This window comes from Haematobia irritans, chromosome 2 (assembly GCF_050003625.1).
Source record: "Haematobia irritans isolate KBUSLIRL chromosome 2, ASM5000362v1, whole genome shotgun sequence".
NCBI lineage: Eukaryota > Metazoa > Arthropoda > Insecta > Diptera > Muscidae > Haematobia > Haematobia irritans.
In genome coordinates, this window is record NC_134398.1 from 20,718,014 (window position 1) to 20,778,961 (window position 60,948).

A 60,948-nucleotide genomic window follows, 5' to 3' on the forward strand; every position below is an offset into this window, starting at 1 on the left:
ATATACTTGTGCCAAATTTGAAGTCGATTGGACTAAAACTGCGACCTAGACTTTGATTACAAAAATGTGTTCACGGACAGACGGACAGACGGACATGGCTATATCGACTCAGGAGCCCACCCTGAGCATTTTTGCCGAAGACACCATGTGTCTATCTCGTCTCCTTCTGGGTGTTGCAAACATATGCACTAACTTATAATACCCTGTTCCACAGTGTGGCGCAGGGCATAAAAAAACATATGCACTAACTTACAATACCCTGTTCCACAGTGTGGCGCAGGTTATAAAAATTCTATAATAAATAAAATAAATAAATTAAATAAATAAAATAAATAAAATTTTGACAAAATTTTCTCTAGGAATAAAATTTTGACAAAATTTTCTCTAGAAATAAATTTTTGACAACATTTTCTACAGAAATAAAATGTTCACAAAATTTTTGTCTAGGAATACAATTTTGACAAAATTTTCTATAGAAATTAAATTCTGACAAAAATTTGTATAGAAATAATATTTAGACTAAATTTTCTACAGAAATAAAAGTTTCACAAAATTCTCTATAGAAATAAAATTTTGACAAAATTTTTTACAGAAATAAAACATTTACTATAGAAATAAACTTTTGACAAAAGTTTCTATAAAAATAAAATTTTGTCAAAATTTTCTATAGAACTAAATTTTGTTAAAATTTTTCATAGAAATACATTTTTGTCAAAATTTTCTATAGAAATAAAATTTTGTCAAAATAGAAATAACAATTTGATAACATTTTATACATATATTAAATTTTGACTAAATTTTCCATAGGTATAAAGTCTTTACAAAATTTTATAGACTTTTTTTTAAGTGTCGAACACTTTTGCTCTTCAACCAAGAGGTACTTCCAAAAAAAAAATTATATACAACTAAAATAAAAAATAAATTTTCTATAGAATAAATAAAGGGTGATTTGTTAAGAGCTTGATAACTTTTTTTTAAAAAAAACGCATAAAATTTGCAAAATCTCATCGGTTCTTTATTTGAAACGTTAGATTGGTCCATGACATTTACTTTTTGAAGATAATTTCATTTAAATGTTGACCGCGGCTACGTCTTAGGTGGTCCATTCGGAAAGTCCAATTTTGGGCAACTTTTTCGAGCATTTCGGCCGGAATAGCCCGAATTTCTTCGGAAATGTTGTCTTCCAAAGCTGGAATAGTTGCTGGCTTATTTCTGTAGACTTTAGACTTGACGTAGCCCCACAAAAAATAGTCTAAAGGCGTCAAATCGCATGATCTTGGTGGCCAACTTACCGGTCCATTTCTTGAGATGAATTGTTCTCCGAAGTTTTCCCTCAAAATGGCCATAGAATCGCGAGCTGTGTGGCATGTAGCGCCATCTTGTTGAAACCACATGTCAACCAAGTTCAGTTCTTCCATTTTTGGCAACAAAAAGTTTGTTAGCATCGAACGATAGCGATCGCCATTCACCGTAACGTTGCGTCCAACAGCATCTTTGAAAAAATACGGTCCAATGATTCCACCAGCGTACAAACCACACCAAACAGTGCATTTTTCGGGATGCATGGGCAGTTCTTGAACGGCTTCTGGTTGCTCTTCACTGCAAATGCGGCAATTTTGCTTATTTACGTAGCCATTCAACCAGAAATGAGCCTCATCGCTGAACAAAATTTGTCGATAAAAAAGCGGATTTTCTGCCAACTTTTCTAGGGCCCATTCACTGAAAATTCGACGTTGTGGCAGATCGTTCGTCTATTCATGATGAAATGTCAAAGCATACTGAGCATCTTTCTCTTTGACACCATGTCTGAAATCCCACGTGATCTGTCAAATACTAATGCATGAAAATCCTAACCTCAAAAGAATCACCCTTTATAAAGTTTTTTTCCTTGTCAAAAAGTCAATTAACTTTTCAATGAAGTCGAATTGTCCTTATAATTAAGTGATTTGACTTCAAAATGGGTATCATAACATGAAAGAAAAAATTTTTGGGCCAAGGTCAACTCGACTTTAATAATTCAGACAAATTCTTTAAAATTAATTAAATTGTCTTTAAATTTGTTGTCCTTTTGCATCTAGACTACAAAGCAAAAAATATAGGACTTATTTTTCAACACTTTATTTTAAAGAGGTTTTTTACTTGAAACATAGCATAATTTCTACTGGAAGTCGAGTCTGAATTTGAAAAATAAAGTTGTCGTTAACTCGTTTTTAAAGGATTTTGATAGCATATGAAGAAAACAGCTGAAAAAACGAAAAATTAAAATTTGCTTCTTAGAATCAAGTACACAAAACCCAAATTTAAAAGAGAATTGTATCTTAAAAGTATCCTTACTTGTATTCTCTGCTTCTTTGGCTCGGAACCAATACCAAAATTTTTAAACTAATGATAAAATTGAATCATATACATTTTGTTATGGGTCAAAAATGCCAGTATATTTCAATTTGTGGCAAATCAATAAAAACTACAATATCTAGAAGCCCTAGGAGTTAAATCGGAAGTTCGATGTACATCTCTTTATATTCCTAGAGTACCTCCAGATTTCCAATTTCAGGCAAATTGGTTAAAAAATACGGATTCTACAAGCCCAAGAAGTAAAATCGGGAGACCGGTCTATATGGGGGCTAAATGAAAACATTGACCGGTACTCACCATTTTCGACGCACGTACCTCTAGATTTTCAATTTCAGGCAAATACACTCCATTTTCAGGCAAATTGGATAAAAACTACGCTGAAAAAAATATTGTCGTGTGGTGAAAGATTTCATGTCTTTAAAATACGAATATAAATTTTGCTTTGCATAGAAGACGCATTTCTCTAATATAAAGTTTTTTTCCTTGTCCAAAAGTCGATAAACTTTTCACTGAAGTCATATTGTCCTTATAATTAAGTTATTTCACTTAAAAATGGGTATCATAAAATGAAAGAAAAAATGTTTGGGCTAAGGTCAATTTGACTTTAATAATTCAGAAAAATTTAAATAGTCTTTAAATTTGTTGTATTTTTGCATCTTGACTACAAAGCAAAAATCGTTCAAATATAGGACATGTTTTTCAACACTTTATTTTAAAGACGTTTTATACTTGAAACATTGCATAATTTCTACTGAAAGTCAACTCTTAATTAGGAAAATAAAGTTGTCGTTAACTCGTTTTTAAAGGACTTTAATAGCATACGACGAAAAAAAGCTGAAAAAGCGAAAAATTTAAATTTGCTTCCTGGAAGCAAGTACACAAAACCCAAATTTAAAAGAGAATTGTGTCTTAAAATTATCCTTACTTGTATTCTCCGCGTCTTCGGCTCGGAATCAATACCAAAATTTTTAAAGTAAAGACAAAATCTTTGGAACCGGGCATGCTTTTTTTTCAGTGTACGGTTTTTATAAGCCCAAGACCCCAAATCGGGAGGTCGGTTTATATGTGGACTATATCACAATTTGGACCGATGACAACAGACAGACGGACAGACGGAATTGCTTATATCGTCTTAGAATTTCTCCCTGATCAACACTCAAAAAAAAGTGAACTCTCTATTTCACTAAAGCCAATTTAACTTCATTTTAGTTAATGGAATTATTATGTTTGGAGAAAGTTTTCTTTACTCTAATAATATTTTGTTTACGTTAGTTAAATTAACTAAAACCGAGGAAAAAAATAAACTCAAATGAAGCATAATGATTAACTAAATTCGTACCTTCCACAAAATAGTTCAGAATTTCTTTAAATTTGTAAATTTTACCAAAAATGCGTCTATCATGAACTTCGTATATCACTAAAGACATTCTTGCAATTTTGAACTCCAAGTTTTTCCTTCAAACTACAAAATTTTCTTTAACAAGTGAAAGAACTTAGTTATGTCTAATAAATTTTCTTGAACTTGTCGAAAAATATTTACTTATTTTTATGACATCGGCGTGATGCCAACGTTTGTAATACTGTTTAGTTAAAATTTTCTACAAATATTCAAAATTTTCTAAAATTAACCGAAACTTTTCTTTCTTGTGGGTACACTGTTTTTTCAGTGAAGAATATATATAATTTATATAGTCGGAAATCGATATTTCGATGTTTTACAAACGGAATGACAAACTTATTATACTCCCGTTACCATTCTATGGTGGTGGGTATAAAAATAACAAGTGAGTTGTTGCTCTCATATCTATTTATAGGTTTTATTCTCTCTTATAAGTTAGTTTCGAATTCTCGGTCTTTTACTACCGCTTTCTCTCCCTCTGCTTATATATTTGGTACAATTTGTACTTTGAAATACTCTATAACGCCGGGAGGAATCGAACTCAGACTTGTTGTTTTGTAATCCAAAACACTATACCCTACTCCACGGCATGGATTTATTCAATGATCTAATTTTGAAATATAAATGATGTACTATACAACTTAAGAAAACAAGGGTATATTTTATTATAAATTAATATGTTGCACTTTTTTTCTGAAATGTAATTTTCGCAACTATTAACGGTGCCAACAATCGCTGTAGAGGTTATTCTACTTAAAGAAAATGTCAAGAAAGAAGCAAATTTTGAATAAAAAATTTAATTAATTAATATTTAATACAAATAAAAAAAATAAATAAAACAAAAAAAAAATAAATTTAAAAATAGAGTCTCAGCAGGATTTGAATCCAGACCTAAAGATATGATTTTAGTTACTGGAATCACTTTTGGTCTACACAGGTAAGTTATTATTTTTAAATCCCAGGTAATACTACAAGTAGTAAGTAATTGATTACCGGTGTTACTGGGTGGTGTTCATGTGCCGTCGCTTTTTATACCCTCCACCATAGGATGGGGGTATATTAACTTTGTCATTCCGTTTGTAACACATTGAAATATTGCTCTAAGACCCCATAAAGTATATATATTCTGGGTCGTGGTGAAATTCTGAGTCGATCTAAGCATGTCCGTCCGTCCGTCCGTCTGTCCGTCTGTCCGTCTGTCCGGCTGTCCGTCCGTCTGTGGAAATCACGCTAACTTCCGAACGAAACTAGCTATCGACTTGAAACTTGGCACAAGTAGTTGTTATTGATGTAGGTCGGATGGTATTGAAAATGGGCCATATCGGCCCACGTTTACGTATAGCCCCCATATAAACCGATCCCCAAATTTGGCTTGCGGAGCCTTCCGGAGCAGCAAAATTCATCCGATCCGGTTGAAATTTGGTACGTGGTCTAAGTATACGGTCTCTAACAACCATGCAAAAATTGGTCCATATCGGTCCATAATTATATATAGCCCCCATATAAACCGATCCCCAGATTTTACCTCCGGAGCCTCTTGCAGGGGCAAAATTCATCCGATCCGGTTGAAATTTGGTACCTGATGTTAGTATACGGTCTCTAACAACCATGCAAAAATTGGTCCATATCGGTCCATAAATATATATAGCTCCCATATAACCGATCCCCAGATTTGACCTCCGAAGCCTCTTGGAGGAGCAAACTTCATCCTACCCGATTGAAATTTAGTACGTGGTGTTAGTATATGGTCTCTAACAACCATGCAAAAACTGGTCCATATCGGTCCATAATTATATATAGCTCCCATATAAACCGATCCCCAGATTTGACCTCCGAAGCCTCTTGGAGGGGCAAAATTCATCCGATCCGTTTGAAATTGGGTACCTGATGTTAGTATACGGTCTCTAACAAGCATGCAAAAATTGGTCCATATCGGTCCATAATTATATATAGCTCCCATATAAACCGATCCCCGGATTTGAACTCTGGAGCCTCTTGGATGAGCAAAATTCATCCGATCCAATTGAAATTTAGTACGTGGTGTTAGTATATGGTCTCTAACAACCATGCAAAAATTGGTCCATATCGGTCCATAATTATATATAACTCCCAAATAAACCGATCCCCAGATTTGACCTCCGGAGCCTCTTGGAGGAGCAAAAGTCATCCGATGCGGTTGAAATTTGGTACATTTCGTTAGTATATGGCCTCTAACAGCCATGTAAAAATTGTCAAATTTTATTACTATAGAAAGTTTTGTCAAAATTTCATTTCTATAGAAAGTTTTGTAAAAAGTTTATTTCTATAGCAATGTTTGTCAACATTCTATTTCCATAGAAAATTTTGTCAAAATTTTATTTCTATAGAAAATTTTGTAAAAAAATTATTTCTGTAGAAAATTTTGTCAACATTTTATTTCTATAGAACATTTTGTCAACATTTTATTTCTATAGAAAATTTTGCCAAGTTTTTATTTCTATAGAAAATTTTGTCAAAATTTTATTGCTATAGAAAATTTTGTCAACATTTTATTTCTATAGAAAGTTTTGTCAAAATTTCATTTCTATAGAAAATTTTGTCAAAATTTTATTGCTATAGAAAATTTTGTCAACATTTTACTTCCATAGAAAATTTTGTCAACATTTTATTTCTATAGAAAATTTTGCCAAGTTTTTATTTCTATAGAAAATTTTGTCAAAATTTTATTTCTATAGAAAATTTTTCAAACTGAATTATATACGTATTTAATCGGCCTTTTTTTTTTGTTTAATATATACCCCTTATGGACTAACTTACAATTTAGAAGACAGTGTTAAAAAGTTTTACGATACCTTGCCATCGGCAAGTGTTATCGCAACCCAAGTAATTCGATTGTGGATGACAGCCTTTAGTAGAAGTTCCTACGCAATCCATGGTGGAGGGTACATAAGATTCGGCCTGGCCGAACTTACGGCCGTATATACTTGTTACCTTTTAATAATAATATCGAAAATATGAAAAAGACGAAATATTTCAATAAAATTCATCCCAGAAGAAGTTGGAAATTACCAACGAAACGTCCAATAAAAATATGAAATAAAGTCTTTTTATTTGCATATTTAGAGACCTTAAAAGTTCGATTTAGAATTAATCTAAAAAATCCAAAATAATAAACTATCAAGGTCGTACAAAATCCAACAAAATTTTGACAAGTTGCTTATCAGTTTTAAACTAAGCTAAGGCCTTTTATAACTAACCCAATCATTCAGCAAACCCTACTGATATCAGGAACCATTTGTTGACAAATAAATTTATATGGGGTGGTGCAGCGGTTTACATATATAACAATCACTTGACTTCTCAAACCACTGACAACATATTTTATGTCATCATTATGGGTCGTTATTTTCCCTTATATGCTGTCTTTTGTCCAATGATTCGATATTTTACTAAAATTACCATTACATCCTGGCTACTAATGGAATAAAAGCTAAAGGATTTGTATAGTCCTGTGTATATGGCTGCCCTTAACCACATTTTTCCATGTATCACAGTAATTTTATAATGCTTATGCAAATGCATATACCAAAATGTTTTCCTCAAAAAGTACCTGACAAAATGGGCTGTCTAGGTAGACACATAATTTTCGAAGCTAAGTGACGCCTACAACGCGAAAAATTATTCACATAAATAAATTAGCAAAATAACAATTGATTCAATTACGACAGGAGAATGGAAATTGAATTGAATATAAGCAAAGATGAGTTGAATGGAATAAGCTTGACATGTTCCAGAAGGCATAAAGTTCGATATGGAAATAGATCCGGTTCGCTGTGCCACACTGTGGAGCAGGGTATTAAAAGTTAGTGCATATCAGAAGGAGACAATATTTACACATTATGTCTTTACCAATTATGCTCAGGATGGGTTCATGAGTCGACCTAGCCATGTCCGTCTATCCGTCCGTCCGATTTCTTTCTGTCTGAGAACACGTTTTTGTTATCAAAGTTTAGGTCGCATTTTTAGTCGAAACGACATAGGTTAGGTTAGGTGGCAGCCCGATGTATCAGGCTCACTTAGGCTATTCAGTCCATTGTGATATCACATTGGCCAAAACGACATATTCTCCACCTAAAAGGTACTTCATAAATTTTTTATAGAAATACAGTTTTGACAACACTTTCTATATAAATAAAATTTTGACAAAAAATTCTCTATAGAGATAAAATGTTGACAAGATTTTCTATAAAAATAAAATTTTGACAAAACAAATTTAGCAAAATTTTCTAGGAAAAAACTGTTGTCAAAATTTCTTTATAAATAATAATTTGACATAAATTTTTATAGAAATAAAATTGTAACAAAATTTTCTGTAGAAATAAAATTTTTCTATAGAACTAAAATTTTGACAAAATTTTCCAAAGAAATAAAATTTTGACAAAATTTTTTATAGAAATACAATTTTGACAAAATTTTCCAAAGAAATGAAATTTTGATAAAATTTTCTATAGAAATAAAATTTGGACAAAATTTTCTATAGAAACAAAAATTTGTCAAAATTTTCTAAAGAAATAAAATGTTGACAAAATTTTATATAGAAATAAAATTTTGAAAAAATGTTCTATAGAAATAAAATTGTAACAAAATCGTCTATAGGAATAAAATTTTGACAAAATTATCTGTCGAAATAAAATTTTGACAAAATTCTCTGTAGAAATAAAAATTTAACAAAATTTTTTATATAAATAAAAATTTTACAAAATTTTCTATATAATTAAAATTTTGACAAAATTTTCTATAGAATTAAAATTTTTACAAAATTTTCTTTAGAAATAAAATTTTGACGAAATTTTCTTTAGAAATAAAATTTTGACAAAATTTCCTATAGAAATAAAATTTTGAAAAAATTTTCTTTAGCTATAAAATTTTGACAAAACTTTATATAGAAATAATATTATGGCAAATTTTTCTCTAGAAATAAAATTTTGTCAAAATATTTATATATACTTTTTAATTTTTTTGAAATAATTTACTCTTCTACCACCAATTTCGTTTAAAAATGTATTCATCAATCAACCGTAACTTTCAACCTTTATAATACTGAAAATGATTTTCGGCACGTAACTTTTATCCTCAATGCTCTCATGTCCTGTTCCAATTTTTGTTAAAGTTTGCATGTGTGTGTGTGCTTCAAATGCACAATCAACGAGAAATCCCATTTAGCCAACGGAACCTAGAATGAAATGGAAAATATTCTTGTACAAGATTTGTTTTGTTTGTGCACAAGCATATGTAACTTAAACGGAAACAAGGGAAAAGATGTCATGTTTCCGGTGTTGCAAATCAAAAAACAGCACTCTAACAGTAACAAATAACAAAAAAACTGCAACTATGTTTAGCCAGAATAGTGGTTCATTTGTAAACTATAATGTGGAATTTGCATACATATTATGGATTTTTTAACAAGTGCATCATTCCATTTGTCAGACATCGCTTTATAGGAACGAGGCCTAATGAAAATTTTCTATAGAAATAACATAAAATTTTGACAAAATTTTATATAGAAATAAAATTTCGACAACATTTTCTATATAAATAAAATTTTGACAAATTGTCTATAGGAAGAAAATTCTATAAAAATACAATGTTAACAAAATTTTCTATAGAAATAAAATTTTGACAAAATTTTCTAAAGAAATAAAATGTTGACAAAATTTTCTATAGAAATAAAATTTTGCCACAATTTTCTATAGAAATAAAATTGTGACAAAATTTTCTATAGAAATAAAATTTTGACAAAATTTTCTATAGAAATAAAATTTTGTCAAAATTGTCTATAGAAGAAAATTTTGACAAAATTTTCTAAAGAAATAAAGTTTTGACAAATTTTTCTTTAAAAATAAAAATTTGACAAAATTTTCTATAGAACTAAAATGTTGACAAAATTGTCTATAGAAAAAAATTTAGACAGATTTTTCTATAGAAATAAAATTATCTATAAAAATAAAAATTTGCCAAAAATTTTCTATATAAATAAAATGTTGACAAAATTTCCTATGGAAAAAAATTTCTACAAAATTTTCTACAGAAATAAAATTTTGACAAAATTTTCTATAGAAATAAAATTTAAAAAAAAAAAATCTATAGAAATAAAATTTTGAAAAAATTTTCTATAGAAAGAAAATATCGACAAAACAAAATTTTCTGTAGAAATAAAATTTTTCTATAGAACCAAAATTTTGACAAAATTTTCCAAAGAAATAAAATTTTGACAAATTCTATAGAAATAAAATTTTGACAAAATTTTCTATAGAAATACATTTTCGAAAAAAAAAATTTCTATAGAAATAAAATTTTGAAAAAATTTTCTATAGAAATAAAATTTTGACAAAATTTCCTATAGAAATAAAATTTCGACAAAATTTCCTATAGAAATAACATTTTGACAAAATTTTCTATAGAAATATAATTTCGAAAAAATTTTCTATAGAAATAAAATTTTGAAAAAATTTTCTATAGAAAGAAAATATCGACAAATTTTTCTATAGAAATAAAAAAAATATAGAAATAAGATAGTGACAAAATTTTCTATAGAAATAAAATTTTGACAAAATTTTCTGTAGAAATAAAATTCTGACAAAATTTTCTATAGAAGTAAAATTTTGACAAAATTTTCTATAGAAATAAAATTTTGACATAATTTTCTATAAAAATAAAATTTTGACAAAATTTTCTGTAGAAATAAAATTCTGACAAAATTTTCTATAGAAGTAAAATTTTGACAAAATTTTCTATAGAAATAAAACTTTGAAAAAAATTTTCGATATAAATAAAATTTTGACAAAATTTTCTATAGAAATAAATTTTCGAAAAAAAATTTTCTATAGAAATAAAATTTTGAAAAAATGTTCTATAGAAATAAAATTTTGACAAAATTTCCTATAGAAATAAAATGTCGACAAAATTTCCTATAGAAATAACATTTTGACAAAACTTTCTATAGAAATAAAATTTTGAAAAAATTTTCTATAGAAATAAAATATTGACAAAATTTTCTATAGAAATAACATTTTGAAAAAAATTTTCTATAGAAGTAAAATTTTGAAAAAATTTTCTATAGAAATAAAATTTCGACAAATTTTTCTATAGAAATAAAATTTTGACAAATTTTTCTATAGAAATAAGATAGTGACAAAATTTTCTATAGAAATAAAATTTTGAGGATGTTTCCTATAGAAGTAAAATTTTGACAAAATTTTCGATAGAAATAAAAATTTGATAAAATTTTCTATAGAAATAAAAATTTTGACATAATTTTCTATAAATATAAAATTTTGACAAAATTTTCTAGAGAAATAGAATTTTGACAAAATTTTCTATAGAAATAAAAATTGTACAAAATGAAATGAATGAAGTAAAATTTTGACAAAATTTTCTATATAAATCAAATTTTGACAAAATTGTCCAAAAAAATAAAATTTTGACAAAATTTTGTATAGAAATAAAATTTCCTAGTAAAATTTTAACAAAAATGTTTAAGAAATAAAATTTTTCAAAACAAACATTTTTTTGTTTTGGTAGTTTTTTTTTATCAATACTTTTTCGTTTCGTTTTGTAGGTTAACTACAGTGGCATATAAACCGGTCCGCAGATCTGAAATTCAGAGCCTCTTGGAGGATCAAAAACCATAATTATATATAGTCCATAGATAAACCGATCCTTAAATTTTACTTATTGAGCTTCCTGGATAAGCAAATTTCGTCTGATCTTGCTGAAATTTTATGGTAATCACTCAAAAATTGGTTCATATCGGTCCATAATTATATATAACCCAAATATAAACCGGCCCCCGTATTTCGCTTCTGGCTGTCTATCCCATATGGATTATCTTACAGTTTAGAAGATAATGTTAAGAAGTTCTAAGATATATTGCAATCATAAAGTGGAAGATTCTAAGCAATCCATGGTGGAGGGTACATAAGATTCGGCCTGGCCCAAATTACGGCCATATATACTTGTTATAGTTTAGAGAACATCTTGGAGTGTCAGTTATAATTTTGGTTTCAAACTGAGGCATATGTTAACTTATTAAATTTTTTCAAATGTGTGTACATATAACCCCATAACACTTTCTAAAAAGCTATTTAAAAATTAATGAGAAAATTTTTAAATAGCTTTATATATAAAACATATAATCATTGAATCAGCCATTTCCAAATTACATTTCACATTTCCTTCAAGGAAATGAAAATAAAAAATATGGTCACCATAATTAAATTTGAAATTGTATTTTTTTTTTTGCAAAAGCCTCTGGTAATAAGAGTGTATATATTACCATAACGAAAAAAGAAAAACATTAAATTTATATATTTTTCTTGCAAAAGCAATGCGGTTTGTTATTTCATAATTTTCTTGAGATTAATTTTCAATCAAAACTTGAGCCATTCCATCAAGGACAATGACAACATCAAGTGAAAAGCATCAACGAAAAACAAAATTGTACATGCATCTTGCCTTGCAGGAAAAGGACTAAGGTAAAGCTTGTTTCCTGTTTCCTTTTTTTTACTTTCAAAAAACATCACACCCACACACATACACACACTGGTACTCATACTCAATGTTTTTCTTGCATATTGTCCATTACATTGATGTTCACATTGTCATCATGTTTACTTAGGAGGCAGTCCACAGCCACTCAGTCAGTCAGTCACCTGAGGTTATGTTAAAATTTTCCTGAGCCTTACTTATTCAACAAGACCAACTGAAAACAAACTTGTATTCCAATAAAACAAACCAGGAAGGAAGCAAAGTAACTTAATCTCTCACGCTTATTTTCCCTCCTCCATTTGGTTGAGGAGGGATGGAGTATAGCCCCTCTAGCTCTATATGAATGAATTGAATGCCTGGTAACGGGATTCCCCTACTGTTTGGTTCCTACAATTTTACCTTTAGGTTGTTTTTTTGGCATAAATTCAAATTGTTTGCCCAGGAAAAAAGATTAACAATGCGTTAAAAATTCACAATTTCAACACGAAGCAATACAAACAAAACTCTATCGCATACAGACTATACAAAAAAAAAAAAAAACGATGAAAGAAACTGACGAAACGCCTGTGACCAGTATGATGGAAAATTTCGCGTTGCACAATGGGCTGAGTTAAAAGGACCAATTTACATTAATAATTTCGAATTATTTCGAAGAATTTTGTAGACTTTAGGGTTTCCCCATAATATCGTAATAAAATTTAGTACACTGCGACCGAGAATTTGCTCTTGAGTTCATCCGCTGAGAATTAGGTGAGTAGACTAAAGGTTAGGTTAAAGTGGCAGCCCGATTTATTGTCAGGTTCACTTAGACTATTCAGTTCATTGTGATGATAGGTGCCTAGACTAATCACTGAGACTTCCGTGTGCAATTCAAATACAACATATTCTATAGAAATAAAATTTTGACACAATTTTCTTTAGAAATAAAATTTTGACAAAATTTTCTATAGAAATAAAATTTTGACAAAATTTTCTATAGAAATGAAATTTTCACAAAATTTTCTATAGAAATGAAATTTTCACAAAATTTTCTATATAAATAAAAATTTCAAAAATTTTTCAAAAGAAATAAAATTTTGACAAAATTTTCCATAGAACTAAATTTTGACAAAATATTCTATAGAAATAAAATTTTCTATAAAAATAAAATTTTCTATAAAAATCAAATAATGACAAAATTTTCTATAGACATTAAACCTTGCAAAAATTTTCTATAGAAATAAAATGTTGACAAAATTTTCTATAGAAATAAAATGTTGACAAAATTTTCTATAGAAATAAAATTTTGACAAAATTTTCTAAAGAAATAAAATTTTGACAAAATTTTCCATAGAACTAAATTTTGACAAAATATTCTATAGAAATAAAATTTTGACAAAATTTTCTATAGAAATCAAATAATGACAAAATTTTCTATAGAATAAAACCTTGACAAAATTTTCTATAGAAATAAAATGTTGACAAAATTTTCTATAGAAATAAAATGTTGACAAAATTTTCTATAGAAATAAAATTTTGACAAAATTTTCTATAGAAATAAAATTTTGACAAAATTTTCCATAGAACTAAATTTTGACAAAATATTCTATAGAAATAAAATTTTGACTAAATTTTCTATATAAATTAAATTTTGACAGAAGTTTCTAAAGAAATAAAATTTTCTAAAGAAATACAATTTTTACAAAATTTTCTAAAGACATAAAATTTCGACAAAATTTTCTTTAGAAAAAAAGTTTTGACAAAATTGTCTTTAGAAATAAAATTTTGACAAAATTTTCCATAGATTTAAAATTTTGAAACACACACACACTTAAATAAAATTTTGACAAAATTTTCTACTGTAATAATATTTGGACAAGGTTTACTACAGAAATAAAATTTGTTGTTGATACAAGATGACGAAATTTTATTCTCCGTCGAAGTTGTATCCCTGTTTCCAAGTATTCCCATAAACTTGGCGATTCAGACGATTGAAAGAAAATGGACGAAGATTGAGCACTACACAAAAATACCTAAGGACGTATTCATAGATTTAGTAAAATTTTGCATTAAGGATACAAGATATTTCAAATTTGAGAACAAGGTTTATGAATGAATTACAAGACAGACATTGAGAACTGTGCTCGAATATATAGACATACAATACAAAAACATAAGAGAAATTTAAGTTCAGTGTAAAACAGAGTGTGAAGCTGTGCACACCAGAATAAATGTAAATAGTAATAATAGTTAAATAATTTACTGTTTGGTTCTGTTTGTTTGTGATTTTTGTAATTAAATTTGAAAATGTCTGTCTTTTGTTTCACTTCAGCCTTGAAAACTGTTTTGACGAAGTCAACCAAATATTGGAAATAAAACTTAAATAAAAACATCAATCCTATGTTTTTTTTTAATCGACCTATAGCCAAAACTATTATAAGTATTGCTTAAAAATAAAATAAATAGGTCAACGATAATCAATCAGAAATAGAAATAAAATTTGGACAAAATTTTCTATAGAAATTAAATTTTGTCAAAATTTCCTAGAGTAATTTGTTACTGTAGGAAATTTTCTTTATAAAATTTTGTTCAAATTTTATAAAGAAATAAAATTTTGACAAAAATGTCCACAGAAATAAATTTACACTAAATTCCATATAGAAATATAATTTTCATACAATTTTTCTATAGAAATAAAATTTTGACAAAATTTTCTAAAGAAATAAAACTCTGAAAAAAAATTTCTATAGAAATAAAATGTTGACAAAATTTTCTACAGTAATAAAATTTTGACAAATTTTGACACACACACAAATAACATTTTGACAAAATTTTCTACAGTAATAAAATTTGGACAACGTTTTCTATAGTAATAAAATTTTGACAAAATTTCCTATAGTAATAAAATTTTAACAAAATTTTCTAAGGAAATAAAATTTTGACAAAAATGTCTAAAAAATAAAATTTACACAAAATTCCCTATAGAAAAAAATTTTATAAAATTTTTCTATAGAAATAAAATCTTGACAACATTTTCTATAGAAATTAAATTTTTAACAAAATTTTCTGAAGAAATAAAATTTTGACAAGTTTTTTTTAAAAAAGAAATTTTTGACAAAAATTTCTAAAAAAATGTTTTTTTTTTATTTTCTGTAGAAATAAAATTTAGACAAAATTTTCTATAGAAATAAAATTTAGACAAAATTTTCTAAAGAAATAAAATTTCGACAAAATTTTCTTTAGAAAAAAAGTTTTGACAAAATTTTCTTTAGAAATAAAATTTTGACTAAATTTTAAATAGATTTAAAATTTTGAAACACACACACATAAATATTTTCTAAAGAAATAGATTTAACATTTTGAAACACACACACATAAATATTTTCTAAAGAAATAAAATGTTGACAAAATTTTCTATAGAAATAAAATTTTGACAAATTTTGACACACACAAATAAAATTTTGGCAAAATTTTCTACAGTAGTAAAATTTTAACAAAGTTTTCTATAGAAATAAAATGTTGACAAAATATCCTATTATAATTTACACAAAATTCCCTATAGAAACAATTTTCATAAAATTTTTCTATAGAAATAAAATCTTGACAACATTTTCTATAGAAATAAAATTTTATCAAAATTTTTTGAAGAAATAAAATTTTGACAAGATTTTATAAAGCAAGAAATTGTTGACAAAATTTTCCAAAAAAAAAAATGTTAAAATGTAAAATTTAGACAAAATTTTCTATAGAAATCAAATTTTAACAAAATTTTCTACAGAAATAAAAGTTTGACAAATTTTCCCAAAGAAATCAAATAAAGTTTAATAAACAAATAAAACTTGGACAAATTTTTCTATAGAAATAAATTTTGACAAAAATGTTCTATAGAATTTAGAACATTTTCTATAGAAATAAAATTTTGATAAAAATGTCTATAGAAATAAAATATTGACAAAATTTTCTATAGAAATAGCATTTTGACAACATATTCTATAGAAATAAAATTTTGATAAAATTTTCTATAGAAATAAATTTTTGACAAAATTAAAAAAAAATTGTTTTTATTTTCTGTTGAAGTAAAATTAAGACAATTCTATAGAAATAACATTTTAACAAATTTTCTACAGAAATAAAAGTTTCACAAATTTTCGCAAAGGAATCAAATTTTGATAAAGTTTCCTAAAAAATAAAATTTTGACAAAATTTTCTATAGAAATGAAATTTTGAATAAAAATGTTCTATAGAAATAAAATTTTGACAAAATTTTCTATAGAAATAAAATTTTGACAACATTTTCTATAGAAATAAAATTTTGACAAAATTTTCTATTGAAATAAATTTTTGACAAAATTTTCTATAGAAACGAAATTTCTTAAGGAAACAAAATTTTGAATAGAAATAAAATTTTGACAAAATTTTCTAAAGAAATAAAATTTTGACAATATTTTCCATAGAACTAAATTTTGACAAAATATTCTATAGAAATAAAATTTTGACAAAGTTTTCTATATAAATTAAATTTTGACAGAAGTTTCTAAAGAAATAAAATTTTCTAAAGAAATACAATTTTTACAAAATTTTCTAAAGACATAAAATTCGACAAAATTTTCTTTAGAACAAAATTAGAACAAAAATTTGAATAGAATTAAAGTGTTGACAAAATTTTGTACAGAAATACAATTTTGACAAAATTTGCTATAGAATTAAAATTGTTGTTTTTGATTTCAGCTTAAAACCATGCATTGGCTACAAGTGTAGCTTAACCAAGAGAGGAGAAGTATGCTTGTCAAATTTATTTGGCCAAATCCCTATAGACTGCAAGATGTTGGGATGTACAGCTGTTTCGGAATTACCACACTCCTCATCAGCATCCTCTACTTGCAGCAAAACTATCAACCAATTATCAGAATAAATTCGGGTAATTCACTCAACCCAAAGTGAACTACACTTGAACCTCCCGAAAAAAGGTTTTGATAGTCGGCTGCTCCTAAACAAATTTTCAAGCATATTTCTTTTCCTTTGCCAAACTCAAATTATCGATTTGAATGTAGTCGGCTGGGTTTGTTTTTGAGCGTGTTTCCTCTATCTTCATTCGTTTTGTTTGTTATTGTTGGTTTACTCTTCAATCATTATTGTTGTTTTTGATTTCAGCTTAAAACCATGCTACAAGTGTAGCTTGACAAAATGTCCTATAGAAACAAAAATTTGACACAATTATCTATAGAAATGAAATTTTGACAAAATTTTTAATAGAACTAGAAATAAAATTTTGACAAAATTTCTATAGAAATAAAATTATGACCAGTTTTTGACAAAATTTTCTATAAATTCAATAGTTTTAAAAGTTTTAGTTTTCGTATTAGGTCCTAATATCAAAGTCCATTGTAATTGTGGATTTGAACTACGACTACACTACCGTGTACTCTAGAAAGCAAATCTAAGTTATCATCCCTCATCTAGGTTTTCAAAAGTAACCCATTAAGAAATTGATATTGATAACCATTGGAATCCAGCTAATTAAATGTTGTTTTCTCAATTTCCAGAAAGTATATAAAAGAAATATTTATTTATGGAAAATAAGATATTTTCAAACCCACTGTGTTTACAGAATCTGCCTCACAAAACTATGCTCGTTCATCCGCGAAACTTCAGTGCTGCTACCATGTACTTTTTTATTCTTCGAGTTCTCAATTTTTTGTTGGCAGGGAAAATTTCATTTCATAAAAATGAACGATGTTGGGAAAAACGCTGAAAAGTAAAGTAATGTATTTAACCCTGAGGCCAAATCAAGGCACTTCTCAAACATGACTGCTTACGAATAAGCCAACTACTAACATTGTAACCAACACAGTCAAACTTACACGAAAACTCTGTGACCCATCTACGACCAGAAACCGACCACATCCTGTATAACGATTTTCCATTACAGAGTTTTGTAAAAATATTTTCGCCTTTATTGGGGGGTTTTGTTACCACTGTTCTGTTGCTTAAATATTTCCTCAGCGCTTTTTGTTTGTATCCTTGTTATGCTGATGATGCATTGAAAAAATCTTTCTTGCTCAATAGAACAGGTTTTGAATTACCTTACCGAACAGCGAACAAATGAACAGCGAAAATTTGTGAATACCAGAGAGAAAATTTTTAATTGAATTTGTTAGCCCCAAAGCAACTGCAGAAGGGCTGGTGAAAGTTGGCGAAACCACAAACGAATTATGTCGCATTAATATGTTTTATACAATTCTCTGGGAGGTATAAAAAGTTTGCCATTTTGTTTACAACACATTGCAATATCGAGTTTGGACTCGGTTAAGTATGGACATTCTTGAGCAAAGTACAAATTTAATACGGTTTACACAAGATTATGAACGCAAATTGTTGTTTTCATAACGCTTGGTGTCATATTATCGTGGTCGGATTGACACCATCTATTTATTCTCCGTTTGACACCGCATGAGTGTTGTTCCACTTTCATAAATAGATTGTTTTGAAAAATGAGCGCTGTTCATGTTTTTTTTTCTATGGGTGTAATTAACATCTCAAATTTCAGTTAAATCGGGTGGAAACTTCGTTGTCTATGACCTCTAAAATCATAGGGTCGAATTATATGGGGATACACCAGAAGAAATTTTTGCCAAAGAAAAAAAAATAATTTAAAATTTAAAATTGTCAACATTTTTTTTCTAGAGAAAATTTTGCCAAAACTTGTTTTTTAGAGAAAATTTTGTGAAAATTTTATTTCTAGAGAAAATTTTGTGAAAATTTTATTTTTATAGAAAATGTTCTCAACATTTTATTTCTATAGAAAATTTTGTCAAAGATTCATTTCTATAAAAAATTTTGTCAAAATTTCATTTCTATAGAAAATTTTGTATGAATTTTATTTCTATAGAAAATTTTGCCAAAATTTTATGTTTACAGATAATTTTGTCAAAATTTTAATTCTAGAGAAAATTTTGTCAAAATTTTATTTCTGTAGAAAATTTTGTCAAAATTTTATTTCTATAGAAAGTTTTGTCATAATTTCATTTCTGTAGAAAATATTGTCAAAATTTTATTTCTATAGAAAATTTTGTCAAAAATATGTTTCTGTAGAAAATTTTGTGACTATTTTATTTCTATAGAAAAGTTTGTCAATTTTTTTTTTATTTCTACAGAAAATTTGGTCAATTTTTTTATTGCTAAAGAAATTTTTCTCAATTTTTTTATCTTTTTATTTCGATAGAAAATTTTGTCAACATTTTATTCCTACAGAAATTAATTTTTTTTATTTCTAAAAAATGTTTGTCAATTTTGTTAATTTTTTATTTCTATAGAAAATTTTGTCAAAAATTTTTATTTTTAAAATTTTTTTTTTTTCAATTTTTTTTATTTCTATGGAGAATTTTTTAATTTTTTTTAATTTTTATAGAAAATGTTGTTAAATTTTTTTATTTCTGTAGAACATTTTGTTTTAAACAAAATTTTAGTCTTAGTGTCTCTTACTTGGAAGGAAAAATAAAACAAGTATATACGGCCGTAAGTTCGGCCAGGCCGAATCTTATGTACCCTCCACCATGAATTGCGTAGAAACTTCTACGAAAGACTGTCATCCACAAATTTCAACTCACTCGGATGAAATTTGCTCCTCCAAAAGGCACCGGAGGTCAAATCTTGCGATCGGTTTATATGGGAGCTATATATAATTATAGACTGATAGGAACCAATTCCTGCATGGTTGTTGGATACCATATACTTGTCAACATTTTTTTTCTAGAGAAAATTTTGCCAAAACTTGTTTTTTAGAGAAAATTTTGTGAAAATTTTATTTCTAGAGAAAATTTTGTGAAAATTTTATTTTTATAGAAAATGTTCTCAACATTTTATTTCTATAGAAAATTTTGTCAAAGATTCATTTCTATAAAAAATTTTGTCAAAATTTCATTTCTATAGAAAATTTTGTATGAATTTTATTTCTATAGAAAATTTTGCCAAAATTTTATGTTTACAGATAATTTTGTCAAAATTTTAATTCTAGAGAAAATTTTGTCAAAATTTTATTTCTGTAAAAAATTTTGTCAAAATTTTATTTCTATAGAAAGTTTTGTCATAATTTCATTTCTGTAGAAAATATTGTCAAAATTTTATTTCTATAGAAAATTTTGTCAATTTTTTTTTTTATTTCTACAGAAAATTTGGTCAATTTTTTTATTGCTAAAGAAATTTTTCTCAATTTTTTTATCTTTTTATTTCGATAGAAAATTTTGTCAACATTTTATTCCTACAGAAATTAATTTTTTTTATTTCTAAAAAATGTTTGTCAATTTTGTTAATTTTTTATTTCTATAGAAAATTTTGTCAAAAATTTTTATTTCTAAAATTTTTTTTTTTTCAATTTTTTTTATTTCTATGGAGAATTTTTTAATTTTTTTTTAATTTTTATAGAAAATGTTGTTAAATTTTTTTATTTCTGTAGAACATTTTGTTTTAAACAAAATTTTAGTTTTAGTGTCTCTTACTTGGAAGGAAAAATAAAACAAGTATATACGGCCGTAAGTTCGGCCAGGCCGAATCTTATGTACCCTCCACCATGAATTGCGTAGAAACTTCTACGAAAGACTGTCATCCACAAATTTCAACTCACTCGGATGAAATTTGCTCCTCCAAAAGGCACCGGAGGTCAAATCTTGCGATCGGTTTATATGGGAGCTATATATAATTATAGACTGATAGGAACCAATTCCTGCATGGTTGTTGGATACCATATACTAACATCACGTACCAAATTTCAACGGTATGGTAAGAATTTTGCTCTTCCAAAATGCTCCGGAGGTCTAATCTGGGGATCGGTTTATATGGGGCCTATATATAATTATGGACCGATATCGACCAATTTTTGCATGGGTGTTTGAGGCCATATATTAACATCACGTACCAAATTTCAACTGAATCAGATGAATTTTTGTCTTCCAAGAGGCTCCGGAGGTCAAATCTGGTGATCGGTTTATATGGGGGCTATATATAATTATGGACCGATATGGACCAATTTTTGCATGGTCATTAGAGACCATATACTTTATCATGTACCGATCCGGATGAAATTTGTTTCTCTTAGAGGCTCTACAAGCCAAATCGGGGGATCGGTTTATATGGGGGCTATATACAATTATGGACCGATGTGGACCAATTTTTGCATGGTTTTTAGAGACCATTTACTAACACCATGTACCAAATTTCAGCCGGATCGGATAAAATTTGCTTCTCTTAGTGGCTCCGCAAGCCAAATCGGGGGATCGGTTTATATGGGGGCTTTATATAATTATGGACCGATGTGGACCAATTTTTGCATGGTTGTTAGAGACCATATACTAACACCATGTACCAAATTTCAGTCGGATCGGATGAAATTTGCTTCTCTTAGAGGCCTCGCAAGCCAAATTTGGGGGTCCGTTTATATGGGGGCTATATGTAAAAGTGGACCGATATGGCCCATTTGCAATACCATCCGACCTACATCAATAACAACTACTTGTGCCAAGTTTTAAGTCGATAGCTTCTTCCGTTCTGAAGTTAGCCTTATTTCAACAGGCCGGACGGACGGACAGACATGCTCAGATCGATTCAGAATTTCACCACGACCCAGAATATATATAATTTATGGGGTCTTAGATCAATATTTCGATGTGTTACAAACGAAATGACAAAGTTAATATATGGTGGAGGGTATAAAAATAATATGTGCCAAATTTCAGGACAATATCTTAATTCTTACAACAGACCGCTGAATTGACGGATATCGTTACATCGTCTTAGAATTTCACCCTGATATGGTCAAAAATCGAAATTCGATTTGCTAAAAGTGGAATGAGATAGATAAAGGGTGATTTGTTAAGAGCTTGATAACTTTTTAAAAAAAAAAACGCATAAAATTTGCAAAATCTCATCGGTTCTTTATTTGAAACGTTAGATTGGTCCATGACATTTACTTTTTGAAGATAATTTCATTTAAATGTTGACCGCGGCTGCGTCTTAGGTGGTCCATTCGGAAAGTCCAATTTTGGGCAACTTTTTCGAGCATTTCGGCCGGAATAGCCCGAATTTCTTCGGAAATGTTGTCTTCCAAAGCTGGAATAGTTGCTGGCTTATTTCTGTAGACTTTAGACTTGACGTAGCCCCACAAAAAATAGTCTAAAGGCGTCAAATCGCATGATCTTGGTGGCCAACTTACCGGTCCATTTCTTGAGATGAATTGTTCTCCGAAGTTTTCCCTCAAAATGGCCATAGAATCGCGAGCTGTGTGGCATGTAGCGCCATCTTGTTGAAACCACATGTCAACCAAGTTCAGTTCTTCCATTTTTGGCAACAAAAAGTTTGTTAGCATCGAACGATAGCGATCGCCATTCACCGTAACGTTGCGTCCAACAGCATCTTTGAAAAAATACGGTCCAATGATTCCACCAGCGTACAAACCACACCAAACAGTGCATTTTTCGGGATGCATGGGCAGTTCTTGAACGGCTTCTGGTTGCTCTTCACTCCAAATGCGGCAATTTTGCTTATTTACGTAGCAATTCAACCAGAAATGAGCCTCATCGCTGAACAAAATTTGTCGATAAAAAAGCGGATTTTCTGCCAACTTTTCTAGGGCCCATTCACTGAAAATTCGACGTTGTGGCAGATCGTTCGGCTATTCATGATGAAATGTCAAAGCATACTGAGCATCTTTCTCTTTGACACCATGTCTGAAATCCCACGTGATCTGTCAAATACTAATGCATGAAAATCCTAACCTCAAAAGAATCACCCTTTATTATTGTAAAACTCGTACATAGTCCTAAGATTATTTTTTTTTTATTTTAAGGAATTCTACAAAGGAGACCCGAAGCCTATAACGTAGTACAAAATTGCTTAGCTGGATAGAAGTCAGAAATGCTCTGTATCAAATAGAATTGAAACATTTGGCCTGGACCCATGTTAACCACACCGCCAATCTACAATAAGTCCATTCAAGGAATCACACTGAAATCATTTTCAGAACCTATGCATTAAATTCGCCTTGTATTAAAGCGCCACCTTGTGTAATAGAATTTTGTCAGTAGAAGTCACCCTATACCAAAGACTCCGTATGGTTCAAGTCTATGCTAACGCTCTTCAATTTTAACCTTCCCTGTTAAATTGAAGCCTACAACCAGAGAAGATTTTATGACTGAAGATGCAATACATGAGATACATAATATGCTTAAAAGGGGGCACTAGTAAATGTTGGTCCTTCACTTTTAGGATTTTCATAAATTTTTTTAGTCTGTGACTCAATTTAAGCGTCGCCATAATTTTGGCTTTTTATGGCCAATTAGCAACACCATCCGACCCACATGAATATCAAGTAATTGTGCCCAGTTTCATGCCGGAAGTTTGTGTGATGCTATTAGACGGACGGACGGACTTTGCACAGTGCTTTGAAAGCGACATAAAATATGTGCTCCCATGTTTATTCTAATTTCTGTGTTTAATAGTCCATAATATCGAGCTTCGATTACAAAAATATTTTTTGCTATAATTGACTAGGTTAGATTAGGTTAGGTTACCTAACCTATAATTGACTAGAAATATTTAAAAAAAATATGTGAATTTTAATCTTTTTTGGTCGAAAATGGGGTTAAATTACATGAAGGGTGTAAAAAACGAATGGTTCGATTTAAGCCAAGTTAAATATTTTGGCTAGATATTGGTGGTAAGTTTTGAACAAAATCCAAGAAAGGAATACATTTTAGCAAATTACAAATTTGACAATATTTTAACCTTTTGGGATTTTTTTATCCAAAAAGGATACATTACAAAATACACCAAAAATAAGAATATATCTCTCAAGTTTGTCTATTGGTTGCATGGTCAATTATTATTGAATTAAAAAAAATCTGCTATTGTAAATTAGAAACATATTTTATATATTTCTACCTATGGAGTATGTTTTTGGTAAAACTTCTCATTTATAACAACAAGGTTTTGTCGTGTATTGTGTTTTATATTAATTTAAACTTAACGTTGAAAAACTTTACCCATAGCCGAGGTGACTAATTTTAGTGGAATGTCAGTAGGATTCCGGTGCACTTAAGGTTTCGGCTCTAACCATGACCATACAATTTCAAAGAGTGATCTATAACCGAATGACGGACAGTTTGCTATTTGTGTTATCTCACCCTTTTATGCAATGAAATATTTTCTATACCTTTGCGTGGGAGGTACACAGAAAAAAATTTCACGAAAAATTTTCCAATTAAAATTTTAATTGAGTTTTAAAAAATAATCAATTAAAAATTTAATAGATTCAACAAATTTTTTAATTGAAACAAAAATCAATCACAAAAATTAATAGTATCAATTAATTTTTTAATTGATACTATCATTTCTGTGATTGAAGACATTTCAATTAAAAAATTAATTGGATCAATTAATTTCGTGATTGAACCAGAAAAAAAATTTTTTGTGTGTACGTGAAGGAGTGGTCCGATCGTAATGAAGCTTAGTATTTTTATACCCTCCACCATAGGATGGGGGTATATTAACTTTGTCATTCCGTTTGTAACATATCGAAATATTGCTCTAAGACCCCATAAAGTATATATATTCTGGGTCGTGTTGAAATTCTGAGTCGATCTGAGCATGTCCGTCCGTCTGTTGAAATCACGCTAACCTCCGAACGAAACAAGCTATCGACTTGAAACTTGGCACAAGTACTTGTTATTGATGTAGGTCGGATGGTATTGCAAATGGGCCATATCGGCTCACTTTTACCTATAGCCCCCATATAAACGGACTCCCAAATTTGGCTTGCGGATCCTCTAAGAGAAGCAACTTTCATCCGATCCGGCTGAAATTGGGTACATCGTATTAGTATATGGTCTCTAACAACCATGTAAAAAGTGGTCCATATCAGTCCATAATTATATATAGCCCCCATATAAACCGACCACTAGAATTGGCTTGCAGAATATTCTGGGTCGTGTTGAAATTCTGAGTCGATCTGAGCATGTCCGTCCGTCTGTTGAAATCACGCTAACCTCCGAACGAAACAAGCTATCGACTTGAAACTTGGCACAAGTACTTGTTATTGATGTAGGTCGGATGGTATTGCAAATGGGCCATATCGGTTCACTTTTACGTATAGCCCCCATATAAACGGAAGAGAAGCAACTTTCATCCGATCCGGCTGAAATTGGGTACATCGTGTTAGTATATGGCCTCTAACAACCATGTAAAACGTGGTCCATATCAGTCCATAATTATATATAGCCCCAATATAAACCGATCCGTAGAATTGGCTTGCGGAGCCTCTAAGAGAAGCAAATTTCATCCGAACCGGCTGAAATTTGGTACATGGTGTTAGTATTTGGTCTCTAACAAGCATGCAAAAATTGGTCCACATCGGTCCATAATTATATATAGCCCCAATATAAACCGATCCCTAGAATTGGCTTGCGGAGCCTCTAAGAGAAGCAAATTTCATCCGAACCGGCTGAAATTTGGAACATGGTGTTAGTATATGGTCTCTAACAAGCATGCAAAAATTGGTCCATATCAGTCCATAATTATATATAGCCCCCATACAAACCGATCACCAGAATTGACCTCCGGAGCCTCTTGGAAGACCAAAATTCATCTGATTCAGTTGAAATTTGGTACGTGGTGTCAATATATGGCCTCAAACACCCATGCAAAAATTGGTCGAAATCGGTCCATAATTATATATAGCCCCCATATAAACCGATCCCCAGATTTGACCTCCGAAGCCTCTTCGAAGAGGAAAATTCATCCGATTCGGTTGAAATTTTGTAAAGGGTGATACGGTCAAAATTTGGTCAAGGGAAAACGCGTGTAAATCGGTGAAATCGTTTATTTAAAAAATCAAATTAAATTTCTTTTTCAAGTTCAATTAGTATAAAATTCAGGAAAAATATTCAGTTAGGCTTTCGCTTTTCCAAATCCGAATTGCCGGGCCTCACGCTTGACACCTGCCATCAGATTTTGTACAGCCACCTTGTCCACCTTCTTCGCCACAGAAAGCCAGTTTGCCTTGAACTGCTGCTAGTCCTTAGCAGTTTTTTTGGTCTTCTTTAGGTTCCGCTTGACAATAGCCCAGTATTTCTCAATTGGGCGGAGCTCTGGCGTGTTGGGAGGGTTCTTGTTCTTGGGGACCACCTGCATGTTGTTGGCGGCGTACCACTCCATGGCCTTTTTACCGTAATGGCAAGATGCCAAGTCCGGCCAAAACAGTACGGAACAACCGTGTTTCTTCAGGAAAGGCAGCAGACGTTTATTCAAACACTCTTTCATAGCTTTCTTTCGGAAGCTATGAAAATGCTGCTTTTCAAGCCACAGGTACAGATGGCTTGCCAAACCAGATATTTCTTTGCGAACTTTGACAGTTTTATGTGCTTGAAAATATCTGCTACCTTTCCCCTTCCTTTTGCCGTATAAAACTCCTGTCCCGGAAGCTGCTTGTAGTCGGCTTTGACGTCGTCCATTACCACGCAGTCAAACTTCGTCAGCATCGTCGTGTACAGCCTCCGGGATCGCGCTTTGGCCGTCGTATTTTGTTTATCATCGCGATTTGGAGTCACTACCTTCTTGTAAGTCGATAGTCTGGCTCGTGTTTTGGCTCGATGCACGGTTGTAGACTATACACCCAGCTTATTTGCGGGATCTCGGAGAGAGAGGTTAGGGTTTCGCTTGAAACTACCGGTAACTCTCTTTGCCGTCTCTGCGGCTTCCGGTTTTCGATTTCCCCCCGATCCAGACTTCTTGGCTGTCGACAAACGTTTCCCAAACACTTTAATTACATTTGTAACGGTTGATTTGGCAACTTTTAGCGATTTTGCCAGCTTTGCGTGCGAGTAGCTCGGATTTTCGCGATGCGCGAGCAAAATTTTGATACGCTGCTCTTCTTGCTTGGAAAGCATTTTGACAACTGAAGAGTGAATTCCAAAATCAAAATAGGAGCAACATTCTACATACACACACCTTCAAAATGAGGGGTGTTCAGGTTTTTTAAACTCAAAATTGAAAGAAATACGTCAAGTTTATATTGACCAAATTTTGGCCGTATCAACCTTTATTCAATTTCATTTAGAAATGGATTTAGGTTTCATTAAATGTGTTTCGAAAATGTTCAAATTTATATTAATTTTCAATGAGTCTCAAATTGAAAATTGTTTGAGAATGTATTGCGTAGCAACAAAACTGAAATTTGTGTTGAATTCTATTATTTAGGGCAATATCTGGGTTTTGTTGAGAATTCGATTATCTCAAAAATTTCTTAACTTGAATCTTAGCTTTATCCTTTGAAGATATGTTTGAAAGTGTGTTGAATATGAGTGTTTCCCCAATGTGGTGTTTTTATTGGCATCTAACATTTTAACGATACCAGATAAAAATGTTGATATAGCTGTTTTTCACATTGGATAGGAAAATTTGAACTCACTCTATTGAAATTTTTGCTATCCATATAATGTACATGATTTTCCTCCCAAAACTAAATTATACACCTCCACCTATGAATCAGTTTTCTCACTTGTTTCTTATGAGTGAAATCGCAAACAAACTTACCGACACACAAATTTCTGCTAGAGCTGCTTTATGTCCATCCGTTCCAAGTCGTTAACAAAAATAGCCATGCATTTCTTATTGGTAGCGAAATTTCTGCTACCGATATGAAATCTATGGCATAAAGCACCTCTAGCGGAAATTTAAGTGTCGATAAGTTTTGAGGGGAGCAAAATATAATTAGTCGGTAAAAACCGTCCAAGGAATTTTAGTCACCCAAAGTTATCGACAAACCCACAGAAGTGATAACACAAGGTGCTATCGATAGTTTATCCTTATTCACCCAAGATGACCACCCTGTCTTAATGCCATTCACACAAGAATTGATTTTGTTTTAAAAATTTACGTACCAATAATACATTATTGCTATGTACACGGATGAAAAAGACTGTTTTTCATATGTTTGGCTATAAACATTATATGTTTGGAACACAAATTTTTAAACACAATATTTTTGAGTGCAAGCATATAATGTTCATAAACTAGCATAACATGTTTGGTACATATATGTTAATATGTTAGAACATATTATGTTTGGGACATAAAATGTTTGTAAATATAATATGCTTGGATGCAAACATATATTAATTTAGAAATAGCCTATAAACATATATGTGTTTAGTAGCTTGGAGCGCTATTTAACAGGGAGCGATATTGAATTAAGTTGGTGGTTGTTGCTTGTTATTACAAAATTAACATTTTATTTTCCCTTGGGCAGTTGATCAGCTACTTCTTTGATCCTTACAAACTGTGTGGTCCGCTGTCCGAATCCCCGTCCTGCAAAAGGTAAAATTAAAATAAAAAAATCATAAAATTGAATAATTTCTTCTACAATGTTTGTATTACAGAAAAAGGTGCTAAGAACTAAAAAATCTCGTGGAAGTGAGAAAGTTGTGAGGGAATATACAATTAGGCAGAAACAAAATTTTGAGCATTCAGGTCGAAAACCTATGTTGTTAGCACCTTTATTACCTGTTTATTTTCATAATTCATTATGATTGTAAATATATAAATAAATAAATAAAATTTTGAGCACAATATTGTTTGGGAGAATTTTTTTTAAGCATATAATATTTTTGGGTGCAAAATGCTTCCAAACATATTATATGTTCACATAATAACATATTGTTTTTTTTGGAAGACAACATTATTGAATTTGGATGCAAAAATACAAAATGTTTGGAACTTAGACTACCCAAACATATATTGTTTATACCAATATGCTTTCAAACATATTATATATTGGAAGAGATCAAACATATAAATGTTTGGGCAATACCCAAAAATGTATATGCTTGAAGCAAAATATGTTTGGGAGTATATGTTACAGAAGCGATTTTTTGTGAGGGTGTAGGCAATATTGTCAGAATTGGGGATTTTTCCCCAATTTTGCCAAATTTTTTCTTGAATTGGCACGAAATTTTTGAGTTGGGGATTTGGTGGCCAATTTCCATAAATTTGGGGATTTGTTGTGGGGATTCTTTTGAAATCAGTTCATTATAATAAATCGCGTTTACAATTATGTAATTTCCTTTTATTTGTATATTAGAAACAAAACAGCTTTGTCAAAATTTAAAACAAGTAAGGAAAGTCTAAAGTCGGGCGGGGCCGACTATATTATACCCTGCACCACTTTGTAGATCTAAATTTTCGACACCATATCACATCCCTCAAATATTTTGGGGGCTATATATAAAGGTTTGTCCCAAATACATACATTTAAATATCACTCGATCTGGACAGAATTTGATAGACTTCTACAAAATCTATAGACTCTAAATTTATGTCGGCTAATGCACTAGGGTGGAACACAATGTTAGTAAAAAAAATATGGGAAACATTTAAATCTGAAGCAATTTTAAGGAAACTTCGCAAAAGTTTATTTATGATTTATCGCTCGATATATATGTATTAGAAGTTTAGGAAAATTAGAGCCATTTTTTTAACTTTTCGACTAAGCAGTGGCGATTTTACAAGGAAAATGTTGGCATTTTGACCATTTTTGTCTAAATCAGAAAAACATATATATGGGAGCTATATCTAACTCTGATCCGATTTCAACCAAGCTACAATGCTAATTCTACTCTCTGTGCAAAATTTCAACTAAATCGGAGTTAAAAATTGGCCTCTGTGGTCATATGAGTGTAAATCGGGCGAAAGCTATATATCGGAGCAATATCGAAATCTGAACCGATTTCAACCAAATTTGGCACGCATAGCTACAATACTAAGTTTCAACTATGCAAAGTATCAACTAAATCGGAGCAAAACATTGGCCTCTGTGGTCATATGAGTGTAAATCGTGCGAAAGCTATATATGGGAGCTATATCTAAATCTGAACCGATTTCAATAAAATTTGGCACACTTGACAACACTACTAATTGTGCTCCCTGTGCATAATTTCAGCCAAATTGGGGTAAAACTCAGGCTTCTGGGACCGTATTAGTCCATATCGGGCGAAAGATATATATGGGAGCTATAGCTAACTCTGAACCGATTTCAATCAAATTTTGCGCACTTAACTATACGACCAAGTGTTATGCTTGTGCAAAATTTCAAGCAAATCAGGGTAAAATTCTGGCTTCTGGGTCCATATAAGTGCATATCGGGCGAAAGATATATATGGGATCTATATCTAAATCTGAACCGATTTCAACCAAATGTGGCACGCATAGCGACAATGCTAATTCTACTCCCTGTGCTAAATTTAAACTAAATCGGAGCAAAAAATTGGCCTCTGTTGTCATATGAGTGTAAATCGGGCGAAAGCTATATATGGGAGCTATATCTAAATCTGAACCGATTTCAATAAAATTTGGCATACTTGACTCTAGTACTAATTGTTCTTCTTGTGCAAAATTTTAAGCAAATCAGGGTAAAACTCTGGCTTCTGGGGCCATATAAGTCCATATCGGGCGAAAGATATATATGGGAGCTATATCTAAATCTGTACCGATTTCAATAAAATTTGGCACACTTGACTCTAGTACTAATTGTTCTTCTTGTGCAAAATTTTAAGCAAATCAGGGTAAAACTCTGGCTTCTGGGGCCATATAAGTCCATATAGGGCGAAATATATATGGGAGCTATATCTAAATCTGAACCGATCAAAATCAATAGGTATCTATTCTGAGCCAAAACACATGCTTGTGCCAAATTGGAAGTCGATTGGACTAAAACTGCGACCTAGACTTTGATTACAAAAATGTGTTCACGGACAGACGGACAGACGGACATGGCTATATCGACTCAGGAGCCTACCCTGAGCATTTTTGCCAAAGACACCATGTGTCTATCTCGTCTCCTTCTGGGTGTTGCAAACATATGCACTAACTTATAATACCCTGTTCCACAGTGTGGAGCAGGGTATAAACATGAAAACTAGCTCTTTATTCCACTTTGTGTATAAGGGTAAACGAGGGAGCATTTAGACAAGGAACGCAAATAGGATTTTATTTTAGGGGCCCCAGTGCGAATTTATTATAATTTAATCTGCATGGCTCAATTTTTAAATTATTAATGATTTTCTAAGGCTGAGACTATTTCTTTTAAATATTGCAATATCTAAATATACTAAAATATAAATTTATATTCTAAATTTCTTATACCCTCCACCATAGGATGGGGGGTATATTAACTTTGTCATTCCGTTTGTAATTCATCGAAATATTGCTCTAAGACCCCATAAAGTATATATATTCTGGGTCGTGGTAAAATTCTGAGTCGATCTAAGCATATCCGTCCGTCCGCCCGTCTGTTGAAATCACGCTAACTTCCGAACGAAACAAGCTATCGACTTGAAACTTGGCACAAGTAGTTGTTATTGAAGTAGGTCGGATGGTATGGCAAATGGGCCATATCGGTCCACTTTAACGTATAGACCCAATGTAAACCGATCCCCAGATTTGGCTTCCGGAGCCTCTAAGAGCAGCAAATTTCATCCAATCCGGCTGAAATTTGGTACATGGTATTATTATGTGGTCTCTAACAAACATGCAAAACTTGGTCCATATCGGTTGAAATTAGTGTTAGTACATGGTCTCTAACAACCATGCACGAATTGGTCCATATCGGTTCATAATTATACATAGCCCCCATAAAAACCGAAAAAATTCATCCGATCCGGTTGAAATTTGGAACGTGATGTTAGTATGTGGTCTCTAACAAACACGCATATCGGTCCATAATTATATATAGACCTCATATAAACCGTTTCCCAGATTTGATCTCCGGAGCCTCTTGGAGGAGCAACATTCATCCGATTCGGTTGAAATTTGGAACGTAGTGTTAGTATATGGCCGCTAATAACCATGAAAATGTTGTCAAAATTTTGTTCCTATAGAAAATTTTGTCAAATTTTGTTTCTATAGAAAATTTTGCCAATTTCATTTCTATAGAATATTTTGGCAAAATTTTGTTTCTAAAAATTTTGTCAACATTTTTTCTATAAAATATTTTAGCAAAATTTTATTTCTATACAAAATTTTGTCGAACTTAATAATATACGTATTTAATCGGCCTTTTTTAGTTTAATATATATCCCGTATGGACTACCTTGCAATTTAGAATACGGTGGTAGGAAGTTTTAAGATACCTTGCCATCGGCAAGTGTTACCGCAACCCAAGTAATTCGATTGTGGATGTCAGTCTTCAGTAGAAGTTTCTATGCAATCCATGGTGGAGGGTACATAAGCTTTGGCCTGGCCGAACTTACGGCCGTATATACTTGTTAGGATGTCAAATTTATATGGAGTGGCAAGAGTAGAAAAAAACAAATAAACAAGGCATTCGATATGGTCAACTATGCCACACTATTCGAGGACATCGAGAATACCTCCCTACAGGAAGGAATCAAGCATTGGGTTCTGAATTATCTGTGCGGACACCAGTCGTACGTGGTATTGAGGGACAAGAAGTCAAAACCCCGTAGAGTTAAACAGGGAGTTCCCCAGGGTGGGGTGATATCTCCGGCACTGTTAATCTCTACCTGTCCTCGATTCCACCCACTCCTGACGGCGTCGAGATTGTATCATATGCGGACGACTGCACAATTATGGCACCCGGGCCCATTGTTGATGGCATATGCGATGGATTGAACGTCTACCTCGCTGATCTTACCAGTTATTTCACTACAAGAAATTTGAGGATATCTCCCACCAAAACCTCAGCCACACTATTTACTACATGGACAGCGGAAGTACGCAGGCAGTTGAATGTCAGAGTCGACGGGAAAATAATTCCGACCAGAAATTACCCCAAGATTCTTGGGGCCACATTCGACAGCCTCTTTAAGTCGTCCGCCCAAGCCACTGCAATTTGCGATAAGCTCCGTGGTAGAAACAAGGCCTCAAGTCGCTTGCCGGCAGCACATATAAGGCAATTGGCCGGTCAGTGGTAAACTATGCAGCGCCAGTGTGCAACACGCAGTGGAATAACATACAGACCTGTCAGAACGCTGCCCTTAGAACTGGAACAGGATCTTTCCGCAGTACAACCCTGGGTCACCATTATGCGGAGACCAAGATCATCCCGGTGCGTCGACACAATTACATGTTGTCAAAGCAGTACCTTTTGGGTTTCTATCGAAGTCGTCATCCAAATCACCATCTTGTGGATAGACAATCTCCACCCAGGTTGATTTTCACCTTCTACAGCGCGAGATCCAGCGTTCAGACAGGTCTGAACAGGATTCATAAGGATACTGTAGTTGAAGCGGTAAGAAGCTAGAAGGTTAATCCTGTTCTCGGAGTCCGACCACCGCCCATAGCAGCGGAGGAGAGAGACCTCCCTAGGCAGACCAGGGTAGTTTTGGAACAACTAAGATCAGGCAAGTGCAGCTGCCTCAATTCCTACTTATCAGTGATTGATAGCAGCGTAGCTGACGTGTGCCCCATCTCAAGGGCCATATAACACTCGTCACCTTTTCGCTTGCCCAGCTAAGCCTACCCGTCTCACCACCAGATCACCCTGGATGCACTCCATCCTTGTCGCAGAGTTCCTTGATCTGGCTACTAATTGAACTACATAAGCATATAACAAAATGGATGAAACTACATCAAAAAATGTTACAACAAATAAACAAGGAAGAATGAAAATCTGGTAATAAGTTTCAATTTCTGAAATTTTAGAATTGTAACAAAAACAAAAATAACATAAATGTTGAATTTTGACAAAAATTTCCATAGAAATAAAATTTTAACAAAATTTTCTATAGAAATAAAATTTTGACTAAATTTTCTATAGAAATAAAATTTTAACAAAATTTTCTATAGAAATAAAATTTTGATTAAATTTTCTATAGAAATAAAATGTTGGCAAAATTTCCTATAGAAAAATAACAAAATAAAATTGTGGCAAAAATTTCTATAGAAAAAAAATTTTGTTGTTGTTTTTGACTTTAACTTTAAACCATGCATTGATTAAACTATAATCAACCCTTTTTTCGGAAGGTTCAAGTGTAGTTCACTTTGGGTTGAGTGAATTACCCCAATTTATTCTGCTAATTGGTTGATAGTTTTGCTGCAAGTAGAGGATGCTGATGAGGAATGTGGTAATTCCGAGACAACTGTACATCCAAACATCTTTGCCCAAATAAATTTAACGAGCATAATTTTCCTCTGTTGGTTAAGCTACACTTGTAGTTTAGTCAATGCATGGTTTTAAGCTGAAATCAAAAACAACAACAATGATTAAAGAAAAAAACCAACAATAACAAAACAAAATGAATGAAAAAAAATTGATAAAATTTTCTATAGAACTTAAATTTTGACAGAAGTTTTTATAAAAATAACATTTTGACAAAATTTTCTATAGAAATAAATTTTTTTTCAGAATTTTCTATAGAACTAAAATTTTGACAAAATTTTCTATACAAATAAAATTTTGACAAAATTTTCTATAGAAATAAAATTTTGACAAAATTTTCTATAGAAATAAAATTTTTAAAAAATTGTCTATACAAATAAAATTTCGACAAAAATTTTTTTAGAAATAAAATTTTGACAAAATTTTCTAGAGAACTTAAATTTTGACAGAAGTTTTTATAAAAATAACATTTTGACAAAATTTTCTATAGAAATAACATTTTTTTCAGAATTTTCTATAGCACTAAAATTTTCACAAAAATTTTCTTTAGAAAAAAAATAACAAAATTTTCTATTGAAATAAAATTTCGACAAAATTTTCTATACAAATAAAATTTTGACAAAAATTTCTACAGAAATAAAATTTTGACAAAATTTTCTATAGAAATAAAATTTTGAAAAAATTGTCTATACAAATAAAATTTCGACAAAAATTTTTTTAGAAATAAAATTTTGACAAAATTTTCTAGAGAACTTAAATTTTGACAGAAGTTTTTATAAAAATAACATTTTGACAAAATTTTCTATAGAAATAACATTTTTTTTCAGAATTTTCTATAGCACTAAAATTTTCACAAAAAATTTCTTTAGAAAAAAAAAATAACAAAATTTTCTATTGAAATAAAATTTTGACAAAAAATTTTTTAGAAATAAAATTTTGACAAAATTTTTTATAATAATAAAATTTTGAAAAAATTTCTATAGAAATAAAATTTCGACAATTTTCTATAGAAATAAAATTTTGACAAAATTTTCTATTGAAATAAAATTTCGACAAAATTTTTCTATAGAAATAAAATTTTGACAAAATTTGCTATAGAAATAAAATTTTGAAAAAATTTTCTATAGAAATAAATTTTTGAAAAAATTTTCTATAGAAATAAAATTTCGACAAAATTTTCTATAGAAATAAAATTTTGAAAAAATTTTCTATAGAAATAAAATTTTGAAAAAATTTTCTATAGAAATAAAATTTCGACAAAATTTTCTATACAAATAAAATTTTGACAAAATTTTCTATAGAAATATAATTTCGACAAAATTTTCTATAGAAATAAAATTTTGAAAAAATTGTCTATACAAATAAAATTTCGACAAAAATTTTTTTAGAAATAAAATTTTGACAAAATTTTCTATAGAACTTAAATTTTGACAGAAGTTTTTATAAAAATAACATTTGGCAAAATTTTCTATAGAAATAACATTTTTTCAGAATTTTCTATAGCACTAAAATTTTGACAAAATTGTCTTTAGAAAAAAAAATTAACAAAATTTTCTATTGAAATAAAATTTTGACAAAAATTTTTTTAGAAATAAAATTTTGACAAAATTTTTTATAATAATAAAATTTTGAAAAAATTTCTATAGAAATAAAATTTGGGCAATTTTCTGTAGAAATAAAATTTTGAAAAAATTTCTATAGAAATAAAATTTTGACAAAATATTCTATAAAAATAAAATTTTGACAAATTTTTGTATAGAAATAAAATTTTGACAAAATTTTCTATAGTAATAAAATTTAGTCAGAATTTGCTATAGAATTAAAATTTTGACAAAATTTTCTATAAAAAAAATTTTGACAAAATTTTCTATAGAACTAAAATTTTGACAAAATTTTCTATAGAAATAAAATTTTGACAGAATTTTCGATTGAAATAAAATTTTGACAAAATTTTTTATAAAAATAAAATTTTTTACACAATTAAAATTTTGACAAAATTTTCTATAGAATTTTGACAAAATTCATACAGGTTCTTTAATTTTAACTTTGTCTCTCCTAACATAAAAATTCCAGCAGTACAGAACATGATCTCAATCCACCATCCTTTACATCAAGATATTTTTCTTTGGCCAAAAGTGAATGACTTTCAATAACTGAACTTAACTTCATAAAAACTTGATATCACTTCAACACAAAAACTTCATTGTTGGTTTTTTTCGCCTAAAGTGGTCAACAAAAACACTGTTAATGACAAGTTAAACTAAATAAAATTCAAAAACAAAACAAAAAAAAAACGGGTAAGAAAAATCAAATGATAAACTTTGCTTTATTGTTTTTTTTTATTCCTTTTTAAGACAAATGTCCTTCGAAAAAGGAATAGAGGAACATAAATGTTTTTGACATTTAGAAGTTTTTTCTCTTGGTTTTTTGTCACTGGAACAAAGAAAAATCATATTTTTGCAAGACAAAAAAAAAAAATAATAAACTCCAGCAATGTCACAAAGATGAATACTTCTTGCATAAAAGGATGCACGGAAACTGCTGCAATGGGCCTTGCTTTTCAAGCAGTATGACGGTCATTTGAAGTAGTCGGCGAAATTTTGTTAAAGGAAACCTTTTCTATGTTCACCATTTCTTTGGCAACACTTCGCGATGTACGCCTCGCAGCTATAGAACAAACAATTAGACGTTTGGGTAGATGCACAAAGAAGAAAAATAGTAATTCCGTTACGCCCAGCAGAGAACATCCAATACAGAGACTGGCTAATCCTCCTAAAGAAGCTGAAAAGGATTAAAGGATTAAATTAAAAAAAACATATTCGATAAAACTTTAAGGATTAAGATAGAAGGCACTGAAACCTTTCAGAAGTGGGCACCCTCGGTTGTCTAAATTTTGTCCATATATGGGAAGTGTCTACGTCTTAAGAAATGTGTCAACTTTTCAAACTGTCCAAGTGTGAGAAGTTTCACTGTACCTGTTTCATTGAAATAATGAAAATTTTTCATAAGGCCAATGAAAATGTTCATTTATAGTACGAAATGTGCCATTATTTAACCGATTAATAGGTTTATTGTTTCAATAGTTTCATCCTTACCCATTAGGTCTATTATGGTGTAAACAGCCGTAGTCTCATACTTCATAATTGTGTCCCACATAAAGTAGACCTCCAAAAGAATTTCCGTGTTATTGGATGTGATTTCATCACTGTAAGATAGTGTGTCAGTTTTGACGTCTGGAAAGTATTCCAATGATCTGCAATTGTAAAAACATGGGCAATCCATGCCACTCTTATGTTGGGCGACATATTCATGTTCACCAACTTGCTCGAATACCTGTAGGAAATCTGTAAATTACTTAATTTAAATAAAATTATTAATGTCTTCGCTGTGATGCAAGACTCACCATTGTGTTGGTACAAACAGGGTAGATCTCTTAGACGGCATGCTCTATAGTTATCCGGTGGAAAGAACATATCTATGGTACAATTACAAAATTTCATTAAATATTCCTGCTGACATTGCGATTGACAATTCTCGAACATATAAGGACGATTTTTGAGAGATTTGTAGAATAAACTTTCCAACTCATCCTGAAAGTAAACGAAGATCTAAAGTACATTCAAGAGATCACGCTTGCAAAATTTAATTTCTATAGAAAATTTTGTCAAAATTTTATTTCTATAGAAAATATTGTCAAACTTTTATTTCTATAGAAAATATTGTCTAAATTTTATTTCTATAGAAAATTTTGTCTAAATTTTATTTCTATAGAAAATTTTGACAAAATTTTACTTATATAGCAGATTTTGTACAAATTTTATTTTTTAGAAAATTTTGTTAAAATTTTATTTCTATGGAAAATTTTGTCAAAATTTTATTTCTATAGAAGGTTTTGCCAAAACTTTATTTCTATAGAAAATTTTGACAAAATTTTATTTATATAGCAAATTTTGTACAAATTTAATTTCTTTAGAAAATTTTGTCAAAATTTCATTATTAAAGAAAATTTTGTCAAAATTTTATTTCTATAGAAAATTTTGTTAAAATTTTATGAATATAGTAAATTTTAGTCAAAATTGTAGTTTTATAGAAAATTTTATCAAAATTTTAATTCGATAGAAAATTTTGCCAAAATTTTATTTCTATAGAAAATTTTATCAAAATTTTATTTCTATAGAAACTTCTGTCAAAATTTTATTTCAATAGAAAATTTTGTCAAAATTAGTTTCTATAGAAAATTTTGTTAAAATATTATTTTTATACCCTCCATCATAGGATGGGGGTATATTAACTTTGTCATTCCGTTTGTAACACATCGAAATATTGCTCTAAGACCCCATAAAGTATATATATTCTCGATCGTGGTGAAATTCTGAGTCGATCTAAGCATGTCCGTCCGCCCGTCCGCCCGTCCGTCCGTCCATCTGTTGAAATCACGCTAACTTCCGAACGAAACAAGCTATCGACTTGAAACTTGGCACAAGTAGTTGTTATCGATGTAGGTCGGACGGTATTGATATCGGTCCACTTTTACGTATAGCCCCCATATAAAGGGACCCTCAGATTTGGCTTGTGGAGCCTCTAACAGAAGCATTTTTCATCCGATCCATCTGAAATTTGGTATATGGTGTTGGTATATGGTCTCTAACAACCATGAAAAAATTGGTTCATATCGGTCCATAATTATATATAGCCCCCATATAAACCGATCCCCAGATTTGGCTTGCGGAGCCTCAAAGAGAAGCAAATTTCATCCGATCCGGCTGAAATTTGGTACATGATGTTGGTATATGGTCTCTAACAACCGTGCCAGTATTGGTCCATATCGGTCCATAATTATATATAGCCCCCATATAAAACATTCTCCAGATTTGACCTCCGGAGCCTCTTGGAGGAGCAAAATTCATCCGATCCGGTCGCTAACAACCATACCAAAATTGGTCCAATCACACAAAAATTGGTCCATATCGGTTCATAATCATGGTTGGCACTAGATCCAAAAATAATCCACCAAAATTTTATTTCTATAGAAAATGTTGTCAAAATTTTATTTCTAGAGAAAATTTTGTTAAAATTTTATTCGGTTCATAATAAAATTTTCATCATTGTCAAAATTTTATTTTAAAGAAAATTTTGTTAAAATTTTATTTCTATAGAAAGTTTTGTCAAAATTTTATTTCTAAGAAAATTTTGTCAACATTTTATTTCTATAGAAAATTTTGTCAACATTTTATTTCTATAGAAGGTTAGGTTAGGTTATGTGGCAGCCCGATGTACCATGTAAGTGAGCAGACTATTCAGTCCATTGTGATACCACAGTGGTGAACTTCTCTCTTATCACTGAGTGCTGCCCGATTCCATGTTAACCTCAATGACAAAGGACCTGCTTTTTATAGCCGAGTCCGAACGGCGTTCCACATTGCAGTGAAATCACTTAGAGAAGCTTTGAAACCCTCAGAAATGTCACCAGCATTACTGAGGTGGGATAATTTTATTTCTAGAAAAAATTTTATCAAAATTTTATTTCTAGAGAAAATTTTGTCAAAATTTTATTTCTATAGAAAATTTTGTCAAAAATTTTTTTTTCTATAGCATTTTTTTTTTTTCAACATTTTATTTCTATAGAAAATTTTGTCAAAATTTTATTTCTAAGAAAATTTTGTCAAAATTTTATTTCTATAGAAAATTTTGTCAAAATTTTATTTCTATAGAAAATTTTGTAAAAATTTTATTTCTATAGAAAATTTTGTTAAAATTTTGTCTATAGAAAATTTTATCAAAATTTTATTTCGATAGAAAATTTTGTCAAAATTTTATTCTAAAATTTATTTTGTAAAAATTTTATTTCTATAGAAAATTTTGTTAAAATTTTGTCTATAGAAAATTTTATTAAAATTTTATTTCGATAGAAAATTTTGTCAAAATTTTATTCTATTGAAAATTTTATATCTATAGCAAATTTTGTTAAAATTTTATTTCAATAGAAAATTTTGTCAAAATTTTATTTCTATAGAAAATTTTGTTTAAATTTTATTTCTTTAGAAAATTTTGTCAAAGTTTTATTTCTAAGAACATTTTGTCAAAATTTTATTTGTATAGAAAAATTTGTCCGAATTTAATTTTCTAACGAAAATGTGTCAAAATTTTATTTCTATTAAAAAATTTTGTCAAAATTTTATTTCTATAGTGAAATTTGTCAAAATTTTATTTCTATAGATTTTTTTTTTAATTTTATTTCTATAGAAAAATTTGTCACAATGTTAGTTCTATAGAATACTAGCGTAACCCGGCCCGCTTCGCTGCGCCTTCCGAAGCGTATTTGTAGGAACATTTTGCGTTAACTTAGTCAACCATATTCTTCATGCTGAAAACAAATTCGAAAAGATTTGAATTCTTTCAAACAAATCGGACTACTTGCTCTTTCGTCTATAGGTACAAATACGGCGGATATGCATATGTAAAATGGTTCGTCTTAAAAAATGTTCTGTATTCAAGTAGTTGGACAAACATCTACATTTCTTGTGAATTTTAAGTGTGGTTTGTCAATGAAAGGTATCCTTCTCCTCAACATATCTGAAAATTAAGCACTATATTATAATAACATACAAAGAATTACTGTTTCCCATCTAATAAATCGGAAAAAGCAAAAGTAGTAAAAAATTTTACCACATTAACATTTGCTAAAATGTTGGAAAATGATGCACCCTCTGCTAATTTCATGTAAATTTAAGTTCTTTACTAAAAAGAAGTCTGGCAGAAGCCTGTGCAAAAATCATAAAATTCCCATTTACGGACAACCCTCTACTTTCAATTTAAGAAAAAAAAAACGGACAAAAGGGAACCCTCTCCCCACCTTCGCTCCACTCTGACCTGATATCGGACTATCACGTACAATATATTAACATAATTTCATAACTACTCAATGGTCCCTATAAATTCAATCGAAGTAAATCGACAAAGTTTATTTCAATTTTCCCCTTCTCCAACCAGATATCGAAAACTCATATACTTATTTAAAAATCATGTATAAATGTAATCACCTCCTCCCACGTTCCCTGTAAATTTCAAATAAATCGGAGATGTTTAAATTTTGCTTATTGTTTTAAAGGGACGTCACTTTCCCCGATACAATATCGACAAACACCGTAGTGGATAGCACCCCTAACCTTCCCTGAAAGTTCTTGAAACTTTCCTTCATTCATAACCTTCCTCCACTGCCTTTGTAAATTTCAAGAAAACTTAAGAATTTTTGTGTTTTTTTTTTTTTTTTTTTTAGAGGAGGACCTACTCCCGACCAAATATCGAAAAGTGATGTAGCGTATCTTTTGTAAACGTCCCAGAAAATGTCAAGCAAATAATAAGCCTAAAGGGGCCTCTCTTCCATCCAAATATCACAAAATCAGGTATCAACTATTAATATCGTAACCTCTCCCCAGTCCTCTGTAAATTTCAAGTAACTCGGTAAAGTTTAATTGTTTCTCTGTATGTAGTTACTTAAGAGAAGCGGATGTCTCCCCATGTCCTTTTATTTTTATTAAAAAATTAGGAACCTGATATAAATATCATAACATTACTAATTTTTCCGTAAAATTTCAGTCGGGGGAGTTTAGTTTTGTTTTCACTGTACTTTAAACAAAAGTCGGGCAAATGGGTGGTTCACCTCCCCGACCAAATATCGAAAAATAATGTAGCGGATTTTTGTCTAGATGCCAACTCCACCATTCAATGAAAATTTCAAGCAAATCGCATAATTTTGTTCCAAGTTTAAAAAAGTAGTCAAGGGGGAGGTCCCCCTCCCCGTCCACATATGAAACCATCAAGTATCCCATATTAATTCCATAACCTCACCGCATGTTCTCTGTAAATCTCAGATAATTTAGAGAATTTTAGTTTTGTCACTGTACTTTAAAAAAAGTCGAACAAAGGGGAGGTCCCCCTCTACCACCAAATATCGAAATATAAAATAGCGGATCTTTGTCTAGATGCCAACTCCAATCTTCAATGAAAATGTCAAGCAAATCGGTCAACTTTGGTCCAATTTTCAAAAAGTCCGACAAAGGGGAGGTTCCCCTCCGCGACCAGGTGTCAAACAATGAGGCACCCTATTTTTACCACATGAACGCCCCCTATGATCTCTGAAAGTTTCAAGTAAATCGGTTCAGGCGTTTCGGAGCCAACTCGGAACATACAAACAAACAAACAAATAAACAAACATAGATTGAATTGTATATATATAGATTTTGTCAAAATTTTATTTCTATTGAAAATTTTGTCAAAATTTTATATCTATAGAAAATTTTGTCAAAATTTTATTTCTATAGAAAATTTTGTCAAAATTTTATTTCTGTAGAAAATTTTGTTAAAATTTTATGTCTATAGAAAATTTTGTCAAAGTGTTATTTCTATAGAAAATGTTGTCAAAATCTTATTTATTTATAAAATTTTTCAAAATTTTATTTCTATAGCAATTTTTTTTCAGAATTTTATTTCTATGGAAAATTTTGTTAAAATTTTATTTCAATAGAAAATTTTGTCAAAATTTTATTTCTATAAAAAATTTTGTTAAAATTTTATTTCTAAAGAAAATGTTGTTGAAATTTTATTTCTATAGAAAGTTTTGTCAAAATTTTATTATTCCCTGCGCCACACTGTGGAACAGGGTATTATAAGTTAGTGCATATGTTTGCAACATCCAGAAGGAGACGAGAGAGACACATGTTGTCTTTGGCAAAAATGCTCAGGGTGGGCTCCTGAGTCCATATAGCCATGTCCGTCTGTCTGCCTCTGAACACATTTTTGTGATCAAAGTCAAGGTCGCAGTTTTAGTCCAATCGACTTCAAATTAGGCATGTGTATTGGGTCGGAATAGAACCCTATTGATTTTGGAAGAAATAGGTTCAGATTTAGGTATAGCTCCCATATATATCTTTCGCCCGATGTGGACTTATATGGCCCCTAAAGCCAGAGTTTTACCCCAATTTGGTTGAAATTTTGCACTAGGAGTACAATTAGTAGTGTAGTCAAGTGTGCCAAATTTTATTGAAATTCAGATTTAGATATAGCTCCCATATATATCGTTCGCCCGATTTACACTCATATGACCACAGTGGCCAATCTTTTACTCCGATTTAATTGAATTTTTGTACAGGGAGTAGAATTGGCATTGTAGCTATGCGTGCCAAATTTGATTGAAATTGGTTCAGATTTAGATATAGCTCCCATATATAGCTTTCGCCCAATTTACAATCATATGACCACAGAGGCCAATTTTTTGCTCCGATTTAGTTGAAATTATGCATAGGGAGTAGAATTAGCATTGTAGCTATGCGTGCCAAATTTGGTTGAAATCGGTTCAGATTTAGATATATCTCCCATATATAAGTTTTTTTAATTTCGACAAAAATTGTCAAAATACCAACATTTTCCTTGTCAAATCGCCACTGCTTAGTCGAACAGTTGTAAAAATGACTCTAATTTTCCTAAACTTCTAGTACATATATATCGAGCGATAAATCATAAATAAACTTTTGCGAAGTTTCTTTAAAATTGCTTCAGAATTAATGTTCCCCATATTTTTTACTAACATTGTGTTCCGCATTAGCCAACTTAAATTTTGAATCTATAGATTTTGTAGAAGTCTATCAAATTCTGTCCAAATCGAGTGATATTTAAATGTATGTATTTGGGACAAACCTTTATATATAGCACCCAACACATTTGACGGATGTGATATGGTATCGAAAATTTAGATCTACAAAGTGATACAGGGTAGAATATAGTCGGCCCCGCCCGACTTTAGACTTTCCTTACTTGTTTTTTTACTAACATTGTGTTCCATCCCAGGGCATTAACCGACTAAAATTTTAAGTCAATAGATTTTCTAAGAAGTCTTAAATATATTGTCCACTAAGAAGCCTTAAATATATTGTCGGTTCAGATTTAAATGTATGTAAATGGGAACATAAACCTTTATATAGCACCCAACAAATTTTAAGGATTTCAGATAGTATCGAAAATGTAGATCACAAAGTGGTTCAAGGTATAATATAGTCGGCCCCGCCCGACTTTAGACTTTCCTTACTTGTTTCTGTACAAAAGTTTGTAAAAATTTTATTTTTGTAGAAAATTTTGTAAAAATTTTATTTCTATATAAAATTTTGTCAAAATTTTATTTCTATAGAAAATTTTGCCAAAATTTTATTTCTATAGAAAATTTTGTCAAAATTTTATTTCTACAGAAAATTTTGTAAAAATTTTATTTCTACAGAAAATTTTTTCAAATTTTTATTTCTATAGAAAATTTTATCAAAATTTTATTTCTATAGAAAATTTTGTCAAAATTTTATTTCTATAGAAAATTTTGTCAAAATTTTATTTCTATAGAAATTTTTGTCAAAATGTTATTTCTACAGAAAATTTTGTCAACATTTTATTTTGTACTAGCGTAACCCGGCCCGCTTCGCTGCGCCTTCCGAAGCGTATTTGGAGGAACATTTTGCGTTAACTTAGTCAACTATATCCTTCGTGCTGAAAACAAATTCGAAAAGATTTGAATTCTTTGAAACAAATCGGACTACTTGATTTTTCGTTTATAGGTACAAATACGGCGGGAGAGGGTGTACCTTCTTCTATATTTCTTGTGAATTTTAAGTGTGGTTTGTCAAGGAAAGGTATCCTTCTCCTCAACATATCTGAAAATTAAGCACTTTATTATAATAACATACAAAGAATTACTGTTTCCCATCCAATAAATCGGGAAAAGCAAAAATAGTAAAAAATTTTACCACATTAACATTTGCTAAAATGTTGGAAAATGATGCACCCTCTACGTTGGCTGCCAATTTCATGTAAATTTAAGTTCTTTACTAAAAAGAAGTCTGGCAGAAGCCTGTGCAAAAATTATAAAATTATGTACCGAGTTCCCATTTACGGACAACCCTCTACTTTCAATTTAAGAAAAAAAAACGGACAAAAGGGAACCCCCCCCCACCCTCGCTCCACTCTGACCTGATATCATAACTACTCAATGGTCCCTATAAATTCAATCGAAGTAAATCGACAAAGTTTATTTCAATTTTCCCCTTCTCCAACCAGATATCGAAAACTCATATACTTATTTAAAAATCATGTATAAATGTAATCACTTCCTCCCACGTTCCCTGTAAATTTCAAGTAGATCGGCGATGTTTAAATGTTGCTCTATTGTTTTAAAGGGACATCACTTTCCCCGATACAATATCGACAAACACCGTAGTGAATAGCACCCCTAACCTTCCCTGAAAATTCTTGAAACTTTCCTTCAAGTGTGGGGCAAGGAAGGTTACCTCTTCGTTCATAACCTTCCCCCACTGCCTATGTAAATTTCAAGAAAACTTAAGAATTGTTGTTTTTTTTGCAGTTTTAGAGGAGGACCTCCTCCTCGACTAAATATCGAAAAGTGATGTAGCGTATCTTTTGTAAACGTCCCAGAAAATGTCAAGCAACTTATAAGCCTAAAAGGGCGGCCTCTCTTCCGTCCAAATATTACAAAATCAGGTATCAACTATTAATATCGTAACCTCTCCCCAGTCCTCAGTAAATTTCAAGTAACTCGGTAAAAGTTGAATTGTTTCTCTGTATGTACTTAAGAGAAGCGGATGTCTCCCTATGCCCTTTTATTTTTATTAAAAAATCGAGAACCTGATATAAATTTCATAACCCATTTTTTCCGTAAAATTTCAGTCGGGAGAGTTTAGTTTTGTTTGTACTTTCAAACAAAAAAATTCGGGCAAAGATGTGGTCCCCCTCCCCGACCAAATATCGAAAAATAATGTAGCGCATTTTTGTCTAGATGCCAACCCCAACATTCAATGAAAATTTCAAGCAAATCGCATAATTTTGTTCCAAGTTTAAAAAAGTAGGGCAAGGGGAAGGTCCCCCTTCCCGTCCACATATGAAACCATCGGGTACCCCATATTAATTCCATAACCTCACCACATGTTCTCTGTAAATCTCAGATAATTTAGAGAATTTTAGTTTTTTCACTGTACTTAAAAAAAAGTCGTACAAAGGGGAGGTCCCCTCCGCCACCAAATATCGAAATATAAAGTAGCGGATCTTTGTCTAGATACCAAACCCAACCTTCAATGAAAATTTCAAGCAAATCGGTGAACTTTGGTCCAATTTTCAAAAAGTCCGACAAAGGGGAGGTCCCCCTCCGCGACCAGGTGTCAAAAAATGAGGTACCCTATTTTCACCACATCAACGCCCCCGACGATCTCTGAAAGTTTCAAGTAAATCGGTTCTGCCGTTTCGGAGCCAACTCGGAACATACAAACAAACAAACAAACATAGATTGAATTTTATATACAGTATGTCAAGAAAGTGTTTTGACAATAGGATAAAAATTATGTTTTGTTCCAAAATTAAATATAATGAAATTTAAAAAAAAAAAACTTTTTATTCAATTATTTATTTATTATTATATTTTATTTTATTATTTATTATTTATTTTATTCTATTATTTCTGGAATTTGAAATATTTGGCTATGTCAAAAGACTTTCTTGAACTTGTGAAGTAACTTCTATTTGGAGAGGAATAATTTGCCAAATCTGACATCTGAAATATTTTTTGTATTCCTTGCTGTGGCTGTTATTTCATCTATAATGTCAGTGGTGGGTTTTTTTATACCCTCCACCATAGGATGGGGGTATATTAACTTTGTCATTCCGTTTGTAACACATCGAAATATTGCTCTAAGACCCCATAAAGTATATATATTCTGGGTCGTGGTGAAATTCTGAGTCGATCTAAGCATGTCCGTCCGTCCGTCCGTCTGTCCGTCTGTCCGTCTGTCCGGCTGTCCGTCCGTCTGTGGAAATCACGCTAACTTCCGAACGAAACTAGCTATCGACTTGAAACTTGGCACAAGTAGTTGTTATTGATGTAGGTCGGATGGTATTGAAAATGGGCCATATCGGCCCACGTTTACGTATAGCCCCCATATAAACCGATCCCCAAATTTGGCTTGCGGAGCCTTCCGGAGCAGCAAAATTCATCCGATCCGGTTGAAATTTGGTACGTGGTCTAAGTATACGGTCTCTAACAACCATGCAAAAATTGGTCCATATGGGTCCATAATTATATATAGCCCCCATATAAACCGATCCCCAGATTTTACCTCCGGAGCCTCTTGCAGGGGCAAAATTCATCCGATCCGGTTGAAATTTGGTACCTGATGTTAGTATACGGTCTCTAACAACCATGCAAAAATTGGTCCATATCGGTCCATAATTATATATAACTCCCAAATAAACCGATCCCCAGATTTGACCTCCGGAGCCTCTTGGAGGAGCAAAAGTCATCCGATGCGGTTGAAATTTGGTACATTTCGTTAGTATATGGCCTCTAACAGCCATGTAAAAATTGTCAAATTTTATTACTATAGAAAGTTTTGTCAAAATTTCATTTCTATAGAAAGTTTTGTAAAAAGTTTATTTCTATAGCAATGTTTGTCAACATTCTATTTCCATAGAAAATTTTGTCAAAATTTTATTTCTATAGAAAATTTTGTAAAAAAATTATTTCTGTAGAAAATTTTGTCAACATTTTATTTCTATAGAACATTTTGTCAACATTTTATTTCTATAGAAAATTTTGCCAAGTTTTTATTTCTATAGAAAATTTTGTCAAAATTTTATTGCTATAGAAAATTTTGTCAACATTTTATTTCTATAGAAAGTTTTGTCAAAATTTCATTTCTATAGAAAGTTTTGTAAAAAGTTTATTTCTATAGCATTGTTTGCCAAAATTTTATTTCCATAGAAAATTTTGTCAACATTTTATTTCTATAGAACATTTTGTCAACATTTTATTTCTATAGAAAATTTTGTCAACATTTTATTTCTATAGAAAATTTTGTCAAAATTTTATTGCTATAGAAAATTTTGTCAACATTTTACTTCCATAGAAAATTTTGTCAACATTTTATTTCTATAGAAAATTTTGCCAAGTTTTTATTTCTATAGAAAATTTTGTCAAAATTTTATTTCTATAGAAAATTTTGTCAAACTGAATTATATACGTATTTAATCGGCCTTTTTTTTTTTTGTTTAATATATACCCCTTATGGACTAACTTACAATTTAGAAGACAGTGTTAAAAAGTTTTACGATACCTTGCCATCGGCAAGTGTTATCGCAACCCAAGTAATTCGATTGTGGATGACAGCCTTTAGTAGAAGTTCCTACGCAATCCATGGTGGGGGGTACATAAGATTCGGCCTGGCCGAACTTACGGCCGTATATACTTGTTTATGATATAGCATACTCACCACAAAAACACATTTTCGAACATTTGAAGGAAACATCCGTGTTGTGGCATCGAAGTAGTGAAGACGTGCTGTAATCGATATCATAGCTCGAGTATTCGAAGCAATATCACGGCCTATGTAGGACCAAACATAAGGCTCGACCAACATTACCTTTTTTTTTGGTGGAGAAACAAACAAAAAACAGATTTCTAAAAATTTTTAATTTCCAATTTGTGTGTGTGTTTTTCAAATATTACCAACCTTAATACCCTTTGTGGTTGGTGTGAGTGCTGCATCCAGTTCAACATTTGGATATATACGCAATCTTAAACCATTGAGTGGTCCCTGGCCTAAAGCCCGCCAAGGATAATAAGGATCTGATTTTTCTCTTTTCATGCCCACGTCCGTTTCAATTGAATTGAAAGCTAAACAATGTCCCAGAGTGGATTTTCGAGCAGCAAATATATCACAACAATCATAGGATTGATTTTGCCAATAGCAATCTGTTAAGATTTCATTACAACGCCATGCCATAAATTCGGCTATCAAAGAGAAATCCATATAATCTAAATCTTTTAGTAATATGGGTGGATACAAATCGGAAATATTTTCAAAATTATCGAATTTTCCAAAACTAAATGTGTTGTAAGCATTGAGGATGGCCTTGAAAAGATCTTCATGTTGTTGAGTTTGATGTTGTTTTTGTAGAAATCTCTCCTTAGCTTCATTGTATCGTTGCCAATTTAGGCGATTTTTATTACAAATAATAACTTCGGGAAATGGAATTTTAAAGACCGGATAATGTAGGTCTTCAATAACAGTCTTTAGGGGATGATTGCTATAAATGTATGCTATAACCCAAGTGATATCGATGAATATCAGGCATGCTGTAATGAAACCAAGAGAGAAAAGGAGTCTGGGAGGACCCACAGTTATATAAAATACACGATCAGTTATAAATTAAAAGATTATCAGATATTATTTTGAAAAAAAAAAATCTGATAACATTTCAGCAAGTTTGCTAGCCATAAATTCTCCTCGTGCATCAAAAAAATGACTAAAATTTTATATGTTAGCCTATTTCCTATGAAAATTCGACTATGACCAAATTTCCTTAGGAAATCGTAGTATGAAAAAATTTTTGTCTACTAATAAATTTTCCTTGATAATTTATCTGTTAGAAATTTTTAAGAAACCTCACCTATTAGTAAATTATCAAAGAAAACTTGTAGGTTTTCAGAGGAAATTCGTTTATCAGCAAATTTTGCCCATGATAAAATGTTCCAAGCAAATTTTCTACGAAAAATAATTTCTCCATGGAAAATGGTCTAATAGCGAATTTTCCTAAAAAAAAATCTGGAGAGGGATTGTAAGCATTTTTTTTAATTCGCCTATAATAAATTCGACTAGCAAAAAAAAAAAAACAAAATTTGGAAAAAATAGGCTATGAGCAAATTTTACGGAATATTCGTCTTTGGCCAAATCATCTAACCAACAAGTATGGAAAGTCTATAGTCGGACAGGACCGACTATAGATACCATCTCAAATCCATTAAATTTGATGGGGTGCTATCTATATATATAAAATTCAATCCATGTTTCTTTGATTGTTTGTTTGTTTGTTTGTATGTTCCGAGTTGGCTCCGAAAAGGCTGAATCGATTTACGTGAAACTTTCAGAGATTGTAGGGGGCGTTCATGTGGTGTAAATAGAGTACCTCATTTTTTGACACCTGGCCGCGGAGGGGGTCCTCCCCTTTGTCGGACTTTTTGAAAATTGGACCAAAGTTGACCGATTTGCTTGAAATTTTCATTGAAGGTTGGGGTTGGCATCTAGACAAAGATCCGATACCTTATATTTCGATAGTTGGTGGCGGAGGGGGGCCTCCCCTTTGATCGACTTTTTTTAAAGTACAGTGAAAAAACTAAAATTCTCTAAATTATCTGAGATTTACAGAGTACATGCGGAGAGGTTTTGGAATTAATATGGGGTACCTGATGATTTCATATGTGGACGGGGAGGGGGACCTCCCACTTGCCCTACTTTTTGAAACTTTGACCAAAACTATGCTATTTGCTGAAAATTTTCATTGAATGTTGGGGTTGGCATCTAGGCAAAAATCCGCTACATTATTTTTCGATATTTGGTCGGGGAGGAGGACCACCCCTTTGCCCGACATTTTTTTAAAGCATAGTGAAAACAAAACTAAACTCCTCCGACTGAAATTTTAGGCCCCTTTATGCTTATAATTTGCTTGACATTTTCTGGCACGTTTACAAAAGATACGCTACATCACTTTTCGATATTTGGTCGGGGAGGGGGTCATCCTCTAAAACTGCCCAAAAAAAAACAAAAATTCTTAAGTTTCCTTGAAATTTACAAAGGCAGTGGGGGTGGCCCCACACTTAAAGGAAAGTTTCAAGAATTTTCAGGGAAGGTTAGGGGTGCTATTCACTACGGTGTTTGTCGATATTGTATCGGGGAAAGTGTCGTCCCTTTAAAACAATAGTGCAAAATTTAAACATCTCCGATCTACTTGAAATTTACAGGGAACGTGGGAGGAGGTGATTAAATTTATACATGATTTTTATGGTATCACAATAGACTGAATAGTCTAAGTGAGCCTGAATCTTAATCGGGCTGCCACTTTAACCTAACCTAACCTAACCTACATGATTTTTAAATTAGTATATGATTTTTCGATATCTGCACGGACGAAAAAGACTGTTTTTCATATGTTTGGGTGTAAAATTATATGTTTGGAACTCAAATTTTTTAACACAATGTTTTTAATATAATGATCATAAGCATATAATGATCATAATGAGCATAACATGTTTGGAACATATATGTTAATATGATTCAACCTATTATGTTTGGGACATAAAATGTTTGTAAATATAATATGCTCGGATGCAAACATATATTAATAAGAAATAGCCTATAAACATATATGTGTTTAAAAAAGGAGACCTACAGAGTACACAGAAAAAAGTTTTTTTCTGATTCAATCACGAAATTAATTGATCCAATTAATTTTTTAATTGAAATGTCTTCAATCACAGAAATGATAGTATCAATTAAAAAATTAATTGACAGCCAATTAAAAAATTAATTGATCCAATTAAATATTTAATTGATACTATTAATTTGTGTGATTGATTTTTATTTCAATTAAAAAATTTGTTAAATCAATTAAATTTTTAATTGAATATTTTTTAAAATTCAATTAAGATTTTAACTGGAAAAATGTTCGTGAAATTTTTTTCTGTGTATGCTGCAAGTAAAAGAATGGATGTAACCAATTGGCGCCTTAAAAATATATCCACACAAAGAAAATTTCATTAACATTTTGTTTTCTACCAGTACATTCCTAATGTGAAACATAATATGTTTGAACGATACAAACAGTATTTTGTTTGGGCCAACCCTGAAAATGTATATGCTTGAAGCAAGATGTGTTTGGGGCATATGTTACAGAAGCAATTTTTTGTGAGGGTGTGGTTGGGGAAGGGGAAAATTAAAATAAACATTGTCGATTTACTTCGATAGAATTTATAGGGACCATTGAGAAGTTGTGAAATGAATATAGGGTACGTGATAGTCCGATATCATGTCGGAGTGGAGCGAAGGTGGAGAGGGGGTTCCCTTTTGTCCGTTTTTTTATACCCTCCACCATAGGATGGGGGTATATTAACTTTGTCATTCCGTTTGTAACACATCGAAATATTGCTCTAAGACCCCATAAAGTATATATATACTGGGTCGTGGTGAAATTCTGAGTCGATCTCAGCATGTCCGTCCGTCTGTTGAAATCACGCTAACTTCCGAACGAAACAAGCTATCGACTTGACACTTGGCACAAGTAGTTGTTATTGATGTAGGTCGGATGGTATTGCAAATGGGCCATATCGGTCCATTGGTATATAGTCTCTAACAACCGTGCAAAAATTGGTCCATATCGGTCCACTTTTAAGTATAGCCCCCATATAAACGGACCCCCAAATTTGGCTTGCGATTGCTCTAAACGCAGCAAATTTCATCCAATCCGGCTGAAATTTGGTACATGGTGTTATTATATGGTCTCTAACAACCATTAAAAAATTGGTCCACATCGGTCCATAATTATATATAGCCCCCATATAAACCGATCCCCGATTTGGATTGCGAGGCCGTTAAGAGAAGCAAATTTTTTTCGATGCGGCTGAAATTTGGTACATGGTGTTAGTATATGGTCTCTAACAACCATGCAAAAATTGGTCCACATCGGTCCATAATTATATATAGCCCCCATATAAACCGATCACCAGATTTGACCTCCAGAGCCCCTTGGAAGACCAAAATTCATCTGATTCAGTTGAAATTTGGTACGTGGTGTTAATATATGGCCTCAAACTCCCATGCAAAAATTGGTCGATATCGGTCAATAATTATATGTAGCCCCCATATCAACCGATCCCCCGATTTGGCTTGCGAGTCCGCTAAGAGAAGCAAATTTCATCCGATCCGGCTTAAATTTGGTACATGGTGTTAGTATATGGTCTCTAACAACCATGCAAAAATTGGTCCACATCGGTCCATAATTATATATAGCCACCATATAAACCGATCAACAGATTTGACCTCCGTAGCCCCTTGGAAGACCAAATTCATCTGATTCAGTTGAAATTTGGTACGTGGTGTTAATATATGGCCTCAAACTCCCATGCAAAAATTGGTCGATACCGGTCCATAATTATATATAGGCCCCATATAAACCGATCCCCAGATTTGACCTCCACAGCCCCTTGGAAGAGCAAAATTCTTCCCATTCGGTTGAAATTTGGTACGTGATGTTAGTATGTGGTCTCCAACAACCATGCAAAATTTGGTCCACATCGGTCAATAATTATATATAGTCCCCATATAAACCGATCTTCCGATTTAGCTTGCGAGGCCTCTAAGATAAGCAAATTTCATCCGATCCGGCTGAAATTTGGTATATAGTGTTTCATCCGATCCGGCTGAAATTTGGTATATAGTATATGGTCTCCAACAACTATGCCAAAATTGGTCCACGTCGGTCCATAATTATATATAGCCCCCATATAAACCGATTCCCAGATTTGACATCCGAAGCCTCGTGGAAAAGCAAAATTCACCCGATCCGGTTGAAATTTGGTACGTGGTGTAAGTATATGGTCTCAAATAACCATGCAAAAATCGGTCCACATCGTTCCATAATTATATGTAGCCCCCATATCAACCGATCCCCCGATTTGGCTTGCGAGGCCGCTAAGAGAAGCAAATTTCATCCGATCCGGCTGAAATTTGGTACATGGTGTTAGTATATGGTCTCTAACAACCATGCAAATTGGTCCACATCGTCCAAATTGGTCTTCGAAGACCAAAATTCATCTGATTCAGTTGAAATGTGTACGTGGTGTTAGTATATGACCTCAAACTCCCATGCAAAAATTGGTCGATATCGGTCCATAATTATATATAGCCCTCAGATAAATCGATCCCCAATCACACAAAAATTCGTCCATATCAAGTTCATAATTGTATATAGCCCCCACATAAACGACCCCCATATTTGAATTCGGGCTCTCTACGTATCGTGCAAAAAGTCCATATCGATTCGTAATTATTTGTAGACTTACCTAAACATAACTTTTTTGTCTAATATATATACCACGTATGAACTAACTCACAATTTAGAAAACGATGTTAAGAAGTTTTAAGATACCACAACCCAAGTAATTCGATTGTGGATGACAGTCTTTCGTAGAAGTTTCTACGCAATCCATGGTGGTGGGTACATAAGATTCGGCCTGGCCGAACTTACGGCCGTATATACTTGTTTTTAATTAAAAAATAATTTCATAAAAACACGTAATAACTATTCACATCATTTACTGAAGTGGTTTTGTGAAATTAAAATGGTTGCTATTATTTTTAAATTATACCATTTAAAAATATACGAATGTCATTACTGCTTATCTATATTTTATTAGAAGTAATAAAACAAGAATTTCCTCTGCCAATAGCATGATAACTATATTGAAATATTAGATATATGTACGTTTGTTGTTTTTGTTTTTTTTTTACCTTTTTGTTTATTACCTTCTGTTTTCTTTTTGTAAATTCAAGCTCGAGGTCAGAGTTTTATTTTCTGTTTTATTTTTATACTTCGATCGAGCTTCATCGAGCTTGAATTTACAAAAAGAAAACAGAAGGTAATATTTGATATATATCACATTTCAATATTCATTATGGATTAATGATAGATGCATTTTAGAATAAGGATTAACCTTGACCAAGGCCGTATTCAGGGGGGGAGGGATGAGGGGGATCAAAAATTTTGGTCACTTTGCCAGTTACTCAGGGATGGAAAATACAATTTTTATGAAAGTACAAAAAAGGTATTTTTTGAGCGGAAAGATTATTGTCAAGAGACTGAATTTTAAAGAAAATAAAATTTTGACAAAATTTTCTATAGAAATAAAATTTTGCAAAAATTTCCTATAGAAATAAAATTTTTACAAAATTTTCAATTGAAATAAAATTTTGACAAAATTTTCTATAAAAATAAACTTTTGCAAAAATTCTATATATAAATAACATTTTGACAACATTTTCTACCGAAATTAAAAATCGATAATATATAATCGCATTCTTTTTTCGACTAAAACTTTCTTGAAGTTCAATAAAATCCTGTTTTTGACTATGTCTTACAAAATCGAGATTTTCTTCCCACATGAACATGTCTTTTTGCCATATTTGTAAAAGACTATTAGCAAATAAGGTTGATAAAGACTTTCTCAAAATATTAAAATATTTTGTCAAAGGTATTGTACCATAAATCTGATATCGACTCAAAAATGTCTACACAAAAGGTACTAAATCATTCGCGGGGGTACTACGGTACTGACCGGGGTGAAAAAGGTTTGAAAAAAGTACTATAGTACTGCATTTTCCATCCCTGCAGTTACTACGTGCTCATCCGAACGTTCATTTTCGACAATGAAGAGATTAAAGACGTATCTAAGAAATTCGACTAGCGAGAGTAGACTCAAAGGATTGGCATTAATATCGGTTCATCGCCGAATAAATGTGCCGACTGAAGAAGTCATTGATTTATTTGCTGCCCAAAAAGCCCGTCGGCTCAATTTAATATTATAACCAGTGAGTAAAGTAGGAAGTCGGACGGGGCCGACTATATCATACCCTAAACCACCCCTACTGAATTAGTAAACATAAGCATTTGTGGGGTATCATTGGTATAGGTTTTGGAGAACATAAAGGGTGGTACATGTTTATGGGTGTCGTGTCACAATCTGAGCATAAATGTCTAATATTAGGAGCTATAGTTTATTTTGCACCAAAAGTGTTAGTATGCCACTAATATTGAGCCCATTATTAAAAAAGAGAAAAATCGTTCAATTAGTGTGGGTTATAACTCCAAATTTGTAAAAATCGAGTAATATTCTTATGTAAGAGCTACAAGTACGTATAAATACGATCGGGTAGTACATCAAAATTTAAAATTTGAGTAACATTGGTTAATAAATAAGAGTACTATGGCCAAATTAGGGAAAATAGAGCGATGCATATATATGGAAGCTATATTTAAATCTGAACCAGTTTGCATAATATTTTGCGGGTTTGATTAATATCACAAAAGGTTATCTTGTGCAAAATTTGAGAAAGATCAGTTAAGAAATGAGGCCTCTACGTTCAAAAATAAGGTTATTAGGGGCGAATTTTTCAAAACCGGGCGATACATATATGGGAGCTATATCTACATCTGAACCGATTTTGATGAAATTTTGCACATACCGTTAGTACTATAGTGGACTGGATCTAGCCAACTTTGAGTAAGAACGGTTAGTAAATAAGGGTTCTATGGCCAAATTTGGGAAAATCGGGCTATACATATATATGCGAGCTATATCTAAATCTGAAACGATTTCGATGATATTTCGCACATATAGTTAGTGCTATAGAAGATTACATTTAGCTAACTTTGAGTAAGATCGGTTGATAAATAAGGGTTTTATGGCCGAATTTAGAAAAATCGGGCGGTACATATATATGGGAGCTATAGCTAAATCTGAACCGATTTCGATGATTTTTTGCACATATAGTTAATGCTATGGAAGATTACATTTAGCTAACTTTGAGTAAGATCGGTTGATAAATTAGGGTTTTGTGGCCAAATTTGGGAAAATCGGGCGATACATATATATAAGAGCTATATCTAAATCTGAACCGATTTGGATGAAATTTTGCAGACTTGAAGGGCGGTAAAAAAGATTACCTTTTGCCAAATTTGGTGACGATCCGTTTGAAAAAAAAGCACGACGTGACCCCATTTGTCGAAATCGGGCGATACATATATGGGAGCTATATCTAAATTTGATCCGATTTCTTCCAAATTCAATAGCGTTCGTCCTTGTGCCAAAAAACTCCCTGTACCAAATTTCATCAAAATCGGTCAATAATTGCGACCGGAATCCTGTGAACAACAAATACATGGACAGACGGACGGACACCAAGCGCTAGATCGACTCAGGAGGTGATTCTGAGTCGATCGGTATATATTTTATGGGGTCTAAAATCAATATTTCTGGTAGGCACATTTTTTGGCAGATCAAATATATTATACCCTAACCACTATGTGGTTTAGGGTATAAAAATATTGTATACATACCTATGCATAAATAAAATTTTCTACACATGAGATTATATGAATATGTTTTTTTAAAGTTGAACCCCCCCCCCGAATTAAAATCCTGGCTACGGCCTTGACCTTGACCCAATAAACATTTTCAAAAATGTTCTATATATTATTCCCGATTATAAGCGATTCACTTTATCGTTTATAATTATTATGAAATATATTTTTGAAAATTGATGTTTACCTTTGAATTCTCTTTGAGGTTTTTTGGAAGATCCTATTCAAACCATGAACTGTTGTTATATGTAAAATATCTTCAATAATGCCAGCCTTCAGTTCCGCCCATTTGTTTTGATTATCATCATTGTCTCGTAAAAATTTCTTCGATTTCATAGATGTTTTCCAAAAGTAAATATATATCGACTTGACGATATTCAGCAGCTATTACCTGCTTGGAAAAATTGATTTTCTTTTTTTTATTTATGGATATTCCGTCAATAGAATTATAGTTCCGACCGATATGACCCTTGTTAACACACTACTTTGTTTTGACATGAATGGGGTAATCAAGTTTACTGCCGCCGCCGCCGACGCTGACTGAATTGTCAATTAGTTGTGACAACAATATTTTAATACCATCAACAAGTTTTTATTGGTACAAACAATGGCAGTGATAGCTTGACTACAGTATATTGACACGCCATTAACCATGCAACAGACAAATGTTTGTTTGTCATGTCAATAATTATACAGTAGCACTTGCATTAGTCTAGATAATCTTTAGATATATGTAAAAATACAGGGTTATGGATATGTATTACAACCAACTTCAGGTACACATTATTTCCAAATTGCTCGTATGACAACTTACCTGTCTGTTGTCAGACGAGCTACACCAGAAATGATCCGAAAAGTTTAGGTCACATTTGATCGAAATCGAAATGCCGCAATGTTAGAAAATTTACTCGTGCGCTGAACATATCGTGAGATCAAATGTACCACATATTGCAAAATGAGCTTGAACTAAAGCCATTGAAACTCCAAAAATGCATAAAAAAGTTAGACTGGAAAGTGCCAATGAGTTGCTTGGCTTGCACCAAAATTTTCAGTTCCGGAATTGGGGTTTTCTCCGGTAAGAAGCCTTCAGCACTTGAACAGTTTGTGAATAAAACAAAAGTATATACGTAAGTTCGGTCAGGCCGAATCTTATGTACCCTCCACCATGGATTGCGTAGAAACTAGAAAGGCTGTAACCCACAATCGAATTACTTGGGTTGTGGTAACACTTGACGATGGCAAGCTATCTTAACACTTCTTAAGATCAGCTTCTAAACTGTAAGTTAGCCCATATGGGCTATATGTTAGACAAAACAAGTATATACGGCCGTAAGTTCGGCCAGGCCGAAGCTTATGTAACCTCCATCATGGATTGCGTGGAAACTTCATCTAAACACTGCCATCCACAATCGAATTAGTTAAGTTGCGGTAACGCTTGCCGATGGCAAGGTATCTTAAAACCTCCTAACACCATCTTCTAAATTGTATGTAAGTCCATACGTGGTATATATTAAATCAAAAAAGATCGATCCAATACGTATATAATTCAGTTTGACAAAGTAGACATAAAATTTTGACAAAATTTTCTACAGAAATAAAATTTTAACAAAATTTTCTATAGAAATAAAATTTTCACACAATTTTCTGTAGAAATAAAAATTTTGACAAAATCTTCTATAGAAAGAAAATTTTGACAAAATTTTCTACAGAAATAAAATTTTAACAAAATTTTCCATAGAAATAAAATTTTCACACAATTTTCTGTAGAAATAAAAATTTTGACAAAATCTTCTATAGAAAGAAAATTTTGACAAAAATTTCAAAAGCAATAAAATTTTAACAAAATTTTCTATAGAAACTTTTGAAAAAATTTTCTATAGAAATAAAATCTTGGTAGATTATTTTTTGGCTCGAGTGGCAACCATGATTATGAACCGAATAAAATTTGAACAAAATTTTCTATAGAAATAAAATTTTGACAAAATTTTCTATAGAAATAAATGTTTGACAATAATGAAAATTTTATTATGAACCGAATAAAATTTTAACAAAATTTTCTCTAGAAATAAAATTTTGACAAAATTTTCTATAGAAATAAAATTTTGACAAAATTTTCTATAGAAATAAAATTTCTATAGAAATAAAATTTCTATAGAAATAAAATATTGGTAGATTATTTTTGGCTCTAGTGGCAACCATGATTATGAACCGATATGGACCAATTTTTGTGTGATTGGACCAATTTTGGTATGGTTGTTAGCGACCATATACTAACACCACGTTCCTAATTTGAACCGGATCGGATGAATTTTGCTCCTCCAAGAGGCTCCGGAGGTCAAATCTGAAGAATATTTTACATGGGGGCTATATATAATTATGGACCGATATGGACCAATTCTGGCACGGTTGGTAAAGATCATATACTAACACCATGTTCCAAATTACAACCGGATTGGATGAAATTTGCTTCTCTTGGAGACTTCGCAAGCCAAATCTGGGGATCGGTTTATATGGGGCTATATATAATTATGAACCGATGTGGACCAATTTTTGCATGGTTGTTAGAGACCATATACCTATATTATGTACCAAATTTCAGGCGGATCGGATGAAATTTGCTTCTCTTTGAGGCTCCGCAACCAAAATCTGGGGATCGGTTTATATGGGGTCTATATATAATTATGGACCGATGTGGACCAATTTTTGCATGGTTGTTAGAGACCATATACCAACATCATGTACCAAATTTTAGCCGCATCGGATAAAATTTGCTTCTCTTTGAGGCTCCTCAAGCCAAATCTGGGGATCGGTTTATATGTGGGCTATATATAATTATAGACCGATGTGGACCAATTTTTGCATGGTTGTTAGAGACCATATACCAACATCATGTACCACATTTCAGCCGGATGGGATGAAATATGCTTCTCTTAGAGGCTCCACAAGCCAAATCTGGGGATCGGTTTATATGGGGGCTATACGTAAAAGTGGACCGATATGGCCCATTTGCAATACCATCCGACCTACATCAATAACAACTACTTGTGCCAAGTTTCAAGTCGATAGCTTGTTTCGTTCGGAAGTTAGCGTGATTTCAACAGACGGACGGACGGACGGACATGCTCAGATCGACTCAGAATTTCACCACGACCCAGAATATATATACTTTATGGGGTCTTAGAGCAATATTTCGATGTGTTACAAACGGAATGACAAAGGTAATATACCCCCATCCTATGGTGGAGGGTATAAAAAGATCGATCCAATACGTATATAATTCAGTTTGACAAAGTAGACATAAAATTTTGACAAAATTTTCTACAGAAATAAAATTTTAACAAAATTTTCTATAGAAATAAATTTTTCACACAATTTTCTGTAGAAATAACAATTTTGACAAAATTTTCTATAGAAAGAAAATTGTGACAAAAATTTCTACAGAAATAAAATTTTAACAAAATTTTCTATAGAAATAAACTTTTGAAAAAATTTTCTATAGCAATAAAATCTTGGT

At 31.4% G+C, this 60,948-nt stretch overlaps 1 protein-coding gene across 1 annotated transcript; it reads right to left on the reverse strand.

Annotated features, from left to right (window-relative positions):
- Nucleotides 1-36,719: 36,719 nt before the first annotated feature.
- Nucleotides 36,720-57,893, reverse strand: LOC142227233 (pickpocket protein 19-like). Its single transcript, XM_075297655.1, has 6 exons — nt 57,622-57,893; nt 48,974-49,628; nt 48,734-48,883; nt 37,825-38,011; nt 37,517-37,765; nt 36,720-37,202 (listed from the first exon to the last, which is right to left on the reverse strand). Exons 1-6 carry the CDS (start codon nt 57,768-57,770, stop codon nt 36,982-36,984), a joined length of 1,611 nt encoding a protein of 536 aa, XP_075153770.1. The 5' UTR covers nt 57,771-57,893; the 3' UTR covers nt 36,720-36,981.
- Nucleotides 57,894-60,948: the final 3,055 nt, after the last annotated feature.

Coding starts and splice junctions, on each gene's coding strand:
- LOC142227233 (XM_075297655.1), bottom strand. CDS start 57,770: ATGAAATCGAAGAAATTTTTACGAGACAATGATGATAATCAAAACAAA. Junction 48,884..48,973: donor CAACCACAAAGGGTATTAAG/GTTGGTAATATT, acceptor CCAAAAAAAAAG/GTAATGTTGGTCGAGCCTTA. Junction 37,766..37,824: donor CTGTTTGTACCAACACAATG/GTGAGTCTTGCA, acceptor AGTAATTTACAG/ATTTCCTACAGGTATTCGAG.